We start from the raw sequence: 64,760 nt of genomic DNA on the forward strand, positions 1-64,760 counted from the left end.
CTCGTTGCTATGCATCACCATGATCTTGTGTGTGCGTAGGATTTTTTTGAAATTGGTGCGTTCCCCACAATAAAAGCATGGGATAAGCAGTTTTTAAAGGTTATCTTCAACCCACCAATCTTACGAGAACCTGTTATGCCCATCTCGCAAAATTCACTTGCAAAATTGATAAAAAAGATCCTTAACTTTCAGTGTGCTAGCCCAAAAATTGTGAATCACCCAGCTTGGCTTGGCTCTAGAAATACACCCACGACGTACATACTTATTCAACAAAACAAATTGATAAAGTCGAAATTAAATTTCTAATTTCCAAATCCACTTAGTTAGTAAAGCCTTATCCATGAGATCCAAATTAAGGATTCCCAATCCTCCTTGACCTCTAGGTTTGCAACAAGTTTTCTAGTTAACTAAGTGATATATTTTATCTTCATCACCCTGTCACACCATCCTAGCTCTAAATAAATCAGCCTTTTCAAGTACTCCCATAAGAACTGGGTAAAATAAAATCATAAAGAGAGGCATATTAGCGAGGCTAGGTTGGACCAAAGTAATTCTGCTAGTAGTGGCTCAAAGTAATTTTCCTTGACAACATCCACATCTCTTTTCAATTTTTCCTCAACACCTTTTCCAATGCTTATTTCTAATCATATTATTAGAGACATGCATGTCTAAATATTTAATTGGCCAATCTCCTAATTGACAGGTAAAAATTTCATAATCTACCCAACTTTATTCGCAGCTTCGCAAAAAGAAAGAACTCACTTTTGTGGGAATTAATTGTGAGCCTAACATATGTTCAAAAGCACTAAAGATATATTAAAGATTTCTAGGACTTTCTACATCATATTGAAAAAGGATTATGGTGTCATCAACATAATAACCTCTGTTAACTAAATTTTCATTCAAAACCCTTTTAACTAAACTATTAATTTTGGCTTTCTTCATGGCAACAAACCAAGGCATCAATAGCCAAATCAAATAGCATAGCTGATAAGAAATCACCTTGCCTCAGGCCCTTGTGGGTTTTAAAATATGTGCTAATTTTACCGTTTACTCTAATCCACACATTACCACCCTCATAGTAAGCATTATCTAGTCACACCATTTATCAAGAAACCCCTTCATTTTGAGCACCTGGATCACAAAAAGTCCACTCCATTTTGGCATATGCTTTTCAAAATCAACTTTAAATAGCAAAACACTCCTTTTCTTAAAATAAATAGAATTCAAAGCTTCATGTAACCACTACCCCTTCCATAATGTACTTGCCCTTGACAAAAGTAGCTCGGGAAGAGGAAATAATGTGAAACAATTCTACTTGGTCTATTCATCAGCACCATAGTAATAATTTTAAAGCTCACACCCAGGAGACAAATAGGCCTGAATTTTAGAATTTTCTTAGCATCATTGGTTTTACCAACAAGAGTAATTATACCATAGTTTAAGCTACTAATGCGGCTTGAAGATACGTCGGTATTTCCCCAAAGAGGAAGGGATGATGCAGCACAGCGGTGGTAGGTATTTCCCTCAATTATGAGACCAAGGTTATCAAACCAGTAGGAGAAGCAAGCAACAATACGTAAACAATGCCTGCACACAAATAACAAATACTCGCAACGCAACGTGTAAAAGGGGTTGTCAGTCCCTTTCAGGTAGCAGCGCCAGAAATTGCCAAACGGGCCTGAGAGAGTAGTAAATATTGATAGATTGAACGCCAAATAAAATTAAGTGTAGCAAGGTATTTTTGTATTTTTGGTTTAACAGATCTAAAAATAAAACCAAAGAAAAATAGATCGCAAAGGCAAATAATATGAGAAAGAGACCCGAGGGTCGTAGATTTCACTAGTGGCTTCTCTCGAGAAAAATAGCAAACGGTGGGTAAACAAATTACTGTTGGGAAATTGATAGAACTTCAAATAATCATAACGATATCCAGTAAATGATCATTACATAGGCATCACGTCCAAGATTAGTAGACCGACTCGTACCTGCATCTATTACTATTACTCCAAACATCGACTGCTATCCAGCATGCATCGAGTGTATTAAGTTCATGGAGAAACAAAGTAATGCAATAAGGACGATGACATGATGTAGACAATATCTATTTATGTAGAAATAGACCCCATCATTTTATCCTTAGTAGCAACGATACATAGGTGTCGGTTCCCCTTCTGTCACTGGGATCAAGCACCATCATATCGAACCCACTACGAAGCACCTCTTCCCATTGCAAGATAAATAGATCAAGTTGGCCAAACAAAACCCAAATATCGGAGAAGAAATGCGAGACTATAAGCAATCATGCATATAAGAGATCAAAGAAACTCAAATAACTTTCATGGATAAAAAGATAGATCTGATCATAAACTCAGAGTTCATCCAATCCCAACAAACACACCGCAAAAAGAGTTACATCATATGGATCTCCAAGAGACCATTGTATTGGGAATCAAACGAGAGAGAGGAAGCCATCTAGCTACTAAATATGGACCTGAAGGTCTACAAAGAACTACTCATGCATCATCGGAGAGGCACCAATGGAAGTGGTGAACCCCTCTGTGATGGTGTCTAGATTGGATCTGGTGGTTCTGGACTCTGTGGCGACTAGAATTGATTTTCGTCGACTCCCCTAGGGTTTTTGGAGTATTGGGGTATTTATAGAGTAAAGAGGCGGTCCGGGGAGCTCCCGAGGTGGGCACAACCCACCAGGGCACGCCTGGGCCTCCAGGCGCGCCCTGGTGGGTTGTGCTCCCCTCGGAGCAGTCCCCAGGTGCTTCTTCGGCCCACTAGATGTCTTCTGGTCCAAATAAAATCCTCAAAAAGTTTTGTTGCGTTTGGACTCCGTTTGGTATTGATTTCCTGCGATGTAAAAACATGCAGAAAACATCAACTGGCACTTGGCACTATGTCAATAGGTTAGTACCAAAAAATCATATAAAATGACTATAAAATGGTTATGAAACATCCAAGAATGATAATATAACATCATGGAACAATCAAAAATTATAGATACATTGGAGACGTATCAGCATCCCCAAGCTTAATTCTTGCTCGTCCTCGAGTAGGTAAATGATAAAAACAGAATTTTTGATGTGGAATGTTGCCTAACATGTCATCTCATATTCTTTTCTTTATAGCATGGACATTTGGACTTTTATATTGTTCAAAGAAGTATAGTTTTGACATGATAACTTACATACTCAAGCATATCAACAAGCAACCAAGTCTTTCAAAATATCAACGCTGGATATACATATGTCACTCTCGGCCCGGTGACTCCTAGGCGACTCCACTGCCGGTGGCCACCCCGGCCCCGGTGTCCACCTCCCTGGCCCTCCAATGGCGCCTCCTATGCTTGATTTTGCAAGAGGTAAGGCCTTTCAACTTGGCATGCGCCAAAAGTTTGGCCATCCGGTGGTTTTCTCACCTGGTTTTCGCCAACGTGAGTTCAAGCTTGTGGTCTCTTTTGGTCGGGCTTGCTTTCGTATGGATTGTCACACCGCGAGCATTGTTCTACAATCTTGTTTTGGTGGTTACCCTCAAGGTTTTAGGGTTAAGTTTCTTCGGGACCGTTCATTTCAGTTTTCGGTAGCCTCAAAATCTGTTGGGTTTGAACTCTACAATAGTGGGCATATTTCTGAGAGAGATTTTGAGCTGGTTTTTAGCCTCTGGGGTGAAGGTGGTCCAAATTGGCGCCGTGAGGAACGTTTGTTCTACCAGGAAGAGCAAAATTCTTGGTCTTTGGTTACTCGAGGGCATTCCCGTTCTTCCTCCCGGGATGGTTCCGGCGATCACCGGAGGGAGCTTCCTCGCCATGCTTCAGTTTTTCAAAGGTTGGCTGGGTTACCGGCCTCATCAACAGATTTGCATGACCCTGCTATTGATGTTGGCGCATTGAGTGCAATGATTCACCTGTGATCAATGACCGCATGGTTCAGGGGGAGGAGGGCGCGAATCCTGGATATTCAAACTCGGCTATTATGTGCTATGGCTGTGGTAATCTGGGCCACATGGCCTGGGCCTGCCCATAGCCTCGTCTCACTGGCCTTTGGCCGTTCTTTAGGGTGGCTTCTTTTCCCTCCCCTCTAGCTGAGGCTTGGACCCCCGGGGTGGTGGATGACTGGTTTTCTGCCATAGGCCCAGCCCAACCGCCGATTCAAGCTTCCTCTTTTAGACAGCTCGCTGAAGGCATGTTCCTGAACTTTCAGCCTCGATTCACACTTGCCTCTTCGTCTCCTCCCCTGCTTTCCACTGTTCAGCCTCGAGCTTGTCGTCCAATCTCCTCGCAGTCAAGGGATTCCATTGCCGGCGTCGAGCCGGCCATGGCCAATATTCCGTTTGATCCTCTGCCTTTTGTTCCCCATGGTTTCAATATCCTCAACATCGAGGGCCGCAATGGAGTGGCCAGAGTGGTTCTCCCCCATTGTGAGAAGCGACACGAGGATTGGGCCATCGTCACCATTGAGCCGCTTCCGGATGAGGTACTTTTTCCGAATGTGCAAGAAGTTTTAGATGAGTTCTTTGCGAATGTTCAGCAAGTTCAGATCAGAGAAATGCAGCACTGTCCGTTGGGAGAAGCGTATGAGCGTTTTGTCAATCCTAGAGACAGAGATAGGCTAGTGCTGCAGAGTCCACACTAGTTTGGAGATGTTTTTCTCACTTTCCACAATCATGATAATGGCCGCAACTGCAGAAGAACCCAGTTTAATAGAACAGTTTGGCTACTCATTCTAGCTGTCCTGTTTGATTTCCGCAACTCGGAAGATATTGCTAGGGCTATCAGTCATTTTGGGAGATTAGTTTCTTGGGAGAATGATCCTCTCCATATGGGCAGAGTCATTGCAAAAGCTAAAGTTAGAGATTTGAAATCCATACCTAAAAGTGTCAGGTAGTTTGAAGGTGAAGTTTTTTGATGAAGATGCTTGGTCTTCTTTAGTGGAAATCCTTCTACAGCAGATGATGGGTGGGGCACCTGCCGATGAGGACCCAATCCCACCTGACAATGTGGACCCTCACCCTCTTCCAGGCAACAAGAATGCTTTCCCTGGTTTTCATATTAACCCCCAGCCTGCTCAGCAAGATGATATGGATGCAGATGAGGGGCACTGGGCTATGCAGCCTCCAGTTGTTAATAATGTTGATGTTGAGGAAGAATTTGATTTTCTGCAAGGTGTCCAGTAGGAAGAAATTGCTTGGGCTGATGGTGAGGAGCTTCCACCCCCATTGGAAGGCCACAACAGCATCACAACCACTGTTTCATTGTCAGAAGGGTTTTCTTCTCATGCAAGTGAGGAAGTGAATCAGATCCCACCTATGCAGCAAATTCAGGGCAATGGTCTTGAGATTCTGATGCAGGACTACCAAGAGGAGGATCAAGATGCTCCTGCAATTCCAGTTATTCAGGCTCCTCCTGCTATGGCAGTTCCACAGGATAATTTAATACCTGCAGTGCCTCTGGTTGAGTTACAGGTTCAGCCAGTTTTGGAGGAAATAAATCAATTTTTTGAGCCAGTGATTGGGCATAGCTTTGATGTACTTCAGGACCTGACTCTGGACTCTAACAGAGTTTTGCCTGTGGATAAGGAAGCAGCAGACCAAGGCAAGGAACCCTTTCAGTCAGAAGCTGCAACTTTGGAGGGGAAGCAGGTGTTAGTTCTCCAGCAGTAAACCCACCTCTTTTGGCCCATACTAGGGTGGATAATGCTAACAACAAAGGTAATTGGATTGACCAAATAGAGGAACACTTTGAGTTTGCACCCTCTTTACTTGGTTTAAAATCTATTCAGGTAAAGGCTCTTGCTAATAAAGATACTATTCTGTCAGAGGAAGGTCTTGTGATTTGGAAGGGGAACTTTTCTCAAACACCTTTGGGGTTCCTTCACTTTCTGTTAAAGTCCCAGTAAGTTGGTTCAATTTTATTGTGCACCTTCTCATGACACCAGACAAGTTTACCTAGACACTCAATATGCTTAAATCTCCATTGTGGGAACTACTTGCTGAAGTAGAGGGCACTGAGGATTCTTATCTTTTCCACATTCCTGATAAATGTCTAGCTACTAAGGCTCCTATTTGTCAGCAGATCATGGTTGAACCACATCAGCAGGACACAAACAAGGAAAATGCAAGAGATTCTTCCAACCAGCAGGACTTGGACTCTTTGGCCCTTCTTCAATCTTTTGGGGCTGAAAACTCCAAGAAAAGAAGAGGAGGAAAGACACCTCTTGTAGAAACAGAGGTAAGGAGGAGTGATAGAATTAAAAAAGATAATGCTGGGTTTAAAAGAGGTTCATGCTCTAATAATAAGTGTCTGCCATATAATGCTGCCCCCCAGTTGTTCAGAAATCAGTGGTTAAAAATCTCACAACCTCATTTTGCAAGGTGGCTGATCAGGACTTGGAGGGGAAGATCTCTAAGAAGCCCAAGAGAAGAGTGGGAGAGGAATTGGCTGGGATGCTCCCATCCAATGAGGACAAGCAGGACTCCCAAAATGCTTAGATGATCAAGTTATGTGCTTTTGTAGTGGAGAGATAGGGGATTAAAGTCATGACTTGTATCCTTGTTCCTTTTGGTTGTACTTGCACTATATGGGCCCTTTGGACTTACTGTAATAGTTCATGTACCTCTGACAATGCACTCTGCTACTATAATACCCTTTGGGAAGTTACCTCTTTTGCTATGCTATGGATGATGTGGTTGATGTATCTGCTGAAATTGCTTACTCTGCTGCCTTCTGGGTCAGTTTTTCCTGGGCTCTGGCCAAGTGGTGGTGCTTGGTCATTGGTTACTCTCATAAATTGTTTCCATGAATAGTCAAAATAGAAGCTGGAATATTCTCAACTGGAACATCAGAGGGATTAACTCACCTGATAAATGGCTTGCTCTAGGGCAAAAAATTGAAGAAAGTGCTTGTGCCATTCTGTGTCTGCAAGAAACCAAGAGGGAACATTTTGATGCTACTTACATTAAGAACTTTTGTCCTAACAAGCTCAATAAATTTGCTTTCCTGCCTTCAATTGGCGCTTCTGGAGGACTTCTAATCACCTGGAATGGCTCACTCTTTGAGGGAGAGGTCATCTTCCAAAACAGATTCTCTCTCTCAAGTAGTTTCACTAGTTTTTTGTCCAATCAATCTTGGGTCCTCACCAACATTTATGGGCCTTGTGAACAAGCAGACAAACTTGAATTTATCAATTGGTTCTCCAACATTCATATGCCTCTGGACACTAATTGGATCCTGGTTGGAGGTTTTAACTTCATTAGAGCTCCTACTAATAGAAACAGACCTGGTGGGGATGTTAATGAAATGCTTCTCTTTAATGAAGCCATCTGTAACCTTGGTTTAATTGAGCTCCCACTTCATGGTAGAAAATACAGTTGGAGTAATATGCAATAGAGTCCTTTGTTGGAAAAGCTGGATTGGTTCTTCACCTCTGCTTCTTGGATGACTGCTTTTCCTGATACAATTGCTATGCCTCTTTCCAGGCCTATTTCTGATCATCTGCCATGTGTTATTAAAATTGGGACTGCTATCCCAAAGGCCAGGGTCTTTAGATTTGAAAATTTCTGGTTAAAGCACTCAGACTTTAAAGATGTTGTTTCTGCAGCATGGAGTATTCCTGTGGGTAATCTTGATGCAGCAAAAAGCTTAAATGTCAAGTTCAAAAACCTGAGAAGGGCTCTCCAACTTTGGGCCAAAATCTTGTCTTGCATGAAAGTAAAAATTGCAGCAATTAATGAGGTTATCTTCTTGTTTGATCTGTTTGAAGAATTCAGATACCTGGGTGATTTTGAGTGGAAGTGCATGGTGATTCTCAAAGAGCAATTGCTCATTTTACTGAAAAACCAAAAGATCTATTGGAAACAGAAAGGTAAGATCAAGGGTGTTAAGTTTGGTGATGAAAACACAAAAAAATTTCATACAAAGGCTTCTATAAACCACAGGCATAATCACATTGCAATGCTAAAAAATGAGGATCAAGTGGAAATAACATATCATGCAGGAAAAGCTGCCCTTCTGTGGAATGCCTTCAAGAGCAGATTAGGGCAGTCTCAGCAAACCACTATGCACTTTGATTTATCTTCTCTGCTGCAACACCAAGCTAGTTCTTCAGACTTTGAACAGCTGGAAATTCCTTTCACTGAGGAAGAAATCAATGAGGTTGTAAAACACTTGCCATCAGACAAGTCTCCTGGACCTAATGGATTTAACAATGAATTCTTTAAGAGCTGCTGAGATATCATAAAGCCTGATGTCATTAGACTGATTCATGAGTTCTATGCTGGGCAAATTTCTCTAGAGAGTATCAACACCTCTTTCATAACCCTGGTTCCCAAGGGGCCCTCTCCAATTACTGCAAATGATTTCAGGCCTATACCTTTGCTAAACTGCTGTCTCAAGCTCATTACCAAATTGCTTGCAAACAGGCTGCAAAAAGTGATCCTCAAAATGGTCCATACAAATCAGTATGGTTTCCTAAAAGAAAGATCTATCCATGACTGTCTAGGCTGGGCCTATGAGTACTTGCATCAATGCCACAAGTCCAAGGAGAAAATTGTTGTGCTGAAACTAGATTTTGAAAAGGCATTTGACCTCATTGAATACTCTACAATCATTGACATCCTCAGAGCAAAGGGATTTGGTGAAAGATGGATTGGCTGGATTAAAATGCCATTTACATCTGCTTCATCACAAGTGATTCTCAATGGTATTCCTGGGAAAAAGTTTTATTGTCTGAGAGGTGTAAGGCAAGGGCATCCCCTCTCTCCTCTCCTTTTTGTGCTGGCTGCAGACCTCTTTCAGTCAATCATGAACAGAGCTATGAATTTGGGTCTTCTCACACCTCCTTTGCAAGTGCAGTCATGTCCTGATTTTCCCATAGTATAGTACGCTGATGATACTCTGATTCTCATGCAAGCTGATGCCCCACAACTCCATTGTCTTAAAGCCCCGCTTCCCACCTTTGCAGATGCTACTGGGCTAAAGGTCAACTACAGTAAATCAAATCTCATTCCAATCAATGTGAGTGATGAAAAAATGGAAATTTTGACTGGTACTTTAAACTGTTTGAAGGGATCATTCCCCTTCACCTACTTGGGCATGCCTTTAGGGCCCCTAAAACCAACAGTGGAACAGTGTTTGCCTTTAGTAAGCAGAATTGCAAAAAAATTGGTGGGTCTATCCTCTTTTATGACTCTTGCTGGCAGGTTGCTTCTGGTCAAGTCAGTGCTCAATTCTCTTATTATATATTTCATGGGTTGCCTTGATGTTCCTATAACCATCAAAAACCAGGTTAACAAATACTTGAGACATTGTCTTTGGAGAGGTCCATACTTGGAGGATCACAGACCTGCTATGGTAGCTTGGTCCACTGTTTGTAGACCCAAAAATCAGGGTGGCCTAGGAGTGATGAACATCTTTGTGCAAAACCAAGCCCTTCTGCTCAAAAACCTCCACAAATTCTACAATAGGGAAAATATCCCTTGGGTCAACCTCATTTGGGAGGCTTATTATGACAATGGCATCCTCCCAGGACAAAAATGGGAAGGATCCTTCTGGTGGAAGTGTAACTTGAGGCTCATAGCTACAAATCCATGGCAAGATGCACAATTGGAGATGGTAAATCTGCTCTGTTTTGGTCTGACCTCTGGCACTCTGCTTGTGTGAATCAATTGTTCCCTCATCTTTACTCCTTTGTCAGAGATCAAAACATTTCAGTGCAACAGGTCCTTATGTTTGAATACTTGGAAGACTTATTTCACCTACCACTTACTCAGGAAGCTTTTCTGGAATTTGAGCGGATGGAAGAGATTTGTGACACCTTAAGAGGATCTGTATTTACTGACCACCTGGATTCTTGGAGTTATATGTGGGGGAATAATACATTTTCTGTGGCCAAATCATACAAAATTCTGATAGGTGTAAAAATTGTACCAGCTCAGTTCAACTGGATTTGGAAAAGTTCTGCTCAGCCAAAACACAAGGTCTTCTTTTGGAGACTTCTGCGTGATAGACTCAATACCAGGAATCTGCTAAGAAGGAAAACTTTTCATCTTGACAACTATAATTGTGCTACTCTCAACTGTCAGCAGGAAGAAACTTTACAACACCTATTTTGGACCTGCCCTTTTGCTTCTGCTTGCTAGGATTTCCTATGCCCTAACAGACAAAGAAACCTAACCATCATGGAAGCCATTCCAGACTTAAGAGGCAATCTACAACAACCTTTTTCTATGGAGATCATTATCATTGCCTCATGGGCCATTTGGATAATCAGGAATGATAATATTTTCAGTAACATTCCCACTAGCCTTGATAGATGGAAATTCATCTTCCTCTCAGAGCTACACCTTCTCAAATTCAGAATTAAGGAGAAGTTTTCATCTGCTTTCATTTCCTGGTTGGACAGTCTAGTCCTGTAATTTTTTTCTGTTGGACTTTTTAGACTAGTTTTCACTTTTCTTCTGGGCTTATCTCAAGCCTTGTATGTTTAAACTCTCTTTTATAATATATAAAAATTGCAGTGGGGTTTTGCCCTACTGTGTACAGTCAAAAAAATATCAACGCTAAAATAAGTTATCCCTAGCCCATCATGCTCAATCATCGATCCATTCATGAAACACACTCGCATATTAACTACACCCAATTCTCAAGTACGATCATAGTGCCCCCTAGTTGGTGCTTTATAAGAGAAGATGGAGACTCAGATTAAGAATAAAAATTGTATAAAGTAAAAGAAAGGCCCTTCACGGAGGGAAGTAGATATTTGTAGAGGTGCGAGAGCTCAAAGCGAAAATTGAGAGATAAAAACATTTTGAGAGGCATACTTTTCCCACCAACAAAAACGATTTAGAGTTCCCAACACTTTCCATGCTAGATATATCATAGGCGGTTCCCAAATATAAATTAAAGTTTATGCCTTTTTCCACCATACTTTCACTTTCCATGGCTAACCGTATCCACGGGTGCCTTCCATACCAAGACTTTTCAAGGAATTTATTATTTGACAACATAAAGTAAGTTCATTTTTCATTTCGGGACTGGGCTTCCCTTATACCTTTGCCTTACTCTCGTGTAATGACAAATGAATAAACTCTAATCGTGAGAATAACACATTTAGCATGGAAAAAATTGGCCACCCCTCGCCGCCTTGCGAGCGGTACGAGCACACAAAAGAGAAAATTATTTTGAAAATTAGAGATGACACATACAAATTTGCTTAGAACGGCAAAATAATACCACATATAGGTAGATATAATGGACTCATGTGGCAAAACTGGTTTAAAGGATTTTGGATGCACAAGTAGTGATCATACTTAGTGCAAAATGAAGGCTAGCAAAAGATTGAGAAGCGACCAACCAAGAAACGAATAATCTCATAAGCGAGCATTAAGCATAATTAACACTGAGTAATGCATCACAAGTAGGATATAATTTCATTGCATAACTATTAACTTTCAGGCTTGCATAGGGAATCACAAACCATAACAACAATATTCTTACTAAAGCATAATTACTCATCAACATGACTCACATATCACATCATCATATCTCAAAACTATTACTAGGAATCAAGTTTATTTTGTCCAATGATCTTCATGAAAGTTTTTATTATATCCTTCTTGGATATCTATCACTTTGGAACTAAATTTCATGTGTTGCTTTTGATAAGCTCATACAAATATAAGTGAAGATCATCAGCATAATTTTTCTTTCTCTCAAATTAATTTAAGTGAAGCCAGAGAGAATTTCTTTAAAATTTTACTAACTATCAAATAAATCTAAGTGAAGCAAGAGAGCATTTCTTCAAAAATACTAAAGCACACCGTGCTCAAGAAGATATAAGTGAAGCACTAGAGCAAATCCATGGCTCATAAAAATTTAAGTGAAGCATAGAGAGCAATTCTAACAAGTCATGTCATAATTTTGGCTCTCTCAAATAGGTGTTTCCAGCAAGGAATCAAGACTAAAAACACAAAGCAAAATAAGCAAAGCTTCAAATCATACAAGACGCTCCAAGCAAAACACATAGTATGTGACGAATAAAAATATAGCTTTGAGTAAAATACCGATGGTCCTTAGAAGAAAGAGGGGATGTCACTCGGGGCATCCCCAAGCTTAGTTGCTTGCTTCTCTTTGGATAATAACTTGGGGTTCCATGGACATCCCCAAGCTTAGCCTCTTCTTACTCCTTATTCCTTCATCCATCGTAAGATAACCCAAAACTTGAAAACTTGAATCACACAAAACTCAACAAAACCTTCGTGAGATCCGTTAGTATAAGACAACAAATCACTACTATAAGTACTGTAGAAAAACAATTCATATTTTATTCTTGCATTATATCTACTGTATTCCAACTTTTCTATGGCAAAAACTCATCAAAGAAAACCATAGAATCATCAAAACAAGCACACAACGCAAAGAAAACAGAATCTGTCAAAAACAAAATAGTCTGTAGCAATCTGGATATTTCGAATACTTCTATAACTCCAAAAATCTTGATAAATTAGGAAAGCTTGAGAAATTTGTATATTAATCTTCTGCAAAATGAATTTGTATTTTATCACGCTCTGGTTAAAAATGAGAATTGTTTTCGTGAGCGCAAAAGTTTCTGTTTTTCAGCAAGATCAAACAACCATCACCCAAGAAGATCCTAAAGGCTTTACTTGGAACAAACACTAATTAAAACACAAAAAACACAATCATAACATTAGCATAATTTTTCTAACACTCAAGAATAGAAATCAAAAGGCAAAAATGAATTTTATTCCTTGGGTTGGCTCCCAACAAGCGCTATCATTTTACGCCCTTAGCTAGCATAAAGCAAGGATCTAAGTTTTGTCATCTTTGTTTCGAGATCCATAAGATGCCCTCATGATTGATTCATATGGTGGCCTAATTCTTGTTCTAGGGAAGTGTTCCATACCCTTCCTTAGTGGAAATTAGAACTTAATATTGCCTTCTTTCATATCAATCACGGCACCAATAGTGCGTAGAAACGGTCTACCAAGAATAATTGGACAAGACAGATTGCAATCAATATCAAGAATAATAAAATCTATGGACACATAATTCCTATTTGCAAGAATACGAACATCATTATTTCTTCCCATGGGCTTTTTAATAGTAGAATCCGCCAAGTGCAAATTTAAAGAGCATTCTTAAATATCGGTAAGACCAAGCACATCACATAAAGATATCAGAATTGTAGAAACACTAGCACCCAGGTCACACAAAGTAAAACACTCATAATTTTAAATCTTAACTTTGATAGTAGGTTCCCATTCATCATGTAATTTTATAGGAATTGAAACTTCTAATTCCAACTTTTCTTCTAAAGCTTTCATCATAGCATCAAAAATATGCTTAGTAAAAGCTTTATTTTGTTCATAAGCATGGGGTGTACTTATCATGGATTACAACAAAGAAATATAATTAATCAAAGAGCAACTATCATAATTAAAGTCTTTGTAATCCAAAAGAGTGGGCACATTACTAGTTAAAGTTTTGACCTCTTTAAATCCACTTTTATCAATTTTCTCAACAAGATTTTCACCCTCTGAATTATCGGAACGCCTTGTAGCTAAAGTTGACTCTTCTCCAGTCCCTTTTTGATCAATCTTAACTTTACTAAACAAGGAATCAATAAACGAAACACCAACCATTTTAAGATCATCGTTTTTATCTTCTAGCGAGACTGGTTTAGCGGCCATTTGATTTACTAGGGTAGCTTGTGCATCGGATATTATTCCTAGCAAACTTTCAGAAAAGGAATATTTAGATTGGAGATTAAACTTCTCTACTAATATCATCAAGTTGTTTTGTTATAGCATCAAGCACAACGGAGTGTTCCTTAAGTTCTTCGGTAAAATACTTATTATGCTCAAATTGTGTAGTCATATATTCCTTAGTACTTTTCTCAATTTCAAGCAAAATATTGGGGTAAGGAACACCATAATATTTTCTTTGAGGCATCATGACTACGCAAACAAGAACGCACACAAAAACAATTCCGACAAGAAAACGGCAAACGAAAAATAGGGCGAATAAAACGACAAATTTTTGTGAAGTGGGGGAGAGAAAAACGAGAGGCAAATGGCAAATAATATAAATTGCGAGGAGATGAGATTTGTGATTAGGAACCTGGTATATGTTGAAGATCCTCCCCGACAACGGCACCATCAATTCTTTTTGATGCGGCTTGAAGTTACGTCGGTATTTCCCCAAAGAAGAAGGAATGATGCAGCACAGTGGCAGTAGGTATTTCCATCAGTTATGAGACCAAGGTGTTGAACCAGTAGGAGAACCAAGCAACAATACACAAACATCGCCTGCACACAAATAACAAATACTCGCAATCCGACGTGTAAAAGGGGTTGCCAATCCCTTTCGGGTAGCGGCGCCGGAAATTGGCAAATGGACGTGAGAGAGTAGTAAATATTGATAGATCGAACACCAAATAAAATAAAGTGTAGCAAGGTATTTTTGTATTTTTGGTTTAATAGATCTGAAAACAAAAGCAAAGGAAAATAGATCACAAAGGCAAAAAATATGAGAAAGAGACCCGGGGGCCGTAGATTTCACTAGTGGCTTCTCTCGAGAAAAATAGCAAACGGTGGGTAAACAAATTACTGTTGGACAATTGATAGAACTTCAAATAATCATGATGATATCCAAGCAATGATCATTACATAGGCATCACGTCCAAGATTAGTAGACCGACTCCTACCTGCATCTACTACTATTACTCCAAACATCGACCGCTATCCAGCATGCATCTAGTGTATTAAGTTCATGGAGAAACAGAGTAATGCAATAAGAACGATGACATGACGTAGACAAGATCTATTTATGTAGAAATAGACCCCATCATTTTATCCTTAGTAGCAACGATACATACATGTCGGTTCCCCTTCTGTCACTAGGATCAAGCACCGTAAAACCGAACCCACTACAAAGCACCTCTCCCCATTGCAAGATAAATAGATCAAGTTGGCCAAACAAAACCCAAATATTGGAGAAAAATACGTGGCTATAAGCAATCATGCATATAAAAGATCAAAGAAACTCAAATAACTTTCATGGATAAAAAGATAGATTTGATCATAAACTCGAAGTTCATTCGATCTCAACAAACACACCGCAAAAAGAGTTACATCATATGGATCTCCAAGAAACCATTGTATTGAGAATCAAACGAGAGAGAGGAAGCCATCTAGCTACTAACTACGGATCCAAAGGTCTACAAAGAACTACTCGTGCATCATCGGAGAGGCACCAATGGAAGTGGTGAACCCCTCTGTAATGGTGTCTAGATTGGATTTGGTGGTTCTGAACTCTGCGGCGGCTGGAATTGATTTTTGTCGACTCCCCTAGGGTTTATGGAATATTGGGGTATTTATAGAGTAAAGAGGCGGTCCGGGGGCACTTGAGGTGGGCACAACCCACCAGGGCGCGCCTGGGCCTCCAGGCGCGCCCTGGTGGGTTGTGCTCCCCTCAGAGCAGCCCCCAGGTGCTTCTTAGGCCCACTGGATGTCTTCGAGTCCAAAAAAAAAATCCTCAAAAAGTTTCGCTGTGTTTGGACTCCGTTTGGTATTGATTTCCTGTGATGTAAAAAACATGTAGAAAATATCAACTGGCACTTGGCACTATGTCAATAGGTTAGTACCAAAAAATGATATAAAATAACTATAAAATGATTATAAAACATCCAAGAATGATAATATAATAGAATGGAACAATCAAAAATTACAAATACGTTGGAGACGTATCAACTACCAATGTCTAACCTACCACAATAGGAATCACCTAGAATGCCTTTCAAGTCCCACTTAACAAGATCCCAAAACTCGTGATAAAAATCAATAGGGAATCCATTAGGACCAGGGCTTTTTTTTGAATTTTAGGACCAGGGCTTTTATTTTTCTCCATCATGAATTGCTTGCATAGAAAAAGGTTCTATTATTATTTCAGCCACCTCTCTAGTAATCCGAGGCAAATCCTGGTTTTGGAAAGCAATATTAGAGAAATCGGGTTACCTATTTTTATTTATAAAATTCAGTTATGTAAGCCATCAACTGAACTTCACCCTCTATCACCCCTTCTTCCTGTTCCAAGGATGAAATCATATTTCCTCTTCTTCTCCCCCATTTACTTTAGCATTAAAGTATCTAGTATTGATGTCTCCATCTACAATTTCTTTATCCTTATATCTCTGCAGCCACTTCAATTCTTCCTATTTTAAAATTATAGTCAACTAATCTCTGAGCTCTTTTCTGCTCCCGTCTATCACACGCAAAAGACCCATTTTCTCAGTAGTTTTATCAATAGCATCTAGCTTACCTAAAATCTCCAACTTAGTCTTGTAAACCAAACGTCAACATTTCTACTCCACCCTCAAACTTTCTTCCTTAGATTTCTCAGTCTTTCCCACCATCTGTCGAAATTGGATCCATAATAATTTTGATTCCAAATTTTAAAGACAAAATCCCTAAAACCCTCTATAAGCATCAATGATTTCTCAGACTAAAAATAGGAGGGGCATGGCAGCGATCTCCATAATCTAGAAACAAAGGAGTATGATTAGAAACCTCTCTAGCAAAGGCTTGCAGCATAGACAAAGGACAATGTTCCTCCCATTCAGGGCAGAAGAATACTCCATCTAGTTTTTCAAAGGTAGCATCCTCCAAATTATTTACCCACGTGAAATTTCTCCCATTTAAAGGCTTCTCTCTCAACCCAACATGTTAAAATGATGTATTAAACACAAAACGCTAGTGATTAGTATCATTGGATTTGTTTTTTCACAGCTCTTTCCCATTATTTTAAAATCCCCACCTACTAAACACGGTAGAGGATTATCTTGATATATTCTAGCCAACCAATCTTGGAAGTTAGCTTTTCCTTCCAAGTGCGCATCACCATGAACAATAATGAGATTCAAATTAAATTCGACAATCTTATAAAAAGTATTATTCTAATAAAGTACTCTCCCCTCTCCAGTTGGATAATATCAAACACATCTTTATTAATACCCACTAAAATCTCACTGGACCTCCACCTAGGATGATTTCAATGCCACTATTTTTTTCTACCACTCAAAAGAGTGAAGTTCATTGTTAGAAAAAAAATGTTTTGTGGTTTCCAAAAGACCAATAAAATCCAATCTATGATCAATTATCATTTCCCTAACATATCTCTTTTGGGGATCTTGTCCTAAACCTCTAAAAATTCAATCTAAAAGACCTCCCACGTTACAACTTGGATGGACCTCATGCATGAGTCTGGGAGAAGGTTTCGAGGAGTTGCATCACAAGCCTGCGGCCATCCATCCCCTCCCACGAGGCCTTCCTAACGCAAGACTCCGTGCTCTGTCGAGACGGCTAAACCTATCATTAAAATATTATTTTATTTGTTTTTATCCATGTACGTATGCACCCAGGGTAACTATACTTTAAACCGTTACAAAGAATACCTTTAGTTGGGAATTGTTTTCATAACAACAAGCCTACAATTACACCTTGTTTTATTTCGTTGAGATGATAGTCCTAGATTTATGAAATGGAATTTGTTCCTGAAGTGTCCGTTTCCACGTCAAAAGTGTAAGTGCCACCTTGAATTGGAATCGTGATTTTACTCCGATCCAGCATTTGCTTTTCGAGAACAAGACTCCGACTCAGTTTTTCTTTCGTCCGATTGTCCTAGAATCTTGAGAATCGGGAGAAAGAACTTGGCTCCGACATTTGTTTAGGGATAACACACCATGGCCCTGGCCCCAACGAAGCTGCAAGCCCAGCCCACCGGGTACCCACGTCCCTCGGGCCTCGGGCCTCACCCATTTCCATTAGCTAAGAGCAACTCTAGTAGACCCCGCAAGAAGCCCCGACCCGCAAAATAACCGCTAAAATGCGGGTCGGCGTGGAAAATCCCGCCCGAACAGACCTGGCATACACGTCCGACCCATAATTTTTTTGCGGGCGTGGCAATAGATCTTCCCCGACCTCTAGATTCACAGGGTGGGAGGACGACTCGAGCTCGGCCCTTATCCACAGCGAGATTTGGCGGGAGGGACATTTCCGCGCGGCCATTCCTGCTCCCTCGACCCTCCACCACCATTGCCCCATCACCTCCCGCTCTGGTGCATCTTCCTCGACTGTCCTTCGCCGCCATGGACGACTCCCTGCCGTCCCCGTCACCGTCGAGGTCGCGCACGCTCAATCCCCTTGGGCGGATCTTGTCGCCGGCCATGTTGGCCCCGCCGTCGCCCAAGGCACCACTGCGCATGCCCGCAAGCGGCAGGGCAACATGGTCATGCAGGGCGGGAATCCGGCTGCCCCCACCAGAAGGCCCGCGCTCCGGGCGCCGACGCCGCTGCACGATCTCGGCCGGTGGCGGAGAAGGTCGCTAAGGTCTCCGGCGCAAAGCAAAAGAGGATTACGGCTACAAAGAAGCCGGCTCCTTCATCCACTCCCTCTGGTCCGGAAAGAGGTTCCTCGACGATGCCGCTCAACGGTGCTGCTCCCACCGCAAGCGAGGTGTTCGACGAAATGGCCGAAAAGTATGCCTCTCCGGTCATGGAATTTTTCTTTGCTTTTTCGCCATTTGTGATGGCTCGTGACTTGTTGCCATTCACTATAGCGGTGGTTCGAACAAATGCAACTATCGAGTTCGTGAACTTGTTGAACACCAAAGCCGTTGACATCGATCAAGCCCCGTTCGCCGCATTTGATTACAATGAAACGAAGGGCGGCGTGGATGATCATGGGGGTGAAGAAGAAGTTGAGGAGAACGATGAGGGGGCGTATGAGCAATCGCAAGCAAGAAGTGGAAAAAGCCAGAGATCGAAGAACTACACGACCTTGGAGTGCGGTGTCTCTTGATGCATGCACGGGTACTTCTCAAACCGCCAAGAGGTATTGGCAAAGGATCGGAGATCAATACTTCTGCATGATGGCAAAGTATCCCAATAGGGCTCCACGCACCTTTCGGTCGCTCCAAGGTCGTTGGGACGTGATCCAGCCTATTTGCAGCCGTTGGGCAGCTTGCTTGGAGCAAGTATGCAATGCACCTCCAAGTGGAACCGTGGAATCTGACTATGTGAATTTGTTCTGACTTTGTTCAAGTTGTGCACATCATGTTGCATCATATGAAATGATTGCATCATATGAAATGATTACATCATTCAAATTGTGTAGGACAAAATTGCCCAACAAAGATACAAAGACATGGAAGCTTCAGAAGGCAAATTCTTCAAACTAGAGCGTTGTTGGGATTTGCTCAAAGAATGCGAGAAGTGGAAGTTGATTGACAAAGAAACCCCACTGAAGTAAGGTTCACTTACAAACATTGATGAAGATGAGGATGACGATGGCCCAAGAAACTGAACAAGCCCGATGGCAACGAGAATACTAAGGAGAAGATGAAGAGAGAGCACGAAGCGTCGAGCTTGAGGGAGAAGATTGATGCCATGGTGCAATCAAATGAGTTGATGTTAGTGAAGACGTTGGAGATCAAAAAAGAGTTGGTCGAGAAGAAGGCATGAGGAAAGCAAGAAAAATGGCAATTGCTCAAGGAAGAGGGACTGCGCAAAGCAGCCATTTAGGAGAGAAGAGCACATGTCGCTGAAAACGAAGCCATGTCCAAGTTGCTCGCAGAAGAAAACAAGATCATGACAATGAACCGCAATGATATGGACGACCTCACCAAAGAATGTCATGATATGGCAACAAGAGAAATCTTGAAGAGGAAAATGGTTGCGTCGGCCAGTGCGTGTTACAATGGCAGAGATGTTTTTTCAGTGGGGTTTGGACCAATGTCACCGATGTGTTCAGTGCATCAGCCGATGATTTCGGTGCAGGAGTTGGAACAAGCGCCGGAGGTGAACTCCATGGACTCGATGGCACGGAGTGAAGATCGATCAAGATGATGTCGAACGTGATCGTCACTTTTGCAAGACCCTCTTTTGCGTTTGTCTTAAAAAACTTAAGCTTTTATTTGCGCGTGAACTGTGTTTTATTATTTGAATTTGAACTTATTTGTTGAAATCGATGTCAAATTTGATAATTGGGCGTCCTCGGTTGCGGGTCGACGCGGCGGTGCCCGAGCAGATCCCGCATAGCTGACTCACAAAAATGCATATTCACCGAATATCTTTTTTACGGTTCTGTTTTGCAGGGTCTGAGTCGGACCTTATCCGCGCCAGCCTGCATATACACGTTTGTGGGAACTACAAGATATTGCGGGGTCTGTTAGAGATGCTCTAATAAATACTAAATATTGGTAAACCCCCATCCCCTCTCCCCCACCCCACCACACACACAAGACAGCGGCCAGAGAAGAGGAACTGAAAAGGAAAAAAACGGGGAAGAAAAAGGAGGCAAGCAGTGCACAGGTCTAGTGGAAAATGGCGGAGGCGGCGTGCTCGACCTCGGGCACGTAGCTCACGCGCAGCTCACCGTTCCCCGTCGCGCTCTCCAGAGACCCCGCGCCGCCGCCGGCGACCAGCAGCTCCCCCGTGCGGCGGCTCCGCGTCTCCACCCGTCTCGTTCTCCCGCTAGGGTTTCCCCCGATCCCCAATCACTGTAAGCCGCGAAGACTTGTCTCGCTAGTTTCCTTCTGGTTTAAGCTCACGGGAGCGTGCGCGTGGTCCCCGAGTGGGTGGATTTGGGGGTTGCGGTCTCGGATCTTGCGCGATCAGTGTAGCGCTGTTCCCAGCTAGGGTTAGTTCGTAGAAGCATAAGCTGGGAACTGAAACTCGTGGAGCCTTATGTCATTTGGGTCAGCGAGCTGCTTCTGTAGCGAGAACTTATAAGCTCTGAGCGCGTCATGTGGAGTAATTGGCCTATTCTGTGCAATAATCCCATCTTTAAACATTCGTCTCTTTTCCGGTTCCGTTAGGGATCTTTTGGGTGTGACTTGGGTTTATTCCTTGTATGCATTGCCTAGTCATGACCTGATTGGTTAGCTTTTAGTTGCACTTAATTGGTCGGTGAATTGTGTTATAGGGTGGGATGTCTTGTTAGTGAAGCTTGATCAGTATCATGCATCTGATTGCTTTTCTCAAAGAGTGGCACTATTTTTTTAGACCAAATGAGTGGCACTATTTCGTTGTTATCCACAGAATTTTTAGCATGTGGAGCGGTCCCACGCTACCATGAAGCAAGAAATACCAGTTTTTAACTTTAGCTCAGCATATACTGATATCTCTGCTACTTTCTCTAGAGCAGCTTGAATGCACGCCATTGTGATGCCTGCTATTAATTTACATAGCATTACATGTGGTGAACATGCAAATTCTATAGCAACTTTTTTGGAAGTTCTGTTTTTGGTAGCTATGTAACTGTAGAGTATGCCTGTTTGCAATTTACTAAACCTGCTGCTCTGCATTAACAGTTTGCATCTACAAAGATTAGCTCTGAAATTCATGCTGCTGTATCTGTACTCTCTTTCGAACTTGGATCCATAATAATTTTGATTCCAAATTTTAAAGACAAAATCTCTAAAACCCTCTATAAGCATCCATGATTTCTCAGACTAAAAATAGGAGGGGCATGGCAGCGATCTCCATAATCTAAAAACAAAGGAGTATGATCAGAAACCTCGCTAGCAAAGGCTTGCAACATAGACAAAGGACAATGTTCCTCCCATTTAGGGCAGAAGAATACTCTATCTAGTTTTTCAAAGGTAGCATCCTCCAAATTATTTACCCACATGAAATTTCTCCCATTTAAAGGCTTCTCTCTCAACTCGGCGTGTTAAAAATGATGTATTAAACACAAAACTCTAGTGATCAGTATCATTGGATTTGTTTTTTTCACAGCTCTTTCCTATTATGTTAAAATCCCCACCTACTAAACATGGTAGAGGATTATCATGATATATTCTAGCCAACTCATCTAGGAACTTAGCTTTTCCTTCCAAGTGCGCATCACCATAAGCAGTAATGAGATCCGAATTAAATTTGGCAATCTTATCAAAAAGTAATATTCTAATAAAGTACTCTCCCCTCTCCACTTGGATAATATCAAACACATTTTTACTAATACCCACTAAAATCCCACTGGACCTCCACCTAGGATGATTTCAATGCCACTATTTTTTTTCTACCACTCAAAGAGTGTAGTTCATTGTTAGAAAAAAAATGTTTTCTGGTTTCCAAAAGACCAATAAAATCCAATCTATGATCAATTATCGTGTGGTGGGCCTTGGAGAAACACAAAGTCCCAGCAAAGTACATTACCCTCATCAAGGACATGTACAATAATGTTGTGACAAGTGTTCGAACAAGTGATGTCGACACCGATGACTTCCCGATTAAGATAGGACTGCATCAGGGGTCAGCTTTGAGCCCTTATCTTTTTGCATTGGTGATGGATGAGGTCACAAGGGGTATACAAGGAGATATCCCATGGTGTATGCTCTTTGCGGATGATGTGGTGCTAGTTGACGATAGTCGGACGGGGGTAAATAGGAAGTTAGAGTTATGGAGACAAACCTTGGAATCGAAAGGGTTTAGGCTTAGTAGAACTAAAACCGAGTACATGATGTGCGGTTTCAGTACTACTAGCTGTGAGGAGGAGGAGGTTAGCCTTGATGGCCAGGTGGTACCTAGGAAGGACACCTTTCGGTATTTGGGGTCAATGTTGCAGGAGGATGGGGGTATTGATGAAGATGTGAACCATCGAATCAAAGCCGGATGGATGAAGTGGCGCCAAGCTTCTGGCATTCTCTGTGACAAGAGAGTGCCACAAAAGCTAAAAGGCAAGTTCTACAGGACGGCGGTTCGACCCGCAATGTTGTATGGCGCGGAGTGTTGGCCGACTAAAAGACGACATGTTCAACAGTTAGGTGTGGCGGAGATGCGTATGTTGAGATGGATGTGTGGCCACACGAGGAAGGATCGAGTCCGGAATGATGATATACGAGATAGAGTTGGGGTAGCACCAATTGAGGAGAAGCTTGTCCAACATCGTTTGAGATGGTTTGGGCATATTCAGCGCAGGCCTCCAGAAGCTCCAGTGCATAGCGGACGGCTAAAGCGTGCGGAGAATGTCAAGAGAGGGCGGGGTCGACCGATTTTGACATGGGAGGAGTCCGTTAAGAGAGACCTGAAGGATTGGAGTATCGACAAAGAGCTAGCTATGGACAGGGGTGCGTGGAAGCTTGCTATCCATGTGCCAGAGCCATGAGTTGGTTGCGAGATCTTATGGGTTTCACCTCTAGCCTACCCCAACTTGCTTGGGACTAAAGGCTTTGTTGTTGTTGTTGTTGTTGTTGTTGTTGTTATGATCAATTATCATTTCCCTAACATATCTCTTTTGGAGATCTTGTCCCAAACCTCTAACAATTCAATCCAAAAGACCTCTTGCATTACAACTTGGATGGACCTTAGGCATGAGTCCGGAAGAAGGTTTCGAGGAGTCGCATCACAAGCCCGCGACCATCCACCCCATCCCACGAGGCCTTCCTAACGCAAGATTCCGTGCTTTGTCGAGACGACGAAACCTATTATTAAAATATTGTTGTATTTGTTTTTGTCCATGTACGTATGAACCCAAGCTAACTATACTCAAAACCGCGTTACGAAGAATACCTCTAGTTGGGAGTTGTTTTCATAACAACAAGCCTACAATTACACCTTGTTATATTTCATTGAGATGGTCCTAGATTTATGAAATGGAATTTGATCCTGAATTTTCCGTTTCCACGTCAAAAGTGTATGAATTGGAATCGTGATTCCACTCCGATTCCAACATTTGCTTTTCGAGAACAAGACTGACCCAGTTTTTCTTTCGTTCGATTCTCCTAGAATCTTGAGAATCGGGAGAAAGAACTTGGCCTCCGGCATTTGTTTAGGGATAACACGCCATGGCCCTGGCCCCAACGAAGCTGAAAGCCCAGCCCACCGGGTACCCACTGCCCTCGGCCCTCGGGCCTCGGCCCTCACCCATTTCCACTAGCTAAATACTGGTAAACCCCCCCTCCTCTCTCCCCCACCCCACCACACACACAAGACAGCGGCCAGAGAAGAGGAACTGAAAAGAAAAAAAGGGAAGAAAAAGGAGGCAAGCAGTGCACAGATCTAGTGGAAAATGGCGGAGGCGGCATGCTCGACCTCGGGTACGTAGCTCACGCGCAGCTCATCGTTTCCCGTCGCGCTCTCCAGAGACCCCGCGCCGCCGCCGGCGACCACCAGCTTCCCCGTCGGCGGCTCCGCGTCTCCACCCGTCTCGTTCTCCCGCTAGGGTTTCCCTCGATCCCCAATCACTGTAAGCCGCGAAGACTTGTCTTGCTAGTTTCCTTCTGGTTCAAGCTCACGGGAGCGTGCGCGTGGTCCCCGAATGGGTGGATTTGGGGGTCGTGGTCTCAGATCTCGCGCGATTAGTGTAGCTCTGTTCCCAGCTAGGGTTAGTTCGTAGAAGCATAAGTTGGGAACTGGAATTCGTGGAGCCTTATGTGATTTGGGTCAGCGAGCTGCTTCTGTAGCGAGAACTTGTAGCTCTGAGCGCGCCATGTGGAGTAATTGGCCTATTCTGTGCAATAATCTCATCTTTAAACATTTCGTCTTTTTCCCGGTTCCGATAGGGATTATTTGGGTGTGACTTGGGTTTATTCCTTGTGTGCATTGCCTAGTCATGACCTGATTGGTTAGCTTTTGGTTGCACTTAATTGGTCTGTGAATTGTGTTATAGGGTGGGATGTCTTGTTAGTGAAGCTTGATCAGTATCACGCATCTGATTGCTTTTCTCAAAGAGTGGCACTATTTGTTTTTAGATCAAATGAGTGGCGCTATTTTGTTGTTATTCACAGAATTTGTGGAGCGGTCCCACGCTATCATGAAGCAAGAAATACCATTTTTTAACTTTAGCTCAGCATATAGTGGTATCTCTGCTACTTTCTCCAGAGCAGCTTGAATGCATGCCATTGTGATGCCTGCTATTAATTTACATAGCATTACATGTGGTGAACATGCAAATTCTATAGCAACTTTTTTGGAAGTTCTGTTATTGGTAGCTATTTAACTGTAGGGTATGCCTGTTTGCAATTTACTAAACCTGCTGCTCTGCATTAACAGTTTGCGTCTACAAAATTAGCTCTGAAATTCATGCTGCTGTATCTGTACTCAATGTACTGTATTTGATTATCGAAATCTATCACGTTTGTTTTCCTACATTAACTAATGGCGTACTGGTTTGCCTCTTATAACTTATAATTTATATAATTTATTTATCTTCTTTTTGATTGATCTTATTTTGATGGCAAGCAGAGTTTGCAAATGGCTTCATCACAGCATGTTGAAGTGGAGGCTGCGAAGCTACTTCAAAAACTCATTCTGGAATCAAAGGATGAGCCCGCTAAATTAGCAACAAAACTTTATGTGGTATGCAGCGCAACCGATATACAGGACATGAAAAGCCTTAACTCAACCATAACCTTGTTTCTTTGTTCAATGTTCTAGATATGTCAACATATGAAGTTAAGTGGAAAAGAGCAGTCTCTTCCCTATCAGGTCATATCTAGGTAAATATTTCTTTTGTTCTTGGCTATCTTTTCAGAAGTTTTTTTTGCCATCAATTTTACTGTAAATATTAGTCAAATATTCTGTTAGAAAAACACTACTCTCTCCGATCCATATTAATTGATGCTGGTTTAGTTGTATTAACTTTGTACTAAACCAGTGTCAACTAATTTGGATTGGGGGGAGTAGTTAAAGTTCTACCTTGTGTCTTAGACATGTTGTCTTGTTATTCTTGACTTTCAGATTTGATAATTGTTGATGTGTTGTTCTTATGTTCGAAAGTTCTGCTTATTTAATTATAATTATGCCATCATCAAACTAGATTTCACACATCAGTTAGTACTCATTGTCAATTCTGGAATAGCATACAAGGAGGGGGCCTAACCATCTAGATGCTGTTGCAGCGAGGTTGTAGCTTGGTACTCTCCCTAGGTACTAAATGTTGCTCCAACTAGTTTAGGTGAAGAAAATAGGAATAAGCAGAAAGACCAGACGCCCCTGGACACAGGCTCAATGAGGGAGACAGGAGGGGATTGAAGCTCAGTGATGGACACTTTCCTCATCTATGTAGTGAACTGTTAATACACACTTACACAGTAGTACGATATCCACAACCCCAAAATGCATGGGCAAATTGAAGTTCAACATCCTCCCTCTGAGCAGCCTTTCTCATGGAGATGGAGATTGAGGAGGGAGAGAAGTCGTTGGAGGATGGCAAGAGGGAGCGGCAGAGAAGTGCAAGTAGGAGTAAGATGGGAGTAGCGAGCTGTCATTTGGAGGCTTACAACTGATAATATTTGTCTTTTGGTTGACATGTTAGCCTGTAGTAATAGATCTTGATTCTTGAAATCCTCTATCCTTGATGGGAGTAGCGAGATTTTTAAGACTATTTGATTGTGTTTGGCTGGGCTGTGGATTTTGAGCTTGGCCTGGGCCTGAGTTTGGTGCTGATTTGTGCCTGGCCAGGCTGGCCTGGGCATGAAGCGTTTGGTTGGTGGCCTGGATGTAATAGCCTATTGGTTGATAGTAGCTCTGAATAAAATATAAATAAAAGCTCTAGACAAAGCTATTTGCATGGGATAGCGTGCCCAGGCAGGTTTATAGATGGCCAGGCATCCATTTCCATACGCCTGCCCCAGGCTAACGCCCGTGCCTGGTGCTCCAGCCAGGCTAATCAACATGAAAAATGCTCCAGGCCAGGCAAGCATTTCATTGCTCAGGACACCATCGAAACAACCTCCAGGCTAGTATCAGGCAAGCTCCAGGCCAGGCATAAAGAGGTGAGGAAGCGAACCAAACTGACCCTTTCTGAAAGCAGATGCAAGAGATGTACCGTGGGAAAGCTGCTGTGGACGGTGTGTTGTGAGAAAGCTGTGAAGCCATTTGGCAAACTAGCTGTCTGAAGTGCGGCTGCGGGGATAAATGTCTGAAATACCCTTAAAAGCCGAGACATTGGATACATACTGTTTAATGATAAAAACATCATTACAGGTTGACCTAGTTCGTAAATATAGCTATTCAACCAGTTACCTAGTTAATTATTTCATGGAGTTTTTGTTTTAATGCATATTAATAAAAATATATATAGCTCTACATATCACAAAATAGATGCACCAGTGCCATACAAAATTTACATATCAACAGACACATCAATCTGGTTCCAGTCTGACCATAGGCTACTACTGCCATACAACATAAACATATCACCAAAAAATGCAATGGTCGTACATCTCCAGTGGGGCAAATCTGGAGAAAGGAACGACATGTACATGGGCGAGGGAAGCGGCAGTAGTACACCTCGAATGGGGGATGTAGCAGAGGTCAGGCAGCCATGGTCGGCGGTGGCCTTGCTCGTCCGAGTAACCTTGGACACTGGTGGAGGTAGATGAGGGGGTGGGGGTGGAGCAGGGAAGAGGAGTCCAATTGACCGAGGTGGATGAAGGGATGGAAGCATCCACCGGCGGTCTTGCGGCGACGTGCCGTCAGTGACATGGGAGCGAGCTGGTGACCAGCAGCTGGCCGGCGGTGCTAATGAACCCTAGAATCGCCAGAGGTGGGGGACGAGAAAAGGACCTTACTCGATGGGTTTGGTAGAGCTGTCTCTCGTGGACGTACCGGCTGGATTATTTTGGCGGTGAAGGTGAGTAATTTGATCTCAAGTGGATGTAGGTTCAGGGAGCCATGCAGCCAAAGCCAGAAAAGCACCTCTTCGTCCGCTTTCACTCGTACATGTGTTTTGCGATGGCTTTCAAGGGAATCGCGTTCGCTCGTTTTGCCGTTTGGTTGTGATTTCAGCTCTGAAGGAGAGAAATCCACAGCGAAAGCCAAACCAAACGCAGCCTTTGCCTTAGACAATTTAAGAGTGTAGAACCTTGCGCGCACCATTTGTCTGGAATCAATCATCAGTGCTGTCAACTGGAGCTATCGTTTTCCATAAATTTGGGGTTGTTTTTGCACCAAAAGAATTAAGTATCTTTTGTTTGGTAGAGCTTATACTCCATTATGATATTGAGTGCGTTATGGTTTATACTCTATAGTAGGTGGTGTCAGATGATTTACCAAATGTACTGTTTGCAACGTGTAGTATAAGTATAGTAATACAAATAATCCAGTTTGGTTAGGTTTACTGTACCTGAGTGTTTGTAATTTCAAATGAAAGGATTCTGTGTATGTCAGAGAGTTCTATCAAACTTTCAATTTTTCTCTAGCTTGACTTCTCTCCTCTTTCTAGTTTCTAAGATGCCCATAACATCCGTAATTTTTGCCTGCAGGGCCATGGAGACTGTTGTAAGTCAACATGGAATTGATATGGATGCACTGCGATCATCACGAGTTCCATTTGCCGGCGGTCCACAAGCAGTAGATTCTAGTGGCGTTATGTCTAAGGACAAGGAGATCATTGGTGGTCAGTCTTCCATGGTTGGAAGTGATGCATCCCAGAGCAGCGGTCAAGCTGCATTATGGCATTTGCCACCAGGTAACCAACCAATTTGGAAAGGAAACTGCAGTCACTGTTTTGGAGATGTGATATGATTTATTTTATATTATTAGGTTCAGCAGATATGGCAAGGCCTGGGGTGTATATTCCAGGCAGGGTTCCAGCAGGACAAAATAGGGGTGATGTCGCAGGATCTGATATTCATCAAGGCTCCATGTCGCAAAAGAGTGGCAGGTCCTCTGGAGTCGAAAGCCCTGCAAGTCTGCAAATGGAGGACACTAGATCTATGAATTCACATGATTCTTTGAAGTCCGATGAAAAAACAAGCAAGAAAGCTTCCTCTTCCAAGAGAAAAAGGATGGATTCAAAAGCAGCAGGGGATATGCAATCTGAAGAAAACTCAAAATCAGATGGTATCTCAAGTGGACAAAATATTAGAAAAAGGAAACAGGTTGGCAAAGCAGGTGCACAAGGTCAGCCCTCCAGGGGAGCTGAGCCTGAGCAATCACATATACTGCAAGGTGCTACTGCTCAGGTGCCACCCTTACCTGGTGGTGCATCATTTTTCAGGGCTCACCAGGAAGGTCCACCAGCTTCTGCTGGGAGGACTATTGACAATACTAAACCATCAAACCCGTTCGCAATGTCACAAGTTTCAAATTTTGCTGAAGGGCTGGCTTCTGGTAGTATCCCCACTGAGTTGCAGAAAAGTATACTGGGAGGAACAAATATGTTTAACACTGGTTTTGGCTGGAATCAAAGTTCACAAGGTTCAGCTATTAAGAATACTCAAGGTTCTGTTGCCAACTTAATGCGACCAGGAGTTAAGGTTGAAGGTACTTCCATTAAAAAATAATGACATAACAGCATTGTGAAAGACTTGAATTACAAATATTTACCTTAATGAGCTTGCTTATACTGCAGGGAAAATTAATGTAGGGTCACAAGGAGCTTTTAACCCTACTCCCACATCGCAGATGGATTTTCCCAAAATCCCTCCTTACATGTCTTCCTCCTTTGGAGGTGGCTCACAGTTTCTGGACAAGGGCAAGGATTCGGCTTCTGGCAATACCGGCACTGAACTTCATTCTGCTGCTAAAGTTGGAGTTAACATGGGGATTGTGCATGTAAGGCCTGTAGTTTAATCCTTAAAGACCCGGGGTGTTAACATGCTATTTCGGCTACAGTTTGGCCCTTCTAAAAAATCTTTTAATTGAAAAGCTAATATTTTTTGCTGTGTTCGCCAATGGTAACCTGTTACGGAAGTGCCTAGTAGTAATGGTATAATGCAGGGTATTCATTTGCATAAGATTGTACTCGAGCTTCGAACACAAGTGTATTGCACGCCGGTTTCGTGTATGTCTATTTGCGTGCCTTGATAGACTTTCTGCCAGGTTTCAGGTTGATCAACCGATAAATAAGCTGTTTCTGCCTGCAAGATTAATAATTTTGTTGTCTGGTCATTTAGTGATATGTTAATTGATTTCTGTATCTCAAGTAGAGGTGCTTTATTTGATGCATCCATGTAATACGACTTTGCAGGGCAGTCCAATGCAAGAAAGGCAAAATATTACCAGAGCACCACAGAGGGCCGAATCATCTTTGCAAGAAGCCAGATTGTCTTCGCTCCCGAATAGAAATGTTGGGCCATATCAAACGTCTCACATCTCTCCAAACACACCTTTCAAAGAACAACAGTTAAAGCAGCTCCGAGCACAGTGCTTAGTATTTCTTGCATTCAGGTACATGCTTAGAGCACTGTAGGATGATTGGTATCCGAAGTTCATCTCTGTAGTACTAATTTAGCTACTCTTTCTTGTAGAAATAATATGCAGCCCAGAAAGGTGCACCTTGAAATTGCCTTAGGTGGAGGCCCCACTGCAGAGGGTAAGAACTAAGAACAGAAAACATTGTGTGAGCTGACAAGGTTTCTGTACTCATGATGAGCTTATAATTAAATAAACAGGTGGCGGCGCGGGTCAGGGAGGTAACGAGAGCAGAGTGGCTGATGGTTCTGTAAGGGAAAACGGAAACAGTCAGGAAAACTCTGCTATTTTCGGCAGCCAAAGTGATATGTCTAGACTCCCATCCACATCTGCAGGCAGCATTGCAGAGGCTGACTCTTCACTGAAGGACTCGGAAATTAAGAAGAAGATCAATATAGCTGAACATGAGAAGTCATCGATGGAAATGGAAAATATCCAGCAAGCTGTTATGCAGGGAACTGGTTCAAGTTCTGAAATGCGCTCCCAAGAAATAGCATCCCCTGTGCCATCTGGACCACAGCAGTCATACTTTCAGGGAGATAAAAGAAGAAATGCCCCTGAGGCCTACAGGACGGATGCAGAAAATTTGAACAGGAATTTAAGTTTCGGAGGCCAGGGACCATCTTCTTTGGGTGGTAATAGACAACATCCAAATTTTGAAGCTGCTGTTTTGACCAAAGATCGATTACAGGATGAAGCATCTAAAGAATCATATCCACCTTCGAGGCTTCATCACATGCCTATCGATGGTTACAACTCCAATTTACCAGGAAAGGATCTAACTCCAGATACAGATAGAAATGAGGTTGAACATTGTACCCAGATGGGGGAGATGTCTGATCGATCAGCTGATGAAGGAGATGACGATCTATTTGAGCATGATGATTTTGCATCAACTCCTCCAAAATACACAATGACTGAAAAATGGATCGTGGATTATCAAAAGAGAAAATATGGAGAAAATGAAAAGAAGGTATTAGAGCAGCAGAGCGCACATAAAAGGATGTCAGCATCCTATCAGAAGTTAAAGGTCTCTCTCTGCCTTCCTCACATTTATTTTTGAAATGGGGGAGTGTCATTTAGAAATACTGTGTACATATTTATGAGTTTTTGCGAGTTCCTGTTTCATATGTCCAGTTTTCCCTCACTGTAGCAGCTGTAATTGTTGGTTGCAAAATTTTAAGTTCTTGTTCATCCTACAGGAAAGTGTTAGTTCATCTGAAGATCTTACTGCAAAGACAAAGAGTGTCATTGAATTGAAAAAGCTTCAACTTCTCTCACTTCAACGTCGTGTGCGCAGGTTTGCTTGCCATTGGAGATCATCAGTCTTCAGTTTCTCTCCTTGTGCTTACCGTATGTTTCTATGGCTGTAACTTCCCTATTCTAATTTCTTGCTTATATTGGGCAGTGAATTCTTGTCAGACTTTTTCAAGCCTAATACAGCTGATTTGGAGCGTGTAAAAGCAGTAAAGAAACACCGGCATGGACGCCGTGTGAAACAGCTTGAAAAAATTGAACAGAAAATGAAGGAGGAAAGGCAAAAAAGAATACGTGAGAGGCAAAAAGAGTTCTTTGCTGATATAGAGTCTCACAGGTTGGATGACTATATTTGATTCTTCATTCTGACCCCTTTAGTATGTAGATGTTATTTAAATTTTTTCTTACGCAATATTCTCAAGTATTTGTGGCATCTATGCTCCGTTTTTACAGTACTGATGATTTGGGGTCTATTTGGTATTTGCCAATGCAGTGACTATCAAGCTTTACTTTCATTTTGGTATTGTGTATAGGCTAATATCATCTGCATTAGAGCCACAACAAAAGCTGTTTACATTATTCTTGCTGTTGTGTCGCAGACTCACCTTGTTTTGGCTGTTTCGTATGTGTGTGTGGCGGCTCTGCTAAGAACGGGAGGACTGGATGCCTCCTTCTAGGTCAGTACCTCCACATGGGCTTGGGCCCTAAGTGACAAGGCTTGATGGGCTTGGGCCCATACCGGTTCAACACTCCCCCTCAAGATGGGTGGTAGATATCTATCATCCCCATCTTGTCACATGCCAAGTTACAGTCCTTCGTTCCCAGTCCCTTTGTCAAGCAATCTGCAAACTGCTGCCCAGAGCTGACGTGAGTAAAACTGATGATACCAGCATCAAGTTTCTCCTTAATGAAGAAGCGATCAATTTCCACATGTTTTGTCCTATCATGCTGAACTGGGTTATTAGCAATAGCTATAGCTGACTGATTGTCACACCACACCTTCAAGGGTCCCTTCCTCAGAAGTTTCAACTCGCTCAGTAGGTACTTCACCCAGAGCATCTCACATAACCCTTGAGATAAAGCTCTATACTCGGCTTCTGCTGTTGATCTAGACACAACAGGTTGTTTCTTGCTTCTCCACGACACCAAGTTTCCTCCCACAAACACACAGTAGCCAGAAGTTGATCTTCTATCATCTTGACAACTGGCCCAATCAGAGTCACTATAGCCATCCACTTCAAGATGTCCACTCTTCGCAAACCACAACCCTTTACCTGGAGTCCCCTTCAAGTATCTCAGAATTCTGTGCACAATATCAAGATGCCCACTCCTTGGTTCATGCATGTATCTGCTCACCACACCCACGGCATACGTAATGTCAGGCCTGGTATGACACAAGTACAATAACCTCCCAACTAGTTTCTGATAATCTTCCTTATTCACCAGCTCGCCTGACTGAGCTGTCACTTGATGATTTTGTTCAATCGGCGTAGGGGCTGCACGGCATCCCATCATGCCCATGTCACTCAAGAGATCCAAGGTGTATTTCCTTTGGCACAAAGATATTCCCTTCTCTGTCCGGGCCACTTCAATCCCAAGGAAGTATTTTAGGTTGCCCAAATCCTTCACCTCAAACTCATTGCTCAGACACCCCTTCAATCTCTTTATTTCCTCCTCATCATCTCCGGTGATGATAATGTCGTCCACATAAACTGCAAGAATGGTGATCTTTCGATTAGAGAGTGAGTGTCTGTAGAACACCGTGTGATCACCATTACATTGACCATACCCCATAGCACGGACAGCACGCCTGAACCTATCAAACCAAGCCCTCGGCGATTGCTTCAGTCCATACAAGGATTTCTTCAGCCTGCATACCTTCCCCGTTGTCAGTGAAGTACCAAAACCTGGTGGTATCTCCATGTACACTTCTTCCTGCAACTCACCATGCAAGAAGGCATTCTTGACATCTAATTGATGCAATTTCCACCCAAAGTTTGCAGCACAGGAAATCAATATCCTTACTGTGTTCATCTTTGCCACTGGAGCAAACGTCTCGTCATAGTCAATTCCATAAGTTTGACTATATCCTCTGGCGACCAATCTGGCCTTATACCGTTCCACCTTCCCCTCAGGATTCTGCTTCACTGTATAGATCCACTTACAACTCACTGCTTTCTTTCCTGCCGGCAATGTGGTTAGCACCCACGTCTTATTTTTCCTCAGTGCTTCCAACTCTTCTATCATTGCTTTATGCCACTTCGGATCTTGCTTTGCAGCCTTCCAATCCTTTGGGATTGACACAGTTTGAAGAGAGGCAACAAACACTCTATAGGAAGGAGACAAAGCCTCATAAGACACAAAATTTCCAATGTCATGATCATCCAAAAACTCCAGTGGTAAAGCCTTCTCAGCCGCTTCACGTGTCCCCTTTCGCAACGCAATAGGTAGCTCCACTGTGTTAGATGAGCTTGCACCACTGCCTTGCTGCTCCCCCTGCACTGACTGCTCCCCCTGCACTTGTTGCTCCCCCTCCTGCACAAGTGGCTGCCGCCGAGAATATACCAGACGAGTGTCAGATGAGTCATGCACCTGTGGCACTTGTGGCTCTCGCCGAGAGTACACTAGGGGGATCTTCTGCCACCGATCTCGAACAGGGAGCTGGAGATTACCAATCTGAATGGAACCCACGGTTGGTTGGACCCGTACCTGCACATCACCATCAATGAGAGTACCAACCGAAATTGTACCCACAATTGGCTGGACTTGAACCTGCACATCATCATCATCAATGTTAGTGCCCACAGAATCCGCGTGAGTGTGAGATACAGCCTTCTCCCCATCTTGACCATCTTGCACAGAGTGGAAATGGTCAAGCTCTTGAAACAACACACTTAGATCTGTTGGCTCACCATAGAATGGCTCAGACTCCCTGAAGGTTACGTCCATACTGACAAACCTGCGTTTCTCTGAGGGACACCAACATTTATATCCCTGCTGACTAGAAGAATAGCCCAGAAAAATACACTTCACTGCCCGCGGATCAAGTTTTCCAACAGAAGGACGGTGATCTCGAACAAAACAAGTACTGCCAAACAACTTTGGGGGAACAACAAACTTAGTTTCTCCATATACTAGCTCACACGGAGATTTCATGCTTAGTATTCTTGATGGTGTCCTGTTGATCAAGTATGTGGCTGTCATAACTGCTTCACTCCACAAGAATTTGGGCACATTCATCATAAACATCAATGACCGGGCAACCTCAAGAATATGCCGATTTTTCCTTTCTGCCACTCCATTCTGAGGAGGGGTGTCTGGGCATGAAGTTTGATGAAGAATACCGTGATCAGACAAGTAAGCCCCAAATGTGTTGTTCACATACTCTGTCCCATTGTCAGTCCTGATCACCTGCACCTGCACCTGAAACTGATTCTTCACCAAGGCATGGAAATTCTGAAAACAGCTAAACACCTCATCTTTGTGACGCATCAAATAAATCCAAGTCATACGAGAATAGCAATCGATGAATGTAACAAAGTATTTCATTCCATTCATTGATACAACTGGGCTCTTCCATACATCCGAATGAATAAGCATAAAAGGAGATATGCTCCTAAGCCCCTTACTCACATATGAGGCTCGTGTGTGTTTGGCATATTCGCAAGCATCACATGTCAACTTGCCCTTGCCTATCCCACACATAACATCCGGAAAGATTCTACTCATCTTATCAAAAGATATATGGCCCATCCTACAGTGATGGATCATCGCCTCCTTCTCCTTGTCCTCCATGGTCGCAGCACACACCAAGTCCGGCTGCACCTCCTGGTCCATGTACCAGAGCCCCCTACGCCTGGTGCCAGTCCCAACCGTCTGACTCGTCTGTCGCTCCTGAATCACGCACCCGAATTTGTCAAGGATCACACGACAGTCAATTTGATCAATTAGAGCACTGAAAGAGACCAAATTGACAGGAAAAGCCGGCACATGTAAAACTGAGGATAGGGAGATGGTCGGAGTGCACTTGACTGTGCCAACCCCCATGACAGGCTGGTTTGTGCCATCAGCAGTTTGCATAGTGCGCGGGTGAGATGGAGGGTGCTTATTGTAAGACTCAAACATGCAGGATTTACTAGCAACATGCTTAGATGCTCCAGAGTCAAGAACCCACTCTGGAGCACTCTCATTAGAAGCAAGAGATGCCTTTTCCGGATTACCTTCATCAGTGGAGGCCCAGAGAGCAAAGTCTCATAGTTAGCATCATCTGCATCTTTGCCTTTTGACGTCCCAGTGTCTCCTGCCACTGCCATGTGAGCCCTCTGATCTCCTGAGTGTCCTGAGTAACCACCTCTGCCCATAGAAGCCTGACCCCTTGAGGTCCCTGAGTATCCACCTCTGCAAGTTCCCCCTCTGTTGTATCCCCTGCCTCTGCCACGAGTTGGACAGGCCCACTTCCAGTGACCTATCTCCCCACAAAGATGACATTTGTTGGGATCGCTCCACTCCATGCGCTCAGTGACAGCAAATGTCGAAGCCGGCACAGCCTTCATGTCTGCATGCTCAAGAGATAGCCGCACCTCCTCTTGAGACATTGCAGCAATAGCCTCCTCAATAGAGGGCAGAAGAGGTTGGTGCAACAGGGAAGCCCTCCTGCCATGAAAGCAACCTCTAAGACCCTCCAACAGTTTCAGCACACGCCTGCGTGCAATCCACTTGCGCCCTGACTCGATGCAAGCCGCATCATAGAGTTCCAGAGGGTCGCAGTTATCCTGCTCTGCCCACTGAGCCTGCAGCTCTGCCACATATGCCATCACTGACATGTCGTCACCTTGATGCAGCCGACTGATCTTCCCCTCAATCTGAGCAATTAGCATGACATTGCCCTTGCCTGAGTACAAAGTGGACAGAGTCGTCCATATCGCAGCGGATGTGGATAGCCCCTCCACAGAGCGTCCAATGGGGGGCACTACCGAGTTCAACAACCAGCCAATGAGCACAGAGTTTATGACCTTCCATCTCTTTCCCTCCACAGTAGTCTTGTCTCCTGGTTCAGCAACAACATCCAACAAGTGCCCATCAAGCTCCTTCTGTTCCACAGCCAGCAACGCCCTCCGGGACCAGCTCAGATAATTGGTAGTCCCCTCTAACTTCATGTCCATGGGTGACAGTTCGATCTTCTGAGCCACTTCCTGTCGAGGAACGATGGCCCCAGATTTCGACTCCTCGAGGAACTTAGCTAGCTTCTCGAAAGCCTCAGCAAGGCCTGTTGGCTCACTCATCTTCGGAGGGCTCTACACACCCAACAACAACAGCAGCAAGCACAGCCGCACACAGTCCTCTGCAGAATCAGCAGCAACAGTCCGCTGCACACATACAGCAAGGCCCTCTGTTCTTTCTCCCCCTCTGCTCACACTCCGCACGCGCAGCAGCAACAATAAGCAGCACCTTCCTCTCTTCAATCCCAGCAGCCAGGACACAACGGCAACGAGCAGAGCCGTGCGGACTCGCTCTCTCCCTCCGCGCGAACGACAGCAGCACGCCTCTCCTGCTCTCCACGTTCGCTGTTCCTCCGGCTCTTCTTCTCGTCCTGCGCCACAGCCGCACGCCTCCACGCGCACAGCCGCCGTTGATTTCCCGCTGGCCCGCGCAGCCGCCGTGCGCTCGCCGCCGTGACGCGCAGCCGCACGCGCGCGCTCGCACACAGCCACGTCCGCCCAGATGCGCCGCCGCCTCCCCACCGGACTCCGCCGCCGGCCGGCGACTAGGCCACCGTCGCCGTCGTCCCCAGCACCTCGCCTGCGTCTGATACCATGTTGTGTCGCAGACTCACCTTGTTTTGGCTGTTTCGTATGTGTGTGTGGCGGCTCTGCTGAGAACGGGAGGACTGGATGCCTCCTTCTAGGTCAGTACCTCCACATGGGCTTGGGCCCTAAGTGACAAGGCTTGATGGGCTTGGGCCCATACCGGTTCAACACTTGCAGCTAAATAAAGTCCATGGTGGAGCACAGCAAAAACAAGCTGGCCTTAAATAATCAAACATAAGTAAGCTAAGCTGAAATAAGTAAATGGTGGTTTTTAAGTAAACATGTTGCTAAAAGAACTGGATCAGAATAGCTGATTCAACCTAGTCAGTAGTCACCTTTGTAAACGCTGCCTGTCTGTGTTTACACCCCCTCAACATTTTACCCATGTCATTTGGTAATAATGCCTTGCCTTTGTAACTTGCAGAGAGAGACTGGAGGATAGTTTCAAGGCTAAAAGAGAGCGTCTAAAGGGTTTCAATCGATATATAAAAGAGTTCCACAAGAGGAAAGAGCGAATTCATCGGGAGAAGCTGGATAGGATCCAGCGGGAGAAAATTAACTTGCTTAAGAACAATGACGTTGAAGGGTATCTTAGGATGGTCCAGGTGAGTCTTATTTGCTTTGTTTCTCATCATGTTCTTCTATATTAGCTTAACCCTTCACACGTCAAAAAAAGAAAAGCTTAACCCTTCATTTTATTTTCTCAATATTTATTGGACGAAGTCACATCTGCTAAGTGTTACTGCTTTGCAGGATGCAAAATCTGACCGTGTTAAGCAACTACTACGAGAGACTGAGAAATATCTACAGAAACTTGGGGCCAAATTACGAGGTGACAGCTCAATGGATGGCCGTTCTTATGTTTCTGGTAAGGGCGTCACTGCAAACGATGTTGAAGACGAGAGCTACCAGCCACAGGTTTTATTATCTCTTTGTTTTAGTCAACGTCTAGGTGCATTTTTGTTGAATATTTACTTAATTTTGTTCTCCTTTCAGAATTATCTTGAGAGCAACGAGAAGTACTATCAGTTGGCCCACAGGTACTACATGGATTAAATAGACTTTCATGCTTCATTTAGTAAATCCTTATCAATGTCTGCCTAGCATAAATTATGTACTACCTAACTTTCTAATCCTCCATCTTATTCATACTTTTTTTTTGAACTTTACCATCTTATTCATACTTCTTTGCCATTGAATTTTCTAATTCTTTTTTTTGAGATTACTGAACTTACTAATTCTGCCTTGTATTCATACATATTTGTTTATTTTTTCTAGTGTGAAGGAGATTGTAAATGACCAGCCTACTTATCTTAATGGTGGGAAATTGCGGGAGTAAGTTGTGCTGCTATTTTCCCTGCTTTTACCTCCTTTTCATTTTAAGTGTATTTTGACATTATTGTTACTGACTTGTGTCCTGCTACAATCTGTTTAACCATCCAGTACATATTTCCTTGATCTATTACTTGCTGTATTACAGGTACCAGATGAACGGTTTGCGTTGGCTGGTTTCATTGTACAATAATAATTTGAATGGAATTTTAGCTGACGAGATGGGGCTTGGTAAAACAGTTCAAGTAAGATCCAGTACAACGCCATCTCAACATTTATTGTTCGGTTTGTATGTTATCTGATCTAAGCAAGTGTCTGAATTCTGCTTACACTGCCCTTGCTACTTTCTCAGGTAATCTCTTTGTTGTGCTACCTTATGGAAACAAAAAATGACCGGGGCCCATTTCTTGTGGTTGTACCATCCTCTGTTCTTTCTGGATGGGTATCTGAACTCAACTTCTGGGCACCTAGTATAAATAAAATTGCTTATTTTGGTCCTCCAGAAGAAAGGCGCAGACTGTTCAAGTAAATTCTGAATTTATAGTTCGATACTTTGTCACAGTTCATGTGAACATTTTATTAACCAAGCTAATTTTTTCAGAGAGATGATTGTTCAACAGAAGTTCAATGTTCTTTTGACAACATATGAGTACTTGATGAACAAACATGATAGGCCAAAACTAAGCAAAATACAGTGGCACTATATAATAATCGATGAAGGGCACCGCATAAAGAATGCGTCTTGTAAGCTCAATGCTGATCTGAAGCTTTATCGGAGTTCTCATCGGCTATTGTTGACAGGAACACCTCTGCAGGTTCTAAAGCTTGCACTTATACTTTCACACTTGATCCTGTATTTGTTGCTTTTCAATGAATGTTCTTTTCAAGGAATGTATGAACGGCTTGCTCATATATTTATTTAATGGTCTTGGGTCTCTGTATGAAGTATTCTATTATGCATATATGTCAAGTTGCTAACTTCTTGTAACTTCTTCTTGAAGAATAATCTTGAGGAGCTGTGGGCACTTTTGAACTTTCTGTTGCCCAATATATTTAACTCATCCGAAGATTTCTCTCAGTGGTTTAACAAACCATTTGAAAGCAATGGTGATAACTCAGCTGATGAGGTAATGCTGCCGTTTTTCATGATACAACATTGTTTTCTTGGAAGGAAACTGTGTTTGACTCCAATCATCTTCTTTCTTAAAAGGCCTTACTTTCAGAGGAGGAAAACTTGCTGATCATAAACCGTCTTCACCAAGTTCTTCGGCCCTTTGTACTCCGAAGACTTAAGCATAAGGTATTGATTTTATTTGCTATCTTAATGCTTGTGTTGAAATCACTGGCACTGTAGGAATTCACCATGCAATTTATTTGAAATTCCAAGTTCCAACAGGAGATCTATGCTATGCTTAGCTATTCAACCTCATTATCTCAAACTGAGGGAGTTCCAGCCTTCCAGAATTGCATCCAGTGATCACATTGGCAGAACCCTTGCTTCTAACCGAAACCTAGTAATAGTAGGGAGACAGATAAGAAAATAATTGCTTGATGTCTTTATTGATGTGAGGGCCTAGCCTTATATAGCTGGCTACATAGATATATGGAAATAAAGTAACAATCTTGGAAGCTTATCTAGTTATTTAAAAGAAATCTAATAACCAGTAACCAACTAGAGATGAAATCTGTTACGTATTTGCTTAAGGCAGACCAGGGGGTTAGACTTTAGGCGTTGGCTGTATGCCTAACCCCACTTGTCACACATTATAAGCTCATATTATTTGAGCAGTACACATGTTCCTTAAATATGTGTGACCTATCAGGAGTTACTCACAGCATGTAATTCGGCTTTCAATATGTCAGCTGATTCAGTAGACATTGCTTGATGTTCCTTACTTCTTTTTCCATTTGAAGTCTTTATATGTTGCATTTGTTGGGATGATTCATGTTTTTGTATTGTACGAATGCTGAGCTGGGCATTGCAGTGGTGAAGAGCTAAATATTGTCCATAACTAGGTTCAATAGCACAACGCAACACAATATAGCAACGTCAAACTGGTTCTTGTTAGCTTTGTTGCTCTACATGATCTGTAATTTAAAAATTCCATGGACAAGATTTCTCTATGTGCTTGTACACATCCATCTAGCTGCCTGAATGCCAAAAAATGTTGCTTATTCTGTTTCTCAATATATGCTACTTTGGCATACCAGTACAAGCACGGTCACACTTTTCAAGTTTGACCACCAACATATTAAAAACATCTAGATTTTCACATCAGAAAAACACTAGTAGCTCTTCCACTAGAGTTGCTCTACAAGTTTTTTTGAAAACTAGTTGCTCTACAAGTTGTAGATGCTTTTATGAATGTGGATTTTCTCAACTAGTTGCCGCTGCACCCTACTCTAGCATCCATCGCGAAAAGTTCTAAAAAGACGGGAATTTTGTAGATGTACAGTTTGCTATAATATGCGCAGCTGATAAATGGCCATTTGTGTATTGTGCGAAAAATTAAGAGATGAGTGTCTAGTATAGCAACTATATGTGCACACATGGTCACACTCACTCTTAAAGCATATGTGCGAGCATTTTGTATATCTATGACTTTTTTTCGCTTTTTGATAAAGAATTACGTGCTTTCCATCTTCACATTCTTGTGAAATGCATAAGATATAATTTTGCCAACTACTATACAAACATATAATCATTAAGACCATGAATAGGAAAGCATCTTTCATTTATAAACGGTGAGTGCTCCATATTTCTTAGTTTATGATTACTAGTAAAAGGTACTGATTCTGTTCCTAAATGTAAGACGTTTTTAGAAGTGCAAAAACGTCTTACATTTATGAACAGAGGGTAGATTATACGATTTGAACAGAAATCATGGTATTTGGCAATGTTCAAAAAATCATTAACTGGTAGCTGCTTGGTCGGCTGGCGATAAGGGATTTATAGGTGAATCGGCCAGTTAACGGCAAATATACCAGTTAATTCGCCTATAAGTCAATTAATCGGCTACTCGGTGACCCACTGAGTAGGGATTAATTGGCCAGTTAACTGATTTATCGGCCGATATTCTGACAATACTTAATTATGATAATTTTCGATCATGTGGTGTAGACGTGCAAATTTGTTTTTTAGAGGTTGGTGAACCAATCTTGCAACCGGTTCATTGATTTTTAAAATTTAATATTTGAAGCAAATTTGTTACGCCAAAAGTCAAAATTTTGAATATGAAAACTGAATTTTTTTTGTGATAAATTTTCACAAAAGAATAACCGAAAGTATTGAAATTATGCCTGATAGTTCCAAATAGTCAAGAAAACTCGATCAAACTACATATTAATTGGTTCTTATGCTAATGACCAGCTGAAAAATTGGTTTTGGCAGGAGCACTGTTGATGGTGTGTAAATCAAGTTCAAAACTGCTGTTTATAAGTAGAGATTATGATTACTTTAAGTTGCAACTTAGTTAAAAAAGCAACTCATATGTCCATGCCCCCTTTTCTCTTGGTTTTGAATTGATTTTTGTTTAGACTTTAGAACCGTTGATGTCGAATAAATTTGAAAGAAGCACCAATCATTGGAGCTCCAACCATTTGTACTTCTTTGAAACTTATTCGACATCAACGGTTCTAAAGTCTAAACAAAAAACTACTATTGTGATGCGAACTAGCTCGTCAGGTTGGGGATTTGATATTGTTTCCCAATTGTTTCTCATCTTTGTTTGTATCTAGACCATCTGGATGGTGCAATAGTTTCAATTGTGTTTTACTGTCTTCAGGTTGAAAGTGAATTGCCAGGGAAGATTGAAAGACTTGTAAGATGCGAGCCATCAGCTTATCAGAAACTTCTGATGACAAGGGTGGAAGACAACCTTGGTGGAATTGGAGCAGTTAAGGTGCGTAGTGTGTGACTGTTCGAGTTGTTTATTTTAATGTTTCACTTGTCAGATATTTCACAGGTTCTTATTTGTAATATGTGTCTTAAAATTTTTAGGTTCGCTCGGTGCACAATTCTGTCATGGAATTGAGGAACATATGCAACCATCCATACCTTAGCCAGCTTCATGTTGAGGAGGTAGAGCATGATTCTGCCTTGTCGCCACATTCTGGCTATTTTTGTTTCCTCTTGGGCATCACCAGCCATATGGATTGTCTATGCAGATTGAGGGTCATCTACCTAGGCACTACCTGCCATCTATTGTGAGGCTGTGTGGGAAACTTGAGATGTTGGACAGATTGCTACCCAAACTCAAAGCTACTGGCCATAGGGTAAGTGGATTTTACTGGTAGCGTGGTAGGTTTGTAAAGATCTCCTACTCGTATGTCGCATGAATTGTATTTTCTTGAACAAGTCTCACATCAAACTTGCATTATCTGAGTTGAAGTTGTCGTTCGTTCCTTGTTCCTTCCTTGGCATGCAGGTTCTACTTTTTTCTACAATGACAAGATTGCTTGATGTGATGGAGGATTATCTGGTATGGAAAAAGTATCAGTACCTTCGGTTAGATGGACACACTTCTGGGCATGAGAGAGGAGCACTTATTGATAGATTTAATGATCCTGATTCTCCAGCTTTCATTTTTCTGCTAAGGTAAAATATTGGTTCAGTATATTGTGGTGTAGGAGGCATTATATAAATAGAACATAGTGAACTCATGAATCCTTATCGGCCAATTTAATTAATTAATATTTGATATCTAAGGCCTACTTCACCCCTGTTTTCTGTAGTATCCGAGCAGGAGGCGTTGGTGTCAATCTTCAAGCAGCTGATACTGTCATCATATTTGATACTGATTGGAATCCTCAGGTAGCTAAAGTTCCTTCAGTGTTGTCACTCTATGTTGTAAGATTTGTTTTACATAAATATATCTTTTCCTTGATTATTTCAGGTTGACTTGCAAGCACAGGCTAGAGCCCACAGAATTGGTCAAAAGAAGGAGGTTCTTGTTTTACGTTTAGAAACTGTAAGTGCACACTGACAGTTCGCTTATCACCAGGAGTAAATATGTAGAAACTGAAATGAACAAGGAACATTTGTTTGCTAACAAGGAGATGGTAGTTAATAAATAGAGCAAGTCGCCAGTTGAGTCCTTTGTGTTGCATAGGGTTTGTTTGAGCATCTTAGATCAATAGTTAGATACGTGACTTATGTGGTATTCTAAATGAAGAACTGGTCCAGATTTACTCAATACCACTCCACCATGGGGATGGGCCCCCATGCATAAACAGCACCCTGCTTGCACTTTCTTCCTCACTTCATGTAAAAGGGTTAATTCGGAGGTGCAATGTTTTGACTCATGACTCATCATGCATTATATGCTACTATGCCCACACTAGAATCTGGATTCCAATACTGCTTGGGTTTTCCTCTCTTTGTGCCAATTTGTGGCTGTTGTGTTGCTGCGCTGCCTTGGAACCTAGCTATAGGGATCTTTACTGTTTTCTTGTATATTTTGGTGATATAACTCCAAAAGAAGTTACTTTCAACTGCTCCCTCCGAGAATTCGCTTCTGAATATCTTTCCATGGAGAATATCACGAGTGTAGTTATTGCTGTGTTTCCAGTCTCTGTTTTACTTAAATGCTTTGTATCTGTCAATTAGTAGGGGTACGCATGGTCATTTCTCATTAACTCTCTCAGATTTAGTGCTCTCTTTGTCCGTTCGCTTGATGAAGTAACTATCCATATGTGGAAAAAGGTACTGCACTAGGTACCAGATCGTGACTGCTCTCTACGGAGCCTTTGTCTTCTTGGCTGTTTATTTCTCTAAGCTTGGACAGAACCCACTAGCGTTTTGTGACACTGCCAATATGATAGGAATAAATGCTGCCTGTTATGCTCTAACCAGAACCAATGCATTCTATTACTTCAACTGAAAATTTCAATACGCCTGTTCCTGACTTGGATGTACCTTGTTGAATTTAAGGTCCGAACTGTAGAAGAGCAAGTCAGGGCTTCGGCAGAACATAAATTAGGCGTTGCTAATCAGAGTATAACTGCTGGATTTTTCGACAACAACACAAGGTCAATTCTTCTACTCGGTTAAGATTTTAGCTTTTCTAGCTCTCTTTTTTCCTTTCCTTCATGCTAGATGGTAACAATTGCAGTGCTGAAGATCGGAGGGAGTATCTTGAGTCACTTCTACGTGAGTGTAAAAAGGAAGAATCAGCTCCAGTGTTAGATGATGATGCTCTGAATAATATTCTTGCCCGCAGGTAAGACTGAGTTTGCTGTTAGTATTATTTAAGCATTGTTTTAACAATCTCTGTCACTCCTGGTACTTTATCTAATTACATGACATATCACATTTCTCTCCTTGCAGCGAAGATGAGATCGACATATTTGAATCTATTGACAAGCAAAGACTAGATGATGAAATGGTATACTAAATTCCTTTACTTTGTACATGTTTATTTCTGCTAATATTTTGTGCATCCCAATTTGATTCTTGTACCCCTTGTAGGCTGTATGGCTAAAGGTTGTTCAGGATGGTTCAGTTAGTGGGCTAGACCCCTCAGTATTGCCACCCCGCCTTGTGTCTGATGATGATCTGAAGCCCTTCTGTCATGCTATGAAGATTTACGAGTCTTCAAATGTAAAAAATGTGAAGGTAAATGTGAGGAAGAAGGGCGAGCTTGGCGGCCTTGATACAAAGCATTACGGAAGGGGAAAACGTGCTCGTGAGGTCAGTTGCATTATCATCTTCTGTATGTCTCTCTATTATTGGTTGAAGTATTTGTTTGCTAATTTCATTATATATCCTTTGTAGGTCCGGTCTTATGAGGATCAATGGACCGAAGAAGAATTTGAAAAACTTTGTCAGGCTGAATCTCCTGACTCACCTCAACCTGGTGGTGTATTGAAGGATATAGATATCTCTAAAGAGAGTAAGTTGGAGGTACCTGCAGAAAGTTCAATAGACCCAAAAGAAAGTTCAATAGATCCAGTCGAAGCCAAAACGGTGCCAGTCCTGGCTGTTCCAGACTCCTCACCACCAGTCCCGTCTGTTCCAGACTCCTCACCAGCAAAGCGGCGAAGAGGTAGACCTAGAAGGTCAGACGTTTCAGTATCTCCTGTTATGTCCCCAGCAAAAGCTGTCCAACAAGAGGCAGGAACTACACTTGGCAGTTCTGCACCAGCAAGTACCATCGATTCTGCAGCACCAACTGCTACCATCCATTCTACTGGTCCAGATGTTACCACCCATTCTGCTGCACCAGTTGCTGCCATCAAACCAGATATTGGTGCAGAAGTTAAGGCTACTGCTTTTGTTGCTGCTGTACCAACTGCTACCATGAAACCCGAGATTGGTACTGAAGTTACGGACCATGTTGTTTTGGAAGGGTCTATAGCAAAGGAAGTTGGTCCGGCGGTAGAGAGCGGTCATGACCCAGTAGCTGCCAGTGCAGCCCCTCATCCACCAGCTCCTGCTACATCTAGAGGCAGAAAGACCCAAACAGTTGAAACCCCTCGCAGACGAGGCCGAAAACCAAAATCTCTTTCCTCATCTAGTGCTGGTGATGTTAATATAAACCCTGTGGTTGCAATTGGTAGTGGACCTGCTTCTGTGGGTTCTCCATATCCTCAAGGGGATATGCCTGCAAGTCTCATGTCAAGATTTCAGAAGGATTTGGTTACAGGTAGGCCTGTTACGTCATTGCCAGAGGCAGTTAAGGGCATCTCCGCCCCTGAAGGTACGACACCTGTTGCCGAAGATAAACACACTGGAACTGCAATAAGCTCGGACAATGCCAGCTTACTAATGCCAAAGATCATTCACAACGAAAATGTTGGATTTGTTCAAGTGAGCTCTGAGCAAGTTTTTTCTGCATCAGTACCTACTTTAACTGCCGTCTCAGGTGGAATATTGAAAGCATCACATATTCTCTTGGCAGATAAGCCTGCCGAGAAGCAAAGTGCTTCACGCCGTCGCAGAAAGAAAGCGCCTGGTGGTGAGGATACTGGAGTAAGCACTAGGCAAAGAGCAGCTATGAAGAAATCTGATGGTATTCCTGGTACCACTGACAATGTTGGTGCGGACACGAGCACAGCTGAGAAGCTAGGAGCAGTGAATGTAAAAGATGGCAGTTCACTTCAAGATACTCCCAAGGAATTACCAAATATAAACTCTCCTCCATATGACAAGTCTGGGTATGACTCTCAACCAAGAACACCTATAGCAGTTCCCATTAGTGAAGCTGCACTTCCTAGTGGTTCCGGTAATGCCCATGTTGCTTATTCTGATATAACTCCTAGGATACCTACCAATCCTGATGTTCAAGATAAACCAGTAAATCTGCACATAGGAGCACCTCTAGCGGCAGCCACACAACCTGAAGTGCCATGTAAGACAGGGAATGACCATGTTGCAGTGTGTTCTGTGGTCACTACCACACATTCTGAAACGGTTACTGAAAAACCATTGCTAAATCCTGTTAGTGAAGTAGCAAATGTCCAGGTCGAAGCACCTAGTTCTTCACTTCATAATTCAGGTAAGAACATCAGTACAGTGCCTTCAGAGGTCAATAGTGTCGCTCCCAGTAAGGCATCAGGTAGGAGGAGGAAAGGTCCTGCCTCTGAACCACGCACCAGAAGTAAAGCCGCAACAGCTGCATGTGAACGTCGTGCTCGACTAGCTGGACCAAAGCAGACAGGTGATGCGAGAAAATTAGAAATATTGGCAAGCCCAAGCACGGCGGTTTGTGTTTCTTCAGTTGAGCAACAGGAAACCGCCCTGGCAGAGCCTCTCACCGCTTCTGTCTGCGAACCGCAGAAGAATGCTGAGAGTCATGTACGTGGTGGAATGTCTACTCCGACGGGGATACTAGATGCCCCAAAGCAAATTGCTACCCAGTCAATTACAGCATGTACTGAAGAAACAAATAACAGTCTAAGCACCCAGACTCCTGCACTTCCCATATCCAGAGAAAGTATTCTTTCCATGGGTGACAAGCAAGGTTCTCTCTCTCTCTCTCTCTCTCTCTCTCTGCTGTTATTATTCATTGTTTGGTAGTAACAATGGCTCATGCTGATGCCCATGATGCCTTTTTTCAGGTGTTGGAGTTGATACCATACATGGACAAACAAAGATGGTTTTGGCTGCAGAACTGACATCTGCAAATGATGAACATAAGCTGCATGAAGTACATGATAAGACTGCTGATGGTAATATACTCCAACACAGTGCGGCAAATGACACACTCCAGGATAAAACTGATAGCATTGCTGGTTTGGACCTAGCCTCTCGTCATAGAATTGGTGATTTGGAAATGGAGAAGGGTGATTCTAAAACAGTGATGTTACCAGACTGCCAAACCCCTTTTGATGCCTCAGTTAAGGATATTAACGATACTCTTGCCCCCACAGAAGCTGATGTCAGTGATCTGCAAAGTGAGGCTGCTGCTATTGATGTGACTAGTCCTAAGCAAGATACTATGGTAGTTGAAGCACTTTACACTAATCCTGGAGGTTCTGCTAGTCATCTGCCTGCTGCTTTACAATCAACGGACTCAAACCAGCATGCAGAACGGAAAGGAAGTTCAGATAACAGTGGCTCTAAAATTTTTGCATCTGGGAAGAAAACAGAGGAAATGGAAGGAACTTTGGATAAGAATACGGATCACAATCTTATTCAGGCAAATGCCAATATAGCTTTAGGAAGATATTCTCCTTCAGAGGACAAAAGAGAGGACAGTTGTGCCCATGTAGTTGATGGTGGGCTGTTGGGAAGCAAACAAACTCTTCCTGAAGTCGTTTCTGCTGTAAACACTGATGGCTCTGAGGAAGCACTCAATGCTTCGTCTACCCACTCGAATAAAGATGCCACCTTGGTTTGTGAAGTAACAAAGGATCCTGAGAGTCATGTATCAGTGTCTGTACTGGCCTCTGCTGCTATGAACGCTGGTGATGACTCTGAGGAAGTTCACAATGTTCCATCCACCCATTCTGATAGAGGGGGCAGCATGGTAGAAGTTGACGCGTCTAGAGATGATGCTACCTCTATTTGCGAAGTACGCAAGGATCCTGAGAGTAATGTATCTGGTGAGTTGTCGATGCCAGTACGGTTAGCGGAGCTTGAGTTAGAACTGCCAAACCAATCCAAATCTTCTAGCCAGTCTAGCGCAGTAAATGCTGATGAGACAAAGGCCAGTATCAACATTCAGACTACTTCATTGGTAGAATCAGGAGAACAAAAATCACCCAGAAATGGTGCACATGGTACTCCCTATCTCTATCCCCTCTTTCCCCCTCTCTCTCCCACCAACCATGATCCTGTACACATTCCCTGGTGTATGCTGATTGTTATTCTTATCCAGCTAGTGTATCTTTTTTATGTTTTGCCAGAGTTGAAAGAAGGGATGGAGTTGGCTGGGCCTAAGATTGAGTGCACCATACAAATGCCGAGTCCCGATGATAAGAGTATGCTCTGTTATTACTTTCTGTTGTAGTAGAGACGGGCCAGGGGGCTCATGCACATCTGCACCTTTTCAGGTTCTGAGGCTCATAGTTTGGCACAACGGGAGATGGTTTCGGGTGCAGAACAAGCATCTATGAAAGGTATAGTCAGGTTTTAAATTTCTGAATTAATTAACGCATGGTCAATAGTTACTCATGGATAGTGTATCTAACATATGTACAGATGATAAAGAAAACAAGATGGTTGATGTTACATTTTCGTCTGGTGGGGAACAAGAAACACAGCGAGCTGATGTAGACTTGCCCACATGTCCAACATATGCAGATTGTGAGGGTGAAAAGGACGATTCCCCTAAAACTATTTTGGCAGGCAGCCAATCTTTTTGTGAAGCCTCAGATAAGGACGTTGCCCCAGTGAGAGATGATCACACTGATCCGCAAAGTGAAGTTATTGTTGTTGATATGAATGATGCCAACCAAGACTCTGCTGAAGCGGAAGCTATGCAGATTGATAGTGTCTCCAAAGGATCTTCAAGTGATTTGCCTGCTGCTTTACGATCGACCGATTCAAATCAGCTGGCAGAACAAGTATCTCCTTGTCCGAAAGAACATGAGAAATTGGAAGAAACTTCTGGTGAAATTGGTGGTGGCAATTCCAATCGTAGTCGGACTGATGGTGATTCTCATATTATGAATCTAGTTGGTTATTCGGAAGACTCAGATGAGGACGATTCTATCCAGGTAGCTGATGTTGGTGATGTGGGAAGTAAAGAAACCACTCATTATGACATCTCAGCTGTCGCTAGAGGAGCAGAACCAGGAGATGGACCCTGCACAGAGCCTACTTGTGAAACTGCTGTTCATGTGCACGAATGCAATGCGGACGTTGCTATTTCTGAGGATGGTCATGGCACAACGGCCCTTGGCAGCGTCCAAGTGTCTACGACAGAACTAAAGGATTTGGAGAGTGGAAGATGTCTAGAACATGGAATAGGTACTTCTTTATCTGCTTGCTTTATTCATCAAAGCCCACCGAACAAAGAACTTAGTTATGCTATTTCAGTAATTCCTGACCCTGTTGATCATGATGGCACAGGAACCCCTGTGGCTCTTCAGGAGGGAACTGCTGTCGCTACAGAACCAGAAGCAAAGAAAGAGGTCGACGAACCTACTCAAAATGAAGATGTTGAGCTGGCTGCCATAAAGCCAGAGGCGGTGGAGCATGCTGGTACAGAGGCCGATCCAAGTAAAGAAGCATCTATACCTCCTCAAGAGGAAACCACTGCTGTAGCCTTGGTTACAGGACCGGAACAAAATGAAGAAGCAGATGCACCTACTCAAGTCGAACCAGTTGCTATAGTGCCAGATTCCATGGAGCATGCTAGTACCGAAGTTGATCAAAGTATAGAAACATCTGTGCGTCTCCCAGAAAAAACTTCTGTTATACCTGGTACGGAACCAGAAGAGAAGAAAGTAGAGGCATCCTCCCAAGAGGATAATGTTGAAGCAGTTGCTGCAGAGCCAGAACCTGCTGGATCCCAGGAAAATGCAGAAGTTTCTACCAAGCCTAGTCCTATGGAGATAGAGTCGGTTCAGGAAACAGCTATGCTGGGAGAAGCTGAAACCAGGCAGCAACTGCCACTTCCGTCTGCCGAGGGCGTGGTAGCCGAGGCTAGTGAACCTCCAGAGGTGACTGCTATGAAGGAACCAGAGTTGCTGAGCACTGAACCAGCACCCGATGGTGAAAATGCTAAGCTTGGAGAAGCCAAAGCTGAACAGCTGTTGCAGCAACCTTCATCCTGCGAGGCTATGGCAGCAGTCACAGGAGAGCTTCCTAGCGCAGCGGGAGCGAAAACGGATGGAACTTCAGACGTGGTGGCTGATGAGTCTCCTGCTGTCGTGGGAGAGGAGGTGCTCAACACTGAAACTGCACCTGATGGTAAAAATCCAAGGCCGAGCGAGGCTGATACGGCGCAGTCGCCACCTTTGCCTGAAGAGGGCAAGGCCGTTGCAGCTACCGAGCCTGCCAACCTTGAGGAGGCGGAGGCTACTGATGGGAAGTAGTTAGCGTGCAAAAATGGAAGCAGATGTTGCGTTGAAGAACCTCTGCCGTTAGATCAGACAGAGCATGTTTGGGCTGATGAAACTGAGAAGTACCTTAGACTTTATGCAAGTGTTGTATGTAGAACATAATTAAGAAACCTGTTGTATTCAGAGGAGTTGTTGGTACATAAGTTATAACTACCTAGTCCCTTTGCAATGCTAGTAGTACCTTGTTGCACCTGATGCAGTTGGTTGAGATCCTCTACGGCGGGTAGTGCCGATGACACGTGGGGTCTGGACCCTGATGCAGCAATTGCAGTGCCAGAACGGTGTGTTTTTACGCTGTTTTGCCTGCCATCAGCTGTTGAAAGGTCAGCCTGAACGCCATCGAGACCTATGCAATGCAAGGTGCTCGACGACGATAGTTCTGTAGCCGCACTTTGTTTTCTGGACTCGGATCCAGCGCGAACGTTCGTGCAGCAAGACGTTGGTTGATCCGGCGCGCTGCGCGCAGCTCATCGGGTTGCTAACTCCATCCAACCCCTTGCCGGATTAGACGGAAACTAGCGCAGAAGAAGCGCGCCTGTCACCGTTTCCGTCCGTATTTTGCCGAAATAAACAAGAAAATAATATGTATCACGTGATAAAATAAAATAAAGAGAACACGAGTTCCATCTCTACCCCATGATATGTGTAAGCACGGAACCAACATTAAACGATTTAACAAATTAAGTAAACCGGCTTGTCTATTAATATTTTTTTGTATGTTGTTTCGGTTTATTCAGATGATTACAATTCGACTACTATTTTGGTTTATGGTTTGCATAAATTAAAGTTTTTGGTTTATCTGGAGTTTATCACGAGTAGGCTATAAAGTGAAACATTATTAACAATGCATATCCAAGTAGCGAGCAACAAAACAATTCATGCACTAGAGTCAATAATCTAGTTCAGATCGCCATGTGATTTAACATAAATAGTTCACATCTTTATGTGATTAACATCCATAGTTCACATCGTCATGTGACCAACACCCAAAGGATTTACTGAAGTCAATAATCTAGTTCACATCGCTATGTGATTAACACCCAAAAAGTATTTAGGTGTAATCATGTTTTGCTTGTGAGAGAAATTTAGTCAACGGGTCTGCCATATTGAGAACCGTATGTATTTTGCAAATTTCTATGTCTACAATACTTTGCACGGAGCTACTCTAGCTAATTGCTCCCACTTTCAATATGTATCCAGATTGAGACATTGAGACATCTGGATTAGTGTCAAAGCTTGCATCGATGTAACCCTTTACGACAAACTCTTTGTCACCTCCATAACCGAGAAACATTTCCTTCCTCTTAGGTAACTAAGAATAATTTTGACCGCTGTCCAATGATCTATTCCTGGATCACTATTGTACCCCTTTGGCAAACTCATGGTAAGGTACACAATATGTCTGGTACATAACATGGCATACTTTATAGAACCTATGGCTGAGGCATAGAGAATGACTTTCATTCTCTCTCTATCTTCTGCCGTGGTCGGGTTTGAGTCTTACTCAACTTCACACCTTGCAACATAGGTAAGAACCATTTCTTTAACTGATTCATTTTGAACTTCTTCAAAAATCTTGTCAAAAGGTATGTGCTTTTGAAAGCCCTATTAAGCGTCTCGATCTATCTCTATAGATCCTGATGCCCCAAATATAAGTAGCTTCACCGACGTCTTTTATTGAAAAACTCTTATTCAAGTATCCTTTTATGCTATCCAGAAATTCTACATCATTTCCAATCAACAATATGTCATCCACATATAATATTAGAAATGCTACAAAGCTCTCACTCACTTTCTTGTAAATACATGCTTCTCCAAAAGTCTGTATAAAACCATATGCCTTGATCACCTCATCAAAGCATATATTCCAACTCCGAGATGCTTGCACCAGTCCATAAATGGACGCTAGAGCTTGCACACTTTGTTAGCACCTTTAGGATCGACAAAACCTTTTGGTTGCATCATATACAACTCTTCTTTTAAAAATCCATTAAGGAATGCAGTTTTGACGTCCATTTGCCAGATTTCATAATCATAAAATGTGGCAATTACTAACATGATTCGGAAAGACTTAAGCATAGCTACGGGTGAGAAGGTCTCATCGTAGTCAACATCTTGAACTTGTCGAAAACCTTTCGCAACAAGTCGAGCTTTATAGACAGTAACATTACCATCAGCGTCAGTCTTCTTCTTGAAGATCCCTTTATTCTCTATGGCTTGCCGATCATCGGGCAAGTTAATCAAAGTCCATACTTTGTTCTCATACATGGATCCTATCTCAGATTTCATGGCCTCAAGCCATTTTGTGGAATCTGGGCTCATCATCGCTTCCTCATAGCTCGTAGGTTCATCATGGTCTAGTAACATGATCTCCAGAATAGGATTACCTTACCACTCTAGTGTGAAATGTGCTCTGGTTGACCTACGAGGTTCGGTAGTAACTTGATCCGAAGTTTCATGATCATTATCATTAGCTTCCTCTCTAGTTGGTGTAGGCATCACTGGAACTGATTTCTGTGATGAGGTACTTTCCAACTCAAGAGAAGGTACAATTACCTCATCAAGTTCTACTTTCCTCCCACTCACTTCTTTTGAGAGAAACTCCTTCTCTAAAAAGGATCCATTCTTAGCAACAAAGATCTTGCCTTCGGATCTGTGATAGAAGGTGTACCCAACAGTTTCTTTCCGGTATCCTATGAAGACGCACTTCTTTGATTTGGATTCGAGCTTATAAGGCTGAAGTTTTTTCACATAAGCATCGCAACCCCAAACTTTAAGAAATGATAGCTTAGGTTTCTTGCCAAACCATAGTTCATACGGTGTTGTCTCAACGGATTTAGATGGTGCCCTATTTAAAGTGAATGCAGCTGTCTCTAATGCATCACCCCAAAACGATAGTGGTATATCAATAAGAGACATCATAGATTGCATCATATCTAATAAAGTACGGTTACGACGTTCGGACACACCATTACGCTGTGGTGTTCCAGATGGCGTGAGTTGTGAAACTATTCCACATTGTTTTAAATGAAGGCCAAACTCATAACTCAAATATTCACCTCTGCGATCAGATCGTAGAAACTTTATTTTCTTATTACGATGATTCTCCACTTCACTCTGAAATTCCTTGAACATTTCAAATGTTTCAGACTTGTGTTTCATTAAGTAGATATACCCATATATGCTCAAATCATTTGTGAAGGTCAGAAAATAATGATACCCACAGCGAGCCTCAACACTCATCGGACCGCATACATCGGTATGTATTATTTCCAATAAGTCATTGACTCGCTCCATTGTTCCGGAGAATGGAGTTTTAGTCATCTTGCCCATGAGGCATGGTTCGCAACTATCAAAATGATTCATAATCAAGTGATTCCAAAAGCCCATCTGCATGGTGTTCCTTCATGCGCTTTATACCAATATGACCTAAATGACAGTGCTACAAATATGTTGCACTGTCATTACCAACTTTGCATCTTTTGCCATCAATATTATGAATATGTGTATCACTATGATCGAGATTCAATAAACCATTTACATTGGGTGTATGACCATAGAAGGTTTTATTCATGTAAACAGAACAACAATTATTCTCTGACTTAAATGAATAACCGTATCGCAATAAACATGATCCAATCATATTCATGCTAAACGAAAACACCAAATAACATTTATTTAGGTTCAACACTAATCCCGAAGGTAGAGGCAGTGTGCGATGGTGATCTTATCAACCTTGGAATCACTTCCAACACACATCGTCACCTCGCCCTTAACTAGTCTCTGTCCATTCTGTAACTCCAGTTTCGAGTTACTAATCTTAGCAATTGAACCGGTATCAAATACCCCGGGGTTACTATGAACACTAGTAAAATACACATCAATAACATGTATATCAAATATACCTTTGTTCACTTTGCCATCCTTCTTATCCTCCAAATACTTGGGGTAGTTCCGCTTCCAGTGACTATTCCCTTTGCAGTAGAAGCACTCAGTTTCAGGCTTAGGTCTAGCTTTGGGCTTCTTCACGGGAGTGGCAAATTGCTTGCCATTCTTCTTGAAGTTCCCTCTCTTTCCCTTGCCTTTTTATTGAAACTAGTGGTTTTTTAACCATCAACACTTGATGCTCTTTCTTGATTTCTGCCTTCGCCGATTTCATCATCGCGAAGAGCTTGGGAATCGTTTTTGTCATCCCTTGCATATTATAGTTCATCACGAAGTTTTAGTAGCTTGGTGATAGTGACTAGAGAACTCTGTCAATCACTATCTTATCAGCAAGATTAACTCCCACTTGATTCAAGCAATTGTAGTACCCAGACATTCTGAGTACATGCTCACTGGCTGAGCTATTCTCCTCCATCTTGTAGGAAAAGTACTTGTCAGATGTTTCATACCTCTCGACACGAGCATGAATCTGAAATACCAATTTTCAGCTCTTGGAACATATCATATGCTCCATGGCATTCAAAACACTTTTGAAGTCCCGGTTCTAAGCCGTAAAACATGGCGCACTAAACTATCAAGTAGTCATCATACTGAGCTTGTCAAATGTTCATAACATTTGCATATGCCCCTGCAATAGGTCTGTCACCTAGCGGTGCATCAAGGACATAATTCTTCTGTGCAGCAAATGAGGATAACCCTCAGATTACAGACCCAGTCCGCATCATTATTGCTACTATCATTTTTCAACTTAGTTTTCTCTACGAACATATCAAAAATAAAACAGGGGAGCTATACACGAGCTATTGATCTACAACATAGATATGCAAAAACTATCAGTACTAAGTTCATGATAAATTAAGTTAAATTAATCATATTACTTAAGAACTCCCACTTAGAGTAGTTTTCAATGGTGAACATCTCTATGTTGATCATATCTACTATATGATTCACGTTCGACCTTTCGGTCTCCAGTGTTCCGAGGCCATGTCTGTACATGCCAGGCTCGTCAAGTTTAACCCGAGTATTATGCATGTGCAAACTGTCTTGCACCCGTTGTATTGGAACGTAAAGTCTATCACACCCGATCATCACGTGGTGTCTCAACACGACGAACTGTCGCAACGCTGCATACTCACGGAGAACACCTATACCTTGAAATTTTAGTAAGGGATCATCTTATAATGCTATCGCTGTACTAAGCAAAATAAGATGCATAAAAGATAAACATCACATGCAATCAAAATATGTGACATGATATGGCCATCATCATCTTGTGCCTTTGATCTCCATCTCCAAAGCACCGTCATGATCTCCATCATCACCGGCTTGACACCTTGATCTCCGTCATAGTGTCGTGGTCGTCTCGCCAACTATTGCTTCTACAACTATCGCTAACGCATAGTGATAAAGTAAAGCAATTACATGGCATTTGCATTTCATACAATAAAAAGACAACCATAAGGCTCCTGCCGGTTGCCAGTGACTTTTACAAAACATGAACATCTCATACAATAACGTATATCACATCATGTCTTGACCATATCACATCACAACATGCCCTGCAAAAACAAGTTAGACATCCTCTACTTTGTTGTTGCAAGTTTTACGTGGATGCTACGGGCTTCCAGCAAGAACCGTTCTTACCTACGCATCAAAAACCACAACCGTGATTTATCAAGTTTGCTGTTTTAACCTTCAACAAGGACCGACCGTAGTCAAATTCGATTCAACTAAAGTTGGAGAAACAGACACCCGCCAGCCACCTTTATGCGAAACTAGTTGCATGTTTGTCGGTGGAACCGGTCTCATGAATGTGGTCATGTAAGGTTGGTCCGGGCCGCTTCAACCAACAATACCGTCGAATCAAAATAAGACATTGCTGGTAAGCAATATGACGATCACCGCCCACAACCCTTTGTGTTCTACTCATGCATATCATCTACGCATAGACCTAGCTCGGATGCCACTGTTCGGGAACATAGCATGCAATTTCAAAAAATTTCCTACGCTCACGCAAGATCTATCTAGGAGATGCATAGCAACGAGAGGGGGAGAGTGTGTCTACATACCCTCATAGACCGAAAGTGGAAGCGTTTGACAACGCGGTTGATGTAGTCGAACTTCTTCTCATTTCGACCGATCAAGCACCGAACGTACGACACCTCCGAGTTCTGCACAAGTTCAGCTCGATGACGTCCCTCAAACTTTTTATCCAGCAGAGTGTCGAGGAAGTAGATGAGTTTCTTCAGCATGACGGTGTGGTGATGGAGATGGTGAAGTGATCCACGCAGGGCTTCGCCTAAGCACTATGAGAATATGATCGAGGGTGTAATCTATGGAGGAAGGCGCCGCAGACGGCTAACAGATGTTGTTTTTTGTTCTAGCCATGCCCCCACTCATATATATAGGTCGGAGGGGAGGAGAGGCAGCCAAGGAGGCGCCCCAAGTAGGAGGATCCTACTTGGGCGCCTCCCAATTCGGCCTCCCCTCTTCCATATTCATTCGGAGGGGGAAGGAAGGAGGAGGGAGGAGGGAAGGAAGGGGAGGCCGAATCCCTCCCCTTCATTTCTCCCTTCTCCTCTTTCCTTCCCTTATTTTGGCCTACATGGGGCGCACGAGCCCCTTAGGGGCTGGTCTGTCCCCCTCTTGGCCCATTAAGGCCCATGTAGTTGCCGGGAGGATGCCCGGAACCCCTTCCGGTGACCCGATATGCACCCGGTACCCCCGGAACACTTCCGGTGTCTGAATACCATTGTCCAATATATGAATCTTTACCTCTTGACCATTTCAAGACTCCTCGTCATGTCTGTGATCTCATCCGGGACTTCGAACAACATTCGGTCACCAAATCACATAACTCATATAATACAAAATTGTCATTGAATGTTAAGCGTGTGGACCCTATGGGTTCGAGAACTATGTAGACATGACCGAGACACCTCTCCGGTCAATAACCAATAGCGGAACCTAGATGCTCATACTGGTTCCCACATATTCTACGAAGATCTTTATCGGTCGTACCATAATGACAACATACATTATTCCCTTTGTCATCGGTATGTTACTTGCCCGAGGTTCGATCGTTGGTATCTTCATACCTAGTTCAATCTCGTTACCGACAAGTCTCTTTACTCGTTCCATAATACATCATCCCGCAACTAACTCATTAGTCGCATTTCTTGCAAGGCTTATTATGATGTGCATTACCAAGAGGGCCCAAAGATACCTCTTCGATACTCGAAGTGACAAATCCTAATCTCGATCTATGCCAACCCAACAAACACCTTCAGAGATACCTGTAGAGCATCTTTATAATCACCCAGTTACGTTGTGATATTTGATAGCACACAAGGTATTCCTCCTGTATCGGGGAGTTGCATAATCTCATAGTCGAAGGAATATGTATATGACATGAAGAAAGCTATAGCAATAAAACTGCACGATCAACATGCTAAGCTAACGAATGGGTCTTGTCCATCACATCATTCTCTTGATGATGCGATCCCGTTTATCAAATGACAACACATGTCTATGGTTACGAAACTTAACCATCTTTGATTAACGAGCTAGTCTAGTTGAGGCTTACTAGGGACACGATGTTTTATCTATGTATCCACACATGTATCAAGTTCCCGGTTAATACAATTCTAGCATGAATAATAAAAATTTATCATGATATAGGGAAATATAAATAACAACTTTATTATTGCCTCTAGGGCATTTTTCCTTCAGAAGGCGTGGTGGCCGGCGCTGGGGCGCCGTTCTTGCGTGTGCGCGCGAGAGGGAGAGAGCAAGGGCGGCGGCTAGGGTTAGGTCTCCCGGCTCCCTAAGGAAGCCTAGCAAATATGACTGCTTCTTTCTTAATCCCAACATGGGTCCTTACACAAGTTTATATAATCCTCCTAATAAGATAATTGGGCTAAGCCCCTAATAACGATAAGATAAACTAGGCTACAACTAACTGGGCTAAGCCCCTAATATGTCGGTCATAACATCTCTCCCCGCCTGCACAAAAGGATCGTCCTCGAGCTGGAAGGCAGGGAAGCGCTTGCAGAACTCCTCGAGGTGATCAATGGGCGCCCAACACCTCCGCATCAGCTGGGGCAGGCAGGTCGCCGAGCCCAGCGGCGGTAGTGTCCTCCTTAGTGTAGTCCGTAGCCTCCGGGTAGAAGAGTCGCGGGCAGACGTGGTCGGGCACGTAGGGCTTGTCGTAGTTGAAGCACAACCCTTGGCAGTGAGCCAGCGGAACGGGTACACCACGAACACAACGAGGGGTGCCGCGGAAGCCTGAGCAAGCCGACCCTGCACGGGAACTTCTGGCCAGGGCGGCGACCCAGTGGCCCGGGGTAGTGGTGCCTGCTGGATGGCCATCGCGCGGCGCTCGAACATGCGGGCATAGTACATGGTCGTTTGGAGGTCCTGTGGCCCGTGCATTTCCACGTCCACGCGAATGTGGTCCGGTAGGCTGCCGACGAAGAGCTCAGCCCGCTGACGAGCCGAAACACCGAGCGCGTGGCACGCCAATGTCTGGAAGTGGTTGACGAAGTCTTGCACTGTGGTGAGGAACGGATGGCACCCAAGCTCCGCTAGACGACTCCCGCGTATAGGTGGACCGAAGCGCAAGAGGCACAGATCACAAAAATGCTCCCATGGCGGCATGCCGCCCTCGTCCTGCTCGAGGGCGTAATACCACGTCTGGGCGGAGCCGCGTAGATCATAGGAGGTGATCCAGGTGCGGTCAGACGCGAGCGTGCGCTGCACCCTAAAAAATTGGTCGCATTGGTTGAGCCAATTCAGGGGGTCGACGGTGCCGTCGTAGGTAGCGAACTCTAGCCTGGAGAATCTCGGCGGTGGCTGGGCATGGACGACAGGCAGGTATGTGTCATCCGTGTGGAACAGCGAGGGCGATAGTGCCGAGTGTGCAGGATGCAGAGTACCGCCATGGAAAATGGGCCCATCGACACCATCATAGGGACCGCGGCACCCGAGGACCCACCGAACTGCATGGTTGGGGGCCGCGCTGGCAGTGACATCACGTGCGGCTGTCTTGAGGCCATCGTATAGAACTGGCTCAATGGACCTGACGAGCCAGGCCGGTAGCGGAGATGGCGACGGGGGAAACTGACCTGGTGAATGGGCACCCCGGGTGCCGTCTACGGAAGGCCCGACCCCGAAATCGCCGATGGCGACGATGGCGGCTGCTGCTGCAGCGGCAGCGACATGATGGATGCGACGGAAGTCGCCGGTGGTGGCGGCTGCCACGGGAGCTGCTGCGGCCCTATGATGGTGGTGACGGGGGCGGGCGAAGGCAGCCCATAGTGCCCCCGAGGAAGGTGTAGATGCCCTGGACCGCCCGAGTCAGGTCCCGGAACGCCACCGTCATCTCCTCCGGGGTGAGCACGGCGGAGGTGGGCATGGGTGGCGTCCAGGCGGCGGAGGAGACTAGCCCGGTCAGGTACGACATGCTCGCCGCAGTGGTCATCAGTGTCGAGGATGCGATCGACAGCGGGAGGGAGGGGGTGGGCAGTGGTACAGACATGATCGAGCCTGAGACACCTGATACCAGATTGGTAGGAACCGGATCCCTACCAGGGCGAGATCTCAGGTTGTAGGGGTGGAAGGAGGGATGGCGTGGTCACCGACACTGGGGCACCGTCGTTGCGTGCACGCAAGAGAGGGAGAGAGCAGGAGGCGACGTCTAGGGTTAGGTCTCCCGGCCCCCTAAGGAAGATGATAAGATATGATTGCTTCTTGCTTAATCCCAAAACAGGTCCTTACACCAGTTTATATAATCCTCCTAATAAGATAATTGGGCTAAGCCCCTAATAATGATAAGATAAACTGGGCACAACTAACTGGGCTAAGCCCCTAATATGCCGGTCATAACATCCCCTCTCTCTCTCCTGTTACTCCATAGTTCTTCTGTCCTCGTTCTAGTAGCACTTGGTGAAGCCCTGCTGAAGTAGCTCCACCACCACCATCACCACCACGCCATCATGCTGGTTGTGATCCCATTTACTTCTCCGGCTTATCTTGCCGGATCAAGGAGGAGGAGACGTCATCAAGCCGCACGTGTGCTAAACTTGGAGGTGCCATCCATTCAGCACTAGATCGGTTGGATCATGATTGGATCGCGAAGAGTACAACTACATCAACCGCGTTATATACGCTTCCTCTTTCGGTCTACGAGGGTATGTAGACACACTCTTCCCTCTTGTTGCTATGCTTCTCCTAGATAGATCTTGGGTGTTCGTAGGATTTTTTTTTTATTTTCATGCTTCGTTGCCCATCAGTGGCATCATGAGCTAGGTCTATGCGTAGATGTATATGCATGAATAGAACACAAAGAGTTGTGGGTGTTGATGCTCAAATTGCTTACCTCTCTTGTCTTATTTGGACTCGACGGTATTGTGGGATGAAGCGGCTCGGACCAATCTTACATGTCCTCGCACATGAGACCGGTTCCATCGACTAACATGCAACTTATTTTGCATAAGGTGGCTAGCGGGTGTCTGTCTCTCCTACTTTAGTTGAATCTAATTTGAGAAAGGCGGTCCTTATAGAAGGTTAAAAGGCAAATTGATTATCACCGTTCTGACTTTGCATAGGTAAGAACGGTTCTTGCTAGTTGCCCATAGTAGCCACGTAAAATTTGCAATAACAAAGTAGAGGACGTCTAACTTGTTTTTGCAGGGCATGTTGTGATGTGGTATGGCCAAAACGTGATGTGATATATATATATATATTGTTGTATGAGATGATCATATTTTGTAATAGGTTCATGACTTACATGTCGATGAGTATGGCAACCAGCAGGAGCCATAGGGTTGTCTTTAATTTATTAATCGCCATGTAATTGTTTTACTTTATCGCTATGCGTTAGCAATAGTTGTAGAAGCAATAGTTGGCAGAGACGACCATGTGACGACACGATGATGGAGATCATGGTGTCATGCCGGTGATGATGGAGATCATGCTGGTGCTTTGGAGATGGAGATCAAGGGTGTGTTTAGTTGATGTCATCAAGTGGAATGTAATGGATCGGTTCCGTCCCCAAAGCCCGTTCCCATGTTTGGTTTGTCGAAGGAACGAGAACCCACCGATTCCAGAGAATGGCATATTCCTTGTTTATGCGGAACTAAGTGATACCTCCAAATCCAGCGGACGACACAGAACGACTCTCGCTCGTCTTTCCTAGTTTCCCTCCCCGGCGCTGCATCTCCCTCCCAACCTTGCGCGCGCCGCCGCCAACAGCCCCACCGTGCGCGGCCATGAATGGCCACTGCTGCATCCGTCGCGCTCGTAGTCGCCCGGCCACACCTGCGTCTGCCCCTTCCCTGCGCCGCAGCTCCCTCCGCATCCTTGCGTGTGCTGCCGCCAACAGCCCGACCTCGTGCGGCCATGACTTGCCGCTGCCGCATCCTCGCGCTGGCGCTGCTTGCCGTCGCGCTGGCCGCGTCCCAGCCTGGCGCACCTGATGCGTCCCACCGAGAAGGGAGGTCGGGCGGCTCTCTCAATCATCTTCTTCAACCGAGCATGGAGGCCGGGAAGCCCTCTCACTCGTCTTCTTCAGCCGGGCATGGAGGCTGGGCACACCAAAGGCGCTATCGTCGGGGAGCTTTGGCCGCCGCACCAAGGAGCTTGTGGTGTGCAGTGACATTAGCCGTGGATGTTTTTTGCAGGCACTGAACTCCAGATTAATATACGGCAGCGTCAAGTACATGTGTTCTTCCGTATTCAGATTCAGTGTTCCGTGGGTATTCTTTTGTACTGCAGCGTCAAGTACATCTGCTCATTACAATTGATGGAATCAAGTGTTCAACATTCAGTTTAGTTTTTTATCAAAACTCTAATTCATCATGTAATAAAGTGAGATGAAAAATTCCATTCCATCTATCAAACCAAGCACTAAAATGTACTCATTCCATTCCTCGAAACCCCTCCTACCAAACATAAGGATGGAACCGACCCATTCTAGTGGAATGGAACCATGACATTCCATTCCATTTCGTTCTGAAACCAAACACACCCCAAAGGCACGACATGATAATGGCCATATCATGTCACATATTGATTGCATGTAATGTTTATCCTTTTTATGCATCTTATTTTGTTTAGAATGACGATAGGATTATAAGATGACCCCTTCACTTAATTTCGAGAAACTGTCTCCCTGAGTATGCACCGTTGCAAAAGTTCGTCGTTTCGAAGCACCTCATGATGATCGGGTGTGATAGACTCCACGTTCGCATACAACGGGTGTAAGCTAGTTTTACACATGCGGAATACTTGGGTTAAACTTGACGAACCTAGCATGTACTGACATGGCCTCAGGACACAGGAGACCGAAAGGTCGAACATGAGTCATATAGTAGATATGATCAACATGAAGATGTTCACAATTGATGACTACCCCATCTCACATGATGATCGAACATGGGTTAGTTGATTTGGATCATGTGTCACTTAGATAACTTGAGGGATGTTGATTTAAGTGGGAGTTCATTAGTAATTTGATTAGCTGAAATAAATTATCATGAGCTTAGTCTTTAATTGTCTTTGCAAAATTTGTGTTGTAGATCAATGGCCCGCGCTGTAGTTCCCCTGAATTTTAATGCATTCCTAGAGAAAGCTAAGTTGAAAGATGATGGAAGGAACTATGCGGACTGGGTCCGTAACTTCAGGATTATCCTCACTGCTGCAGAGAAGGCTTATGTCCTTGACGCACCACTATGTGATGCACCCCCTCCAGCGTCATCTGTGGATGTTGTGAACATCTGGAGGGCACGTTCTGATGACTAATAAATAGTTTAGTGCATACTTTACAACTTAGAACCGAGGCCCCAAAGACTTTTTGAGCACCACGGAGCAAATGAGATGTTCCAGGAGCTGTAATTGGTATTTCAAGATCATGCCTAGGTCGAGAGGTATGACATCTATGACAAGTTCTTTAGCTGTAAAATGGAGGAGAACAATTCTATTAGTGAGCATATACTCAGAATGTCTGGGTTGCACAACCGCTTGACTCAGTTGGGAGTTAATCTTCCAGATGACTCGGTTATTGACAGAATTCTCCAATCACTGCCTATTGGGGAACATAGTATTTCAAAAAAATTCCTACGATCACGCAAGATCTATCTAGGAGAAGCATAGCAACGAGCGGGGAGAGTGTGTCCATGTACCCTCGTAGACCGAAAGCGGAAGTGTTTAGTAACGCGGTTGATGTAGTCGAACGTCTTCACGATCCAACCGATCAAGTACCGAATGCACGACACCTCCGTGATCTGCACACGTTCAGCTCGGTGATGCCCCTCAAACTCTAGCTCTAGCTGAGGCCGAAGGAGAGTTTCGTCAGCACGACGGTGCGGTGACGGTGATGATGAAGTTGCCGACGTGGGGCTTCATCTAAGCACTACGACAATATGACCGAGGTGGAAATCTGTGGAGGGGGCACCGCACACGGCTAAGAAATCAACTTGTGTGTCTATGGAGTGCCCCCTCCCCCGTATATAAAGGAGGGGAGGAGTGGGTCGGCCGGCCTCAAGGAGCGCGCCCTAGGGGGGAATCCTACTCCTACTAGGAATAGGTTCCCCCCTTTCCTAGTCCAACAAGGAGGTGAAGGAAGGAGCAAGGGGGGAGAAGGAAGGAGGGGGGCGCCGCCCCCACCCCTTGTCCAATTCGG

The 64,760-nt window shown here is 43.6% G+C and overlaps 1 protein-coding gene across 5 annotated transcripts; it reads left to right on the plus strand.

The window, feature by feature from the left end:
- Nucleotides 1-20,347: 20,347 nt before the first annotated feature.
- Nucleotides 20,348-51,328, plus strand: LOC119329100 (chromatin structure-remodeling complex protein SYD-like). Of its 5 annotated transcripts, none has more exons than XM_037602098.1 (36): nucleotides 20,348-20,583; nucleotides 25,269-25,382; nucleotides 25,461-25,522; nucleotides 28,292-28,497; nucleotides 28,572-29,294; nucleotides 29,383-29,585; nucleotides 30,001-30,200; nucleotides 30,281-30,345; nucleotides 30,425-31,254; nucleotides 31,427-31,524; nucleotides 31,633-31,818; nucleotides 37,713-37,893; nucleotides 38,042-38,206; nucleotides 38,285-38,328; nucleotides 38,567-38,623; nucleotides 38,769-38,865; nucleotides 38,973-39,145; nucleotides 39,222-39,435; nucleotides 39,622-39,747; nucleotides 39,831-39,920; nucleotides 42,406-42,522; nucleotides 42,621-42,701; nucleotides 42,788-42,895; nucleotides 43,048-43,217; nucleotides 43,355-43,433; nucleotides 43,516-43,590; nucleotides 44,553-44,650; nucleotides 44,734-44,841; nucleotides 44,949-45,006; nucleotides 45,090-45,311; nucleotides 45,396-47,583; nucleotides 47,681-48,844; nucleotides 48,971-49,045; nucleotides 49,118-49,183; nucleotides 49,266-50,036; nucleotides 50,139-51,328. In XM_037602098.1, exons 2-36 carry the CDS (start codon nucleotides 25,278-25,280, stop codon nucleotides 51,104-51,106), a joined length of 10,173 nt encoding a protein of 3,390 aa, XP_037457995.1. In that variant the 5' UTR covers nucleotides 20,348-20,583; nucleotides 25,269-25,277; the 3' UTR covers nucleotides 51,107-51,328. The 5 variants fall into 5 exon arrangements, with proteins under 5 accessions (XP_037457995.1, XP_037457998.1, XP_037457997.1 ...); XM_037602101.1 differs by having other exon boundaries at nucleotides 28,581-29,294; XM_037602100.1 differs by lacking the exon at nucleotides 20,348-20,583 and adding an exon at nucleotides 24,103-24,121.
- Nucleotides 51,329-64,760: the final 13,432 nt, after the last annotated feature.

This window comes from Triticum dicoccoides, chromosome 7A (assembly GCF_002162155.2).
Source record: "Triticum dicoccoides isolate Atlit2015 ecotype Zavitan chromosome 7A, WEW_v2.0, whole genome shotgun sequence".
NCBI lineage: Eukaryota > Viridiplantae > Streptophyta > Magnoliopsida > Poales > Poaceae > Triticum > Triticum dicoccoides.

Bases quoted from the DNA above. Each gene is read 5' to 3' on its own strand.
- LOC119329100 (XM_037602098.1), top strand. From the start codon at position 25,278: ATGGCTTCATCACAGCATGTTGAAGTGGAGGCTGCGAAGCTACTTCAA. The intron at 39,146-39,221 runs GTAAATTCTGAA...TAATTTTTTCAG, and splicing joins GAAAGGCGCAGACTGTTCAA to AGAGATGATTGTTCAACAGA. The intron at 39,436-39,621 runs GTTCTAAAGCTT...TTCTTCTTGAAG, and splicing joins TGACAGGAACACCTCTGCAG to AATAATCTTGAGGAGCTGTG.